General features: G+C 43.7%; 3 protein-coding genes and 2 long non-coding RNA genes across 5 annotated transcripts; 2 read left to right on the forward strand and 3 right to left on the reverse strand.

Annotated features, from left to right (window-relative positions):
- The first annotated feature begins 13,556 nt into the window (after positions 1–13,556).
- LOC115549799 (transcription factor Adf-1-like) lies at positions 13,557–14,615 on the forward strand. The gene is made up of 3 exons (XM_030365027.1): positions 13,557–13,704; positions 13,892–14,176; positions 14,608–14,615. Exons 1-3 carry the CDS (start codon positions 13,569–13,571, stop codon positions 14,613–14,615), a joined length of 429 nt encoding a protein of 142 aa, XP_030220887.1. The 5' UTR covers positions 13,557–13,568.
- Positions 14,616–15,239: 624 nt separating this feature from the next.
- LOC115548776 (protein ANTAGONIST OF LIKE HETEROCHROMATIN PROTEIN 1-like) lies at positions 15,240–16,346 on the reverse strand. Its single transcript, XM_030363616.1, has one exon. The coding sequence runs from the start codon at positions 16,317–16,319 to the stop codon at positions 15,411–15,413; it is 909 nt and encodes a 302-aa protein (XP_030219476.1). The 5' UTR covers positions 16,320–16,346; the 3' UTR covers positions 15,240–15,410.
- Positions 16,347–31,259: 14,913 nt separating this feature from the next.
- LOC115550474 (protein ANTAGONIST OF LIKE HETEROCHROMATIN PROTEIN 1-like) lies at positions 31,260–31,922 on the reverse strand. Its single transcript, XM_030365544.1, has one exon. The coding sequence runs from the start codon at positions 31,752–31,754 to the stop codon at positions 31,260–31,262; it is 495 nt and encodes a 164-aa protein (XP_030221404.1). The 5' UTR covers positions 31,755–31,922.
- Positions 31,923–46,859: 14,937 nt separating this feature from the next.
- LOC115548794 (uncharacterized) lies at positions 46,860–51,097 on the reverse strand. Its single transcript, XR_003977644.1, has 3 exons — positions 51,036–51,097; positions 49,980–50,052; positions 46,860–47,016 (listed from the first exon to the last, which is right to left on the reverse strand). It is a non-coding gene; the product is annotated as an uncharacterized LOC115548794 (long non-coding RNA).
- A 16,999-nt stretch (positions 51,098–68,096) lies between these two features.
- Positions 68,097–68,381, forward strand: LOC115548799 (uncharacterized). Its single transcript, XR_003977646.1, has 2 exons — positions 68,097–68,186; positions 68,310–68,381. It is a non-coding gene; the product is annotated as an uncharacterized LOC115548799 (long non-coding RNA).
- The last annotated feature ends 3,708 nt before the right edge of the window (positions 68,382–72,089 follow it).

The raw sequence follows: 72,089 nt of genomic DNA on the forward strand, positions 1-72,089 counted from the left end.
TTATAGCGGGTCTGGTCGGGCTACTGTCGGAACACGGGTCGGATGCGGTCTGAAGTATTGCAGGTACGGGTGGGTGCGGGGTTTGTAAAATAAGATCCGTGCAGGACTGACTTGCACTGGCGCACTAGCCGAAGGTCGGAAGGTTGTAACAAACATAGCAGGTTGTGAAATCTTTCTCCCTCGCACAGACGTTTACGCGCGCTCGATAATCTCTAGGACCCTCCCCCTCAACACATTAGCCACTTACCCTGCGTTCACACCAAAAGATGCAAAAAGTTGACGCGCGTCACGATCCCATTCAAAGTGAATGTACAGACGCTTTGCTGCCGCAGCATTTGCTGCCGAGAAAACCGGCAGCAAAATTTGATTTGCGGCGCGTCAAAATCTGATTTGCAGCGCGGCATGCCCGTGCCCGGCAGGGCGCGTTCACGTATTTTGTGGCGCGTCAAATGCTGCTCGAGTTGAAATATTTCAACTTTTCGGCAGCAAACGCGTGATGACAGCCAATCAGCGTTCAACAGCGTTGCCACTGAGGCGTTGCCACTGAGTGACATGCCGTAACAGCCAATCAGGGTTACTCCCTTGGAGTGACCTAGAGTTCACTACCTGATCCAGAACAAAGCGCTCAAATGGAGGAGAAGATTATAATTGCAGTCTCCGCACACCCGGCAATCTTTAACACAACCTTGGCTATTTACAAGGACCGGACGGTCAAGGCCAAGGCTTGGCTGAAGGTGAGCGAGGAGGTCGGGCTAACTGGTAAGTCTTTTTGAATTTACTTTACTTTAAAAGTTACTTTATTCCAGCTATCAATTGGACCAAGCTAGCAGTTAGCATTCAACAGCTCAGTTCGAATTACACACACAGCGCAGGCTTTTTTCTTGTCAAGAGGAGGAATGCCGACGAAGGTGGAAGGTCCTGAGGGACACGTACCTCAGGGTGAAACGCAGGGAGGAGGCAGGAAAGAGGAGTGGGTCAGCAGCCGGCCCGTTTGAAGAATTGGAAGTACTCTGCAATCCTGTCTTTCCTCGGCCCATTTGTTACTCCGAGGGAGACCAGTAGCAATATGGTGCTGGGGGTCGAGGTAGACAGGATTGCAGAGTACCAGTCGAGGACCACGGTTCAGAGGCAGCAGCAGGGACAGCGTGTGACCTAGGAGGTTGGTCGATAAGCGAAGACACACATGCACGCCCATACACAACATGATTTGTTCTATAGATTGATAACTACCTCTTGTCACCTCAAGATGATGAGGAGCCGGAGGCTGCTGCTGCCTCTGAACCCATTCCACCACCACCACCAACTGCTGCTGTCACCACTCCTCCTATTGCCCCAGGTATGTAATTTAACATGAGAGAAATTAAATTTATTTTATGCTACACTTCGTTTTATGTGGTCATAAGGGTCCCTATGCATGAATGGTATGTTATGAGTATGACTAGTTATGTACTCATAGCCTTTCATGTTGAATGTATTTTTGTCTGTTACCTGACCCAAAAATGTTGTTTCCATTTGAAACAGTGAGGACACAAAACAGAAAAAGGGAGACTGAGATCGAGACCTTACTGCTGGAGGTGCTGAGGAAGCAGAACGCACCTGTGCCTCCACCTGTCCTCTCAGAGGATGAGCACTTTTTAAAAGCAATACTTCCTTCCCTGCAACGATTGCCACCCAATGCAAAGGAACAAATTAAATTCCAAATGTATACATTATTGCACGAGGCAAACTGTGTGCATAATCCAGTAGAGTTTAATTTGATCAATCAATTTGGACCAGTCGATGACTAAGTTCTGGGTGACAATCGTTGCAGGGAATGATCCATGCCCATTTTGTTTTGTTTTTTTGTTCACACACACACACACACACACACACACACACCACTACACACACACACACACACACACGCACACGCACACACCAATAAAAAAAAAAAAAAACCAAAAATGTGTCTTCATATTCTTTATTGAATGGCCATTTATGTTGCTTGAGGAAATGTTGCAAATTATTTTTGTGCCACAGATTTTGGGGTCCAAGCAACTTGGTTAAGGTATTTTTGTCAGTTATGTTGTGCCCTGCTCGTTGAAGAGCACAACCAAGAACGGGAGGGTCCACGCAGCAACAGTTACAAATGAACGTTACATTTATTTAGTAACTCGAAAAAACCCACAAATCAGCATTCTGTAGTGTAGAGTTGTGTTTACAGTTAAACTATGAGTATGCTAAAGGGCTAGAATAACAACCCCAAACAAAACCCAGTTGGGGTGCCAGGCAGCACCAGCCTTCCAGGTGGGAGAGCGAGAGCGCCATGTTGGATTCCCCCCATCTTCTGCTTCTTCGGCTTCCTGCAGGTGAGTTCAATCCCTCATGAGGTGGCCAGCCAATCAGCTTCCCTGAAGAAGAACAGAGGCCAGCAGAAGGGAAGCAAAGACGGGCTCAGGACTGTCACAGTTACCTGATTACAAAATATAAACTAACTTTAACATTAACAAACTTAGTTAATAATGGCATATTACTGTTGTATGTTAATGAGACATTCCTTCATTAAGTCAGAAGATCACTGTCAATATAGTAATTTCAGGAAGTTTGCTCAATAGTAATGTGTGGGTGGCTCTTAAAGAGCCGTTTTGGGTGTGCTGTGCGCTACACGTCGTCTTGCCATGGGATGGTTCCCGTCAGCAGAGAAGTAGACTTGAAGGCCTCCTGAATCCTGATGGCTTCCCTCGCTGATTGTTGGCAGCAACTCTTCATAGACCTGGCAGTGGGTCCCACCTCACCAACTGGGATGCTCCCCCTCAATGCACTTGGGGGGTGGTCCTCCGCCATGAAGTTGTGGAGAACACAGGTAGCCTTCACACACTTCTCCGCAACTTCAACGTTGACCTCAAAGTCACGCCTGTAGACCCTCCACTGGGAAGAAAGGATCCCAAAGGCATTTCTCCACAACCATCCGAGCTCGGGACAGACGGTAATTGAAAATCCGGCTCTCTCTTGCCAGGTTGCGACCAGGGAATGGCCTCATGAGGTTTTTTCCAAAGTGGAAAAGGCCTCATCAGCCACAAAGACATGCGGCTGTGGTCCTCGGTGGTCAGCTCCTGGTAGTGGCAGGTCGGCAGGCAGTTGGAGGGTGCCAGACTGAAGAGCTGCACCAAAAGCAGAGTTGGCCAGAATCCCACCATCGCTGGTTCTTCCGTACCCCCCCGACATCAATCACCCGGAAACAATATTCCAACGTCTACAACCGCCAAGAGAACAAGAGAGAAAGGTTCCCTTGTAGTTGTAGAACTGGGATCCTGAGGTGAACAGGGGCTTTAATGACCACATGCTTCCCATCCATGCTCCACAGCAAAGAGGAAAATTCCACCACTCCTCAAACCTCCCTGCAATGGACCTCCACTCATCTGTGCTGGGCACAGCCATGAACTCCCAGATTGCAGTGGCAACATCAGGGACACATGCTGGAGACAGTGGAGATTCCCAACACGGAAACTATTTGCGATGGTCCTGTAGGAGTCCCCAGTGGGCTAGTATCTGCAGAATAAAAAAAAAAAGTGTTGTAGTGAAGATAGTATAGGTATCATCATTTACAATATTTTTTACCCCATTTATTTGTAATTTTTTTTTTTTACATAATGGATCTATTATTGTATTTGACTACATACTATACTATTCGTCGGCAGAGAATAATAATAATGGTGGTGTCTACCATGGAAACACCTGCTTGGTGAACCTGAGTAAAATGTTTATGTTTCATCCAATGTTTTATGATGTTTATGTTTCGATTTTTTGACACACAAATTATGAAACCACTCACCGGAGACAGATGGACAGGCGCTCCGAAGCTGAGATGGAGCGCCTCTAGTTGGTGTCCAACCGAGAGATCCTAGCACCGATCCTAGCTAGCAGGTCATCAAATTGGGCCGTAGTCAGCTCAAATAGCGCTGGAAGCGTCACCATCCAGACGGAGCTCCTGCAGAAGACGGTGAAATTCACCGAGCTCTGTACGGCTCCGGAATGGTCTCATGAAACCCATAAACGACGGGCATTCGACGTCTCTCCCTCTTCCACAACAGGTAAAGAAATGCAATGCTCGTAATGTCGCCATGGTTGTGAATTAATTCAGAAGCGCCGTGCCGCGAACTTCCCGCGCTGCAAATCTGCGGCGCAGCAAAAACTTCTGCTGCGGCGCACAATTTTTGCTGCGCTGCAAAACTTTTGCCCCGCCGCAAAACTTCGGCGTCAACGCGTTCGGGCAGCAAATGCATCTTTTGGTGTGAACGCAGGGTCAGGATTGCAAGTATCCAGGGTCAGGAGAGGGGGTAGGTGGGAAACCCACTGCTGCCACTTGGCCCTGGTTTGTCCCCATGGATAAGGTATTGGGACAGAGACATTCCACCAACCCCCCTGTCCTAATTGCCTCCATCCCCGAGTACACACCAGGGCCAAGTACAGCAAGTACAGCAGTGGTGGATCAGGAGGTGGAGGACAAGGATCAGGAGGAGGAAAGACAGCGTGGGCCAAGGTCCAGAAAGAGGGACGGAGAGGAAGACATGTTCCAGTTATTAAAAGAGGACATGAGGCTACAAAGGGAGGCATAGGAGAGAAGAGCCCAGGAGAGCAGGGAAAGAATGGATAGGTTTTTCTCAATTTTGGAGCGTTTGGTGGACAAATAACTTATGTTCTGTTATATTTAACACATTGTTTATTATTATTTACATATTTATTGAAACTAACTTATTTAACTAACTATTTGTTAAAACCCTAACTAACTTTTTTGTATTAACTAATGTATTCGTATATAACTTATAAAACATATAAACAACAATAAAACTATTTACAACAAAAAACATTCATGTGACTATTTACAACAATTATTATAAAACTACTATATATACAAAAACATAATGATCAATAATCATTTTTGTTGGTTTCTTTGTTCTTTTTTTCGCGCTGTCCGGTATAAATTCTGTTTACTAACAGGTCAGGTCACCTGTCAGGGTTGCTAGGTGACAGGAGCAGCGCGTGGTCACGCAAGGTTAAGGGCGGTAACGGTTTGTTATGTGAACCGGAAGTGCTCCGTAGGCTAGACCGTCCCATTTCTTCGGCCTTCGGAGTGTCCTTCGCGGTCTACGAAGGCTGCATCCTTCGAAGGATGCGTCCTAGGAATTGGGACACAGCCATAGTGTCAATAAACAGTTATTTATCTGTAGCAAATTACAGGGCATAGTACATTCAAACTAACCAAGAGCTGGCCGTAGGTGATAATGACCTGAAAGAGACAAACAGTATTTAACTTTCTTTGTCCTTTGTCCGTGAATGTTTTGTCTTACAGACGACGTGATAGACCAGGAAAGTTTCTCACTTTTAGACGAGGCGGCGATTCAGGCACTAATTCCCAGGATTGGGCACAGGCTCAAGTTCCTGAAGTGCTTCAGAGAATTTGTGAGTATTATTAGATAAAGAGCAGTCAGAACGACACCCAAATTTCAAAGTTACATATAGTCCTGCTGTATGGGCAGGCTATACAGGCAGGATGACACAGACTTTTTACATCAAAGTCACCACTGTCACAGTCCCCCATCACTCCTTCTTTGAATGTCTAGCTGTAAAACTCGCAGGCCCCAACCCACCATCGTTGTCACCATTTACAGACCTCATCACTACTTAGATCTGTATGTGCAATGTCCCCCACTGTTATCCTCCTTGGTGATTTCAACATCCACATTGACAACCCATCCTGTACTTTTGCTAATGACTTCACATCACTTCTGGACTATCTTGGCATCACACAACATGTCACCATCCCAACCATAACAAAGGTCACATTCTGATTTAATCTGCGGCACTGACATCACTCCACTAACCTTGATGTCATTGATTTCCCCCATATCCGACCACAAGCTGTACTTTTTGACATTCATACCCAACTACACAAAGCCAAGGAACAACGGACCATCTCCTTCAGAAACACAAACATATCAACACCACAGACCTCTCCACCCTGATCAGCTCCTACCCAACCCTCTCCCAGCCTCTCCCTGACTGACCTGGTGATCACTACAATAACTGCCCTCCTCTTCCCTCACCACCCTGGCCCCCTGAAAACCCGCTCAGTCTCATTCAACCACACTGCTCCCTGGTTCACTCCTCATCTGCGCCAGCTCAAGCCACTGGTCATCGACTTGGAGCGATCTCTACAATTAAGACTCAACCTAACTGTACACCGCCAAATGTATTACGGACCACCTCCATCCCTACAAGGAATGCCATCACAACTGCCCAAAACCTCATACTACTCCCCGTCATCAACACTGGTACAGGCAACAGCAGAAGAGTCCTCTTCTCACAGTCAGCCACTTACTTCAGCCTCCTAAAAACCCTCCCTCCAGACATTTCCACCACCCATGCACTGCGTTACCTGGACTTCTTCTTCAGCTCTAAAATCAACACCATTCACCAACAACTGGCCTCATCTCGCAACCCCTCTGAATGACCCCCCCTGGATGATCACCTCCTGGCCAACCTCCGTCATCAGCTCCCCTCCTGACTTTCACCCCAAGTAACAGAGCAGACCGTTTCAGAACTTCATCCGCACAAGCCAAATCCACCACCTGTCAGCTCGATCCTCTTCCCACCTTCCCTTTGTCAAAGCATGTCTACCGTCCATCTCCCCCATGATCACCAACATAATTAACTCCTCCCTCACTACTGGTACTGTACCCCCCACTCTCAAGCTGGCTGCAATCCACTCCCATCCTGAAAAAACCTGTGCTGACTCAAACTGTCCTTAACCATTACCGGCCCATCTCCAATCTCCCTTTCATCTCCAAAACACTTCAAAGGGTGGTTGCCGCACAACTACAAGTCCCACCTTGACACAAACAATCTCACGAACCGTTCCAATCTGGCTTCCCGTCAAAACCAAAGCATTGAAATAGCCCTTGTAAAAATCACCAACGACCTCCTCCGTGCAGCCGACTCTGGATTACTCACCATTCTCATCCTCCTCGATCTCAGCGCAGCATTCGACACCATCTCCCACCCTCTCTTCCTGGGACCGACTGACTGGCATTGGATCACTGGTGCTGCACTCTCCTGGTTTACATCCTACCTCACCGGCCGTCAACAATTTGTTCAACTAAGCAACCACAAGTCGGGTGTTCAGGTGTCTCACTGGGTGTCCCCCAGGGGTCAGTCTTGGGTCCACTCCTGTTCACCACTACCTCCTCCCGCTGGGCACACTCCTCCGTCACCATGGGGTCCATTTTCACTGCTACGTGACGACACACAGGTCTACATCTCCACCAAACCCACCGCTGCCATCCCCCCACCTCCCTCATCAGTGCCTGGAAGACATCCGGAGCTGGTTGAGCAGGAACTTCCTGAAACTCAATGGAAACAAGACCGAGGCAATGCTCATCGGCTCCAAATCCACCCCACCAAATCACAAACACCCCAGCTCCACTCATAATCATCATGGATTCCAGTAACCCTTCTCCTCCAAAGTCAAGAGCCTCGGCGTCATCCTGACAACGCCCTCTCATTCGCAACCCCATATTCACAACATCACCCGGACTGCATTCTTCCACCTCCGCAACATCGCCAGACTCCGCCCATCACTGACCCAATCCAGCACTGAAATCCTAGTTCAGTCATTTGTCACATCACGCATTGACAACTGCAACGCCCTCCTCACCGGACTCCCCTCCAAGCTCATCAACAGACTGCAGATCATTCAGAACTCAGCCGCGCGGATCATCCCCCGCACCAAATCATCTGACCACATCACCCCTGTCCTCATCCAACTTCACTGGCTCCCAGTACACCACCGCATCCAATACAAAACCCTACTCCTCACCTACAAAGCTCTCCACAACCTAGCCCCCAGTTACCTCTGCGACCTCCTCCAAGAATACACTCCCTCCCGCTCCCTCCGCTCAACCTCTGCTGGACTACTATGTATCCCCACATCACGACTCATTACAATGGGTGCCCGGTCATTCAGCTGTTCAGCACCCAGGCTCTGGAACCCTCCCCCCCCACACATAAAACTGTCAGACACCATTACAACCTTTCAAGTCACAACTCAAAACTCACCTGTTCAAACTCGCACACAACGTCTAACTGATCACTGCCTTGATTGTTTGTTTGTTTTGTCTTGTTTTTGTTTTATTTTTTTCCACAATGTCTTGTTTTTAAACGATTTATGATGACTTTATGCTCTGTAAGGTGACCTTGGGTGCCTTGAAAGGCGCTCTAAATGAAATGTATCATCATTATTATTACTTGCTTCAAATGCAAACGTCGTATTGCTGGACATACAAAACAGATATTTGTTCATTTACGTGCCGTTCATCACATCAATAGCTCTGCGACGTACTTTCAATGTTGTGAGCAGGGTTGTGGGAGAACCTTTTCATTCATTAGGTCTTTTAGAAGACATTTGATTAAACATGAGGGTGAGCATGATTTAATGAGGTCCTGAAGATGATCAAATGCTAGGCATTACCTGCAAGCTGAAGATGGGCCAACACTGGAGGCATCAGGTGGGGCGGGGTCATGTGAGGAGGGACCAGGTGGGCGGGTCATGTGAGGGGGGACAGGTGGGGCGGGGTCATGTGAGGAGGGGTCAGGTGAAAAGGGGTACAAGGATGATCTTGCTGAAGAAGGGAATAAGTGGGAGGTAGCGCTGTTCCTGGGCAAATCTCAGATCAAGGTCAAACATAACATTCTCTCTTTTGAATTTCGTCGTCTCTAGAACTACAGACCTGATTGCGACATTGTGGAGCACCTCCAAAGTAAGACCATGGCTTGTTACTGATTACATTAGGGCACGCACACAGTCCAGAGGTAGGACAATCTCAAACAAGAATTCTTGTCTTGCTCTACTCCCTTCAAAGGCCTTGAAACCGAGGAATAAGCAGATGGAGTATTTTCCAACTGCGGCAGTTTTATCAGCCTTGGAGCAAAAGTTGCCTGTTCTTCTTATGTACAGCAGAGGGACACTGATCTGGGTGCGTCAGACAGGTTGCTGTGACAGACATATCAGCGCATTCCCTTGACACCACTTTGAATATGATACTTACTTTGCCAGGAGTGCTCAAGGCCATTGTGTCATGGCAGCAGAGGAAAGGATGAGGCTCTACAGGATTTCTTGATGGCGAGTTCTGTAAAGACACCCACTGTTCCTGAAAGAGATATCAATTCCACTTATTCTTCACAATGATGACTGTGACAGTGTTAACCCTCTTGGGTCCAAGACTGGGACACATAAATTGGGTATTTCACCATCAAAAGTTTGCCACCACAGTGGCTATCTAGCCTGAAAGTGTACAGTGTACAAGTCAGATGATGGCCATCCTCAAGCCAATTGTTCAAGAACTAAAGACTTTGGAGTACCACGGAGTCCTGATTTTCAGGGTGTTGTTAAATTCACGATTAGACAGGTGGTAAGGGGTAATTAGGACATAAATAGCATTCTCGGCTCATCGAGAGCTTCTCTGGCCACCAAATGTTGCCGCAGGTGCCAAATAGAAAAGAGTGTCTTAAAAACACTGACATCAGAAAATCTCGTACTGATGCGCAACAAAGCCAGCCACAAGAAAGATCTGGAAATACTGAACCCTTCACTAACGGGTCAAAAAAGGACAGCTATTTAAATCAGCTGTCATTCTACCATGTGACTGACAATGTAGCTCCAGATATAATGCATCTTGGAGGGCATAGGGCCATATGAAGTGAAGTTGGTTTTGAACTCCCTTATTGAAAAGAAGCATGTGACATCAGACCAAATAAACTACAGAATCACATGTTTTGACTATGGGTTTGCAGATCGGCGTAACAAGCCATCTGTAATCAGTAAAAATGACATGCGCAACATTGATGGGGCTATGCTTCAAGTCTGCTGCCCAGACATGGTGCTTACTGAGGTTGTTGCCCCTCATGGTCGGTGACTTGGTCCCTGATGATTGTGAGGAGTGGCAGCTCCTGCTGCTATCCTGTATGGAACTCATATTTTCCCCCTCGCTAACACCAGTAACAACATATCTGGGTAAGATTATTGAGGAGCATCACACCATGCTTCTTGAACTATTCCCCAACATCAGGCTGCGACCAAAGCACCACTTTGTTACATTACACAACTGCCATACAAAAACTGGGCCCTTTGGTACAGCACTGGGCAATGCGGTTTGAAGCTAAACATGGCTTTTTTAAAAGAATAAGTCATGTAACATGCACTTTCAGGAACATCTGCAGAACGGTGGCCTTCAGACATCAGATGCTGCAGTGGTACAACGTCCTGTCTGGTACTACTCTGAAAGCCAATTTTGAGGTAGGGCCAGGACAAACCACATTCTTGGCATACATTGAAAGCATCAGAAAAGTCCAGTGTACCCTAGGCCTCCCCCTTTTTACTGAAGTTTTTGTCCCGGCTTGGGTAATTTGCAATGGGTGTGAATACAGACCTGGCATGACCGTTTTCATGTCTTGTGATACAGAGGGTGAGCCCCAGTTTGCTCTGATCCAAAGCATTCTGGTCCTGCAATCAGATGCAAAGGCATTAGTAAAGGTCATCGTTGAACAGTGGAATACCGTTGGCTTTGAAAGACATTTGTTTGCATGCAATGCACTCAGATTGTGTGGCAGCTATATGTTGAAGAGCTGCATGACTACCATCTAGGGATGGGCACGAGTAGTAAATTCCAAACTCGAGTGATCGAAGGAATTCCTCGAGGATCAATCGAGTACTCGTTTAATCAAAACTATTTTTAGAATGCAACGCATCTGCAGCAGGAATAGGCCTGATGATGAACGGCAATATTACCAACCAAACATGTAATGCTTATTCTCCATCAAAACAGTCAGAGTATTCATTATTTATTTTTGCAAACGTTCAAACACATTTTCCTTACAAAAATAAATATGCGTCTCACAATTTAAATCACGTCGAACCAAGGCCTGTAACAAAAACGAAACAAGTAGCCTAACCATTGCAAATAATTTAAAGCTGCAAATAAAACGGCAGCAAATGGACTATGGAAATACTCAGCGTTGTGATCTTCTCTACACGGCTGGGATTAAAGCTGCGTCTTGCGGCGGTGAAAATAGCAGACACACTAGGTTGCTGCGGGTCTGCTTTTCCGTTGTGTTTCAGGAGCATATGTTGCCGCATAGTACTTTCTGGTAGCTCGATTTCGCTTGGCATATTTTACATTTCACCTTACGATCTCCTATTTCTTTAAAGTTGCCTATTTCAATTCTTCGCTGCGCTTTGCTTTAACCGCCATCTCTTAACTTTTTGAATTCTGGCGTGCCTGCACACGGCACGGAACGCGCCACACAGAAATGGATACATTTCATTTGCTTTGTGCCCACGGCATGCGTTAGTGGCGCCGACAGAAAATTGATACATTTGCTTCAGAAAACTTAGTTTGTGTATGTATATGCAAACTCGAGTTTGCCTGTCCACCAACCGAGTAATTTGTAACAAGGAGTACTCGAGTAATCGATTCCTCACGCCCATCCCTACTACCATCCACTACATGCAGCAAGGTCATACAGAAAAGATGATCCGTGCCTCTACGTGTCGTTAACATACAGGCTATTTTAGGAAGTAGACTTCCTATTTTTCCAATCATGCAACAGTATTCTTGAAATAAGTTCTTCCAATCAAATCTTTTTCTTTGCATAAAAGCCCATTTGTCCGAAAAAATAATTTACTTCAGTATTTATCTGTAAGTATTAATGCATTTTCAACCCATTTCCAAGTCTATACAAAATTAATGTAAATGGATACATTTCATTTGCTTTGTGCCCACGGCATGCGTTAGTGGCGCCGACAGAAAATTGATACGTTTGTGTATGTATATGCAAACTCGAGTTTGCCTGTCCACCAACCGAGTTAATTTGTAACAAGGAGTACTCGAGTAATCGATTCCTCACGCCCATCCCTACTACCATCCACTACATGCAGCAAGGTCATACAGAAAAGATGATCCGTGCCTCTACGTGTCGTTAAGATACAGGCTATTTTAGGAAGTAGACTTCCTATTTTTCCAATCATGCAACAGTATTCTTGAAATAAGTTCTTCCAATCAAATCTTTTTCTTTGCATAAAAGCCCATTTGTCAGAAAAAAATTTTTACTTCAGTATTTATCTGTAAGTATTAATGCATTTTCAACCCATTTCCAAGTCTATACAAAATTAATGTTATCACTTCATATGTCTAACATGACTGGAAATGCCACACCAACTTCCCTCACCCCATTATGCCCTGATAACACACCGGATCCTGCACAAATCCTTTTCCTCCCACAGATATTCCGATGTTTGTTTGTTCCTATTCCTCAGTAAGACCGATGCAATTGTTAAAATCTTGTGTTATTTTACCATAGAGAAATCACTGGTGGTTTAAGCTTAAAACAGGAGGGGACTTAAGGTGCGGCCACACCAGACGCGTATCTCGCGTACTTCGCGTATGAAATCGCCATTTTTTCCATAGGGAACCATTGGTTTACGCGCGTATTACGCGTATTAAGCAACATTTTACGCGCGTATAGCGCGTATGTGGCGCGTATATTTACGCGCAATACGCGCGTATATCGCGTACATTTCAAGAGTTCAAAAAATTTAACTTTTTACGCGAAGTACGCGAGATACGCGTCTGACGAGACACGCATTGCCCAATCAGCGTTGAGCTTGACCCGACGTCACTGGCAGAGAGTAGTGAGCTTGGACAGAAGCATACGGCCGACATCTTTCTTTATTCTGTGTGGAAATAGTAACATATGCCGCTTTTCCACCGCACATGTAGCTCGACTCGACACGACACGACTCGACACGACTCGACACGGTAGCAGCGCGGGTCCTTTTCCACCGCAAATAGTACCTCCGGGACGTGGGCGGGGTCGGCTGCGCGAAAGGGCCGTGACGTATTTTTGTACGCGACGCAAACAACACCTACGTAACCCACACATGGACAGAACCCACATAACAACAATGGAGAACATCGATGCGATGGTATTCGTGTTCGTATTATTAGCTGGCATGTTGAATAAGTGGAATATGTTGGCTGCGGCGCTGCTATGGCTGTTACCAGCATGGTGGCCATGTCGCTCTCGTGACTTCGTCACACTCTCTGGCCAATCAGTGGCCGGCCGTCTGCCGACGTCACCTTTTAGCATCGGCTCAGCCGCTTGGAACCTAGAGCGAGGCGGTACTAGAAAAAGCAGCCACTTCAGGTACCAGATACCATGTTTTCGCGGTGGAAACGCAAAAAAGGCGAGCTGAGTCGAGTCGAGTCGAGTCGTGTCGAGCTGGTACCATGCAGTGGAAAAGCGGCAATAGTTACGCCATTAAATGCTTTTATGGAAACATTTCTAGCGAGAAATGTGCATTTTACTTTCATAATGTTCACTCGGTGAATGTGAAGGATGTTTGGTTTGATAGTTATGACGAAGAGGGAACGCTCCGTTCACTTGCATGGACAGTCTCTGGTTACTAAGCAACCTCAACGTCTTGGCGGACTATTTCTCCGCTGATCAACACTACAGACACTACACGAACAGAAATGGAGGTCGATCAAAATATCATCGTCGCCGTGTGCGGCCGTCCTGTCCTGTACGACACCACGATGGTGTCGTACAGGGACAGGAACAAAACAGAGAGGGCGTGGGTCGACGTGGCAGAGGATATTGGCGTTCCTGGTAAGATCAGTGAATAATGTGTGTGTGTATTTTGCTTGGCTTCAGCTATCAGTTGTGTTCTACTATGAAAAAAGTTAGCGCCGGTTAGCGATAGCACCAGTTAGCAGTAATATTAAGTGATACTACTACAACAGACTGTCCCGCTTGTCAGGTTACACAACTTAATATGTATATATGTTCTTGTCAGTGGACGTATGTCGCAGGAGGTGGAAGTCACTCAGGGACAGGTACATGAGATACAAAAAGAATGAAAAGGAGGGAAAAAAGAGCGGGTCAGCGGCAGGGAGAGTGGACACGTGGAGATTTGCTAGGGTCCTGTCCTTCCTCGACCCCTTTGTCACCCCGAGGGAGACCAGCAGCAATTTACCTCTGGGGGCAGAGGAGGTTGAGGGGGACGGGGCTCCAGAGACTCCACTGACGGGGGCAGGAGAAGATGAGGAGCTTGAGCAGGCAGCAGCATCGCACAATACAGGTTTGTTGACAAGTGAAGACACGTACAGCTTCTGTATTATGGCAACAGGAACGATTTACAGTGCGGCACGATTCTGTCTATCTTTAATGTGCAATATAGATATATATCATCCAAGGAAAAAAAAACAAGTCTTCTTTCTCAATAACATAGACCAGCCCAGCAGTGAGTCTGATATAGAGGACGCTGATGCTGCTCCTGCTCCTGCTCCGGGCGGTATGTACAGGACAAAGATGTATAGCATTAATTTCAGGGGTTCAACTATGTTTATGGCTAACCGTTTAAGCTTTAACTGATAAGAAGACGGTTTATGGATTACTACTAGTGCCGTCAAGCAATTTAAAAAATTGATCAAATTAATTACAGGCTCTGTGATTAATTCATCTAAATTAATCGCATACCTTTACGACACTTTTATGCCCGTTTATAAACAGCTGTATAGCCTACCGTTCGTTTCTCTCCCTTCTCTCTCTCGTAACTTCTTGATACTCCCCTGATTAATGAATCGAAATGAACGCGTTAATTTGACAGCCCTAATTACTACTATAAGTTAAAGTTACAACACTTCAAACCAAACACGCATGCATGTTCAACAGGCTTTTCACTTGTGAAGTATTGCACTAACTTACAAATGATGGTGTTTTACATTCCATACAGTGACGAAGAGGAAGAGAGCAGCCAGGGTACCGGAGGGGAATACTGTCCAGACAGCCATCCTCCAGGCCCTGCAGAGGCATAATTCTGTGCCTACCCCTACCCCCCTTTCTGGGAATGAGCACTTTGCCATGGGCCTAGTTCCTTCCCTGGATAGATTGCCACCTGAAGTACTGGAGTACGTTAAATTCCAAATCCGTAAAGTGATATTTGACCATTCTAATTTCACCGTTCAATTGGAACCTATTTAAGCTTATTAGCTAGTGGTGGTGACAATCTCTCCAGGGAAAGAACTAGGCTGATGTCACTGTTAACTGTTCATTTGTTATTGTTCTGTTCTGTTTATATCATATGTTATTTTATTATTTTTATTTTTATAATTATTTTTTAAATAAAATATTTCTCACAACTCTTCTCTCAATATATGATTTTAAGTTCTAGCATGCATGGACACAAATATACATTTTTAATAACACTACTTAATTGAACAATTTTAAAAACAATTTAATAATAATGAAGGAATCCCTTTTGTTTTGTGTGGGTGGCTCTTAAAAGAGCCGTTTTGGGGTTGTTGTGCACTGCACTATACGATGGTGTCATGACACGAGACGGTCCCTTCTGCAGAGAAGTAGGAGGTGAAGGTCTCGCGGATCCGGATGGCCTCTCTCCCGGCGTTGTTGGCAGCCACTCTCCCCAGCCCTGGCAGAGGCAACACCACACCAACAGGGAGGCAATCTCTCACTGCTGCTGTTGGTGCTGTTCTGCGGAGGAGGTTGTGGAGCACACAGGTGGCCTTGACGCATCTCTCCGCCAGCTCAGGACGGACCTCGATGACCCTCCGGTAGATCCGCCACTGGGAGGAGAGGATGCCGAAGGCGTTCTCAACCACCAACCGAGCCCGGGACAGTCGGTAGTTGAACACGCGCCGCTCTCGGGGGAGGATGCGTCCGGGGAATGGCCTCATGAGGTTGGTCCGTAGCGGAAAGGCCTCGTCCGCTACAAACACATGAGGCAGGGGTCCTCTCTGCGCAGCCGCTGACAGTACTCTGTCAGCAGGGAGCTTGAGATCGCCAGCTCGGAGGGCCTGACCAAACACCGAGTTGGCCAGAATTCCTCCATCACTGGTTCTCCCATAGCCCCCCACATCGATGATGCGGAAGCACTTGTCTGCGTCGACAACTGCCAAGAGAACAATGGAAAATGTTCCCTTGTAGTTGAAGAACTGCGAACCGGAGTTCGCAGGGGCCTTCAGAACAACATGCTTCCCATCGATGGCACCGCAACAGAGAGGGAAGTTCCACTGCTCCTCGAACTGCTGCGCAATCACCCTCCAGTCCTCGGTAGTGGGCACAGCCATGAACTCCTCCACCAGGCAGTCCCATATAGCCGTCACCCCATCGGACACGATGGAAGCCACGGTGGAGGACCCGACCCGGAAGCTGGTGGCTATCGTCCGGAACGAATCGCCAGTAGCCAGCAATCTGCAACACATGAATAATTTATTTTAGCCTCATTGAGAATTTTTGTTGTATACCAAATATGTAGGCCAATTATCTCACCGATATCACTGCACAGGTATATGTCTTGACTAGTGTTTCCAGTGGATTTGCATCAGCTTATTTTACTTTCAAAAACATGACAAGGAGGTCAAGAATGAATATTTTGGAGCCATGATGCATTTATTTATTTTGTTTGTATAAAACTCTGGTCACATGCATGTATATGAAGATTTGCGTTTAGGTTGAAACCATAGATAATAAATAAAAACACTGTTGAAACACTGGGTGGAGCATTGACAGGAAATGCATAGCAGGTAGGTGCAAGAGGGGAAACAGATGTGCAAAGCAAACTGCTTTATCACCATGTTGTCAGCACGCTTTCGTTTGACTTGTGTTGAATTTAACCCAATGAATATTGACTGATGTCACAATGGCCTGTGCTCCCCCGTGCTTAGTTGAGCATAGTGCACGATGCTTGAATAAATGGGTATGCACTATCAGAACACGCGCCCGAACAATTTCTCCCCGTTATGTATATAGTTTTTGACTACAGAATCTGCTGATTGTTATAGAGTAATTAGGCTATGAAACCGCAACTTACCGGAGACAGACAGACAGGCGCTCCGCAGCTGATATGGAGCGCCTGTAGTTGGTGTCCTGACGGGAGATCCTGGCACCAACCCGGGCTAGCAGGTCATCGAACTGGGCCCGACTCAGTCGAAAGTACCGCTGAAACCGGCCGTCATCCAGGCGGAGTTCTTGGAGAAAGTGGTGAAACTCACCCAGCTGTAGCCGTCTCCGGAGGATGTCGTGCACCCAAACACGACGGCGTTTGCGTTTGCAACGCTCCTCGGACTCCCACAGCAAATAAAGCGCAGCGATGGTGCCGATATCAGCCATGTTTCAGAACAAAGAAAATAGCGGGGGGGGGGGAGTTTTTGGCGGGCTCATCTAGGCGAGTGACGTAGGCGCGTATAGCGCGTATTGCGCGTATGCGACCATTTTTGACACAAAATGGTCAAGCAACATTTTACGCGCGTATCTCGCGTAAAAAGTACGCGAGATACGCGTCTGGTGTGGCCGCACCTTTAAGAGTCTATTGTGGGCAATCAACAACTGTTACATCTTCATCTGGAAGTATTTTTTTTTTTATAGCAAAATCCAGTCAGGACCATTTCAATAGCTCAACACAAAATAAAATACGAGTGGTTTCCACAAATTCTCAGGAATGCTAACAGAGCTGACATCTGACTACCGTAGCAATGGATAAAAAAAAAAGTGCTTTACAAGTACAAAGAAGACTTGTTCCAAAGGGTGCGAAGAGTTTTGCCTGTGCAGTTTCCACTTCCTGCAGAACTTGAATTCAGGGAAACAAATTGTTGTTCTAGTTGTGTTGAGCTACTGAAATGATCCTGATTTGGTAAATTCTATCAAAAAACTCAAAGTGTGTGGATTTTTCTTGAAAACCAACATTTACAGAGGGGTGCCAATACTTTCTGACCCATTATTAATGGATAGCTTATTAAATCACCATATCCACACATTTTCTAAAAGGCTACGCCCTATAAATATGACTAAACATGTATGTCACACCTATCCTTCATGTCATATTTCAATGATTTACTTTCACGGCATTGAAATAAAAAAAATAATTCTGCATTCTCTATATTATCCAGGATATACGCCAAGTGTTGTTGGAGACGATTGAGGGCAGGACAATGCTTGGGGCCCTTGACAGCGGCAGCATTATCTCACTGTGTGAATGGCTTGGAGGTTAATACAAACTAAAGAGAGAGAGAGGGAGGTTCCTGACCCCTGCTAAGGATAAAACTGGAATGAGGGATGGGGATAATTGCAAGTTAGTTGTGTGTAATTCTGTTTCATACTGGCTCCAATCATTGTATTAACAATCTAAATAATTACTTTCACAGGCATCAGCAAAGACCATGTGTCCCGGGTGGCTCAATATTATGCCGAGACTGCTGAGGCTCGCCCAGAGAGAAGAGGTGGTGCACGGCACAGTGAGGAGCACAGCAGGAGAAGGCAACTCATTGTTGAGCACATGCAGTCTTTTACCTGCAGGGCCAGCCATTATGGGCGGAGAGGAGCACCAGGCCACAAGTATCTCCCCAGTGACCAGAATGTGCACAAGATGCATAAGCTCTTTGAGGCTCAGAACCATGCTCAGACCAGCTACTCCCTCTATTACTCAGTGTTCTCCAAGGATTTCAATATTGGCTTCGGTCACCCAGCTACAGATGCATGCTCTGATTGTGCCAAGCTTAAGATCAGGATGACAGATCCAAACCTAACCGAGACAGAGAAGAGGATGGAATCTGCATCATTCATCTTGCATCGTCGCAGAGCTCGTGTGGTTTATGACCCGTTAGGTTGCTGAAGATCATGTGACCCTCTGTTTCGATATAATGCAAAACATGGTCCTTCCAAAAACCTCAATAGGACAGGCCTATTACTCACGGCAGATGTATCTGTATCTGTTTGGTGTGGTTGTGCACCATGGAGAGAATAGTCACCAGGCAAAAGATGATGTCCATCTCTACGGGTGGCAGGAAAATGAGGGTAGCAAGGACAGTAATATGATTGCATCCGCGCTGAGTGACTTCCTCAAGGTTCGACTTCGGCACAAAGTCAGCAGGTCAAGGGGACTTTGGCTGTTCAGTGACTCATGTCACGGGCAAAACAAAAACATGAACATGGTGTCCACGCTCATGGAACTTCGCCAGTCTTTTCCCAACCTTGGCATAGAGTACACTTTTCCAGTAAGGGGTCACAGCTATCTCCCAGCAAACCGAGTCTTTGGCAGAATTGAGCAGAAGATCAGGAATATTGACACAATTCTGCTACCACAGGAATACCATGCCATCCTGCAGCAATTCGGCAATGTTCACGTTTATGGCACAGACTGGAAGGCGTTTGATTACAGGTCAACCGCAAAAGTGTGTTTTAAGTCACAGAGGAGCTTTAAAATCAGCGAAGCATGCATGCTTGATTTGAGTACAAACAAGGTTGGTTTAAAGATAGCTTACAATGGGGAGCATAATTTCCATAGCGTATTAAAGCAGGGCAAGCGATGGGCTGACCTGAAACCTGCGTTACTTCCAAAGCAGACCTCTGTGAAAGGCGCAAAGAAGTGCGATGTGCTGGCACTATTAGGAGCAATAGGTGTGTCTGATGTGGTGAGGGCTTTTTATGACGATGCACTGCATCAGGTGACTAACAATGCTGGCCAGAGTGATGAAGATGCAGAGTGATTCATGCTTAAGTGATGAATCTCTCTGTCTCTCACTCTCTGTGTCCTCACAGACTCAAAGCACATCTCTCACACACATTATGTGATTTGTTTTATGTATAGCGGACGATGGTCCTACTTTTTACGGGTTCACGACTTAACTTAATGTCAATGTATTATTGATTGACTTGTTTTAAATTTTACGGGTTTTCATGCATATGTATAGGCCTGTCACGATAACAAATTTTTCTGGCTGATTAATTGCCCCAGGAATTATTGCGATAAGCGATAATATTGCCGTTTTTCAACTAATATAATGATAAAGTGCACCCTTACGAAGATCAATAAACCTTTATTTTTAAAGACCACTGGAACTGGACGTCTGGAAGACATTTAAAATATCCAGAATAAATTAACAAAACCACCAAAAACAATCTATTATTAACAAAAAATGCTCTTGAATAAAAACCAAACACCACCAAAAACAATAAATAAAATTGAAACACTAAATAAAAAGGATGTAAACACGATTGCGCCAGGACTCTGCCTCCCACACAGACAATGCAACAAGTTAGTAGCCGCGTTTACATGGCACATCTGATCCGCATAGATTTCTATGCGGCATAGATCTGTTCCTAAAATGTGTTCCAAATGTAGGCTACTGTATACATGGCAGTAACAAAAGTGTCCGTTCTGTCTCTCGCGCACACTAGACACATCTCTGGACCGGCGGTTACATAATGGATGTCTTATCACTATCGGGGATTTTAAATTTGATTTTAATGAAAGCACAGCAGGAGAGAGCTTTTCTCTGCCTGCTCCTTCAATTAAGAAGGAGGAGGACAGCGCAGCAACGTCAATTTCTCGTCAGATCTTTATATTTACCTTAAGCTCCGCCGCAAACAAGAGGAATTTGGATGCGAGTCTGCAGCCAAGACTGGTGGGAGAGAGTGGTCTTACGGGAATTTAGTGACCAGGAATCCTCGAAGGTCCATTTGCGAACTACTGCAGCTGCCATCTCTCTAAGTTAAGAAGTATTTTAACGTTCAGCCTGCAAAAGTACTACTAGTAGCCTACTAATTTACAGTTACCTCGGACGCGCGCGGACACTACGATACGCGAATACGTCATTAATAAACACCCATGTCCCGTCGCTTAGCAACCGGACACGCTTACCGGACTGCTTTTACGGAGTGATAACAAAGACGTGAATCAGGCAATAAATCCACTTTCCTTGACAGCAAGTTCGGTGTGCTTAAAAGTACCGACGGAGCTCAGTGGACCAATTGCGAACTACTGCGGCTGCTCTAAGTTAAACCCCAATCTATTCGGAATAAGTGTATACATGGCGATTAAAACGGACTACACCACCTCTTCTATTCGGCATAGAATCTATGCCGAACAGATAATTGTATTCCGAATGAGGCGTATACATGATCATTTTCTGTTCCGCATAGAAATCTATGCGGAACAGATGTGTCCATGTAAACGCGGCTACTGACACTTGACGAGGGGGTTTACTCGTTGAGCCCTGTAATTATGAGCCGGAGCCCGATTTCAACCCGACATTTGTTACTTAGGCCTACCCTGCTAAATATATATAATATATATAAATATATATAATGCATAGAACGCCGGTCACTATCGGGAAAATAAGCCCCGACAGGACGAACAGGCGACCGACGCGCAGCAGAGGTGTCTTGCTTCACCCTGAAGGGGCTTATTTTAGATAATGACCGGCGACGTTCTATACTACATCATCCCGCTTATTACAAGGCTACTTGCCAAGACGAAAAAATAACTTCACATGTTGTGTCTTTTTACAATTTATTCGTTAGCAGCATTCGTAGTGTTGATCAGCAGAGAAATAGTCCTTCAAAGAGGTTGACGTTGCTTAGCAAACGAAGACGCTGGGGTTGACAAGTTACCGGACTATCTATGCAAGTGAACGGAGCGTTCCACGGCATTGAGAAGACCCGTGTAATAAAGGCCTATAATATTTCTGTTTATGGCATAGATTTCTTCTCAGATTAGGCCAATAAAGCAATGATTTAAAAAAAGAGTGCGAATGGAAATTATTGCGGCCGGCAAAAAATTATCGCTCATTTTAATTTATCGCGCAATTAATTGATTTATTGCCTATCGCGACAGGCCTACATATGTATTGGATAAATTGGTCCCACTTGTTACAGGTTTGATACTTTTGGGTTAAACCATTTGGTTTGGGTTAAACCATTTGGTTTGGTTATCCTAACTCAACGCTTGGTCTGCCCTATATTAAACCAGCAGTTGGGTTAAGATTGTGTCGCGTTTTTGAAGAAAGTAGTCCAATCCTTGGTCGCTTTTAATTATCTTTATTTGTTTGGTAACTAACTAAGTATTTCGGTTGGTAACTATGAGGCAAAAGGGAGGTAATTGCATCTAACACGCGTGTTTGCGATATATATCGAAGAGCTACTTCGAGCCCCAGGCTTAGGCCCGGGTCTCTCTGCGGGTCTGCCTATGATTCTCTGAACTCCAATCTCACTGCCGCGCTAGTTATAGTCAAGTGGGCGTGGCCTATCTGAAGTAGGCGTGGCCGGTGTGACGTATTGGCTCCGCTTTCCTCACCTATCTCAAGGTGCTGCCATCTGTGGCTGGAGTACTTATGTGTTCGATCCTGCTTCCTAGTGGCTATGTGAGGGTAATGCAGCTTGTGTGTTCGATCCTGCTTCCTAGTGGCTATGTTGGGGCTTCTTATGTGCTTAAAATACGTAACAATTGGGTTGTTTTTAACCCAGCATTTCTTTGAGTGTAAAGGTGGGAACACACCAAACGCGTTACCCGCGTATAAAATCGGCAATATTTCCATAGGGAACCATTGGTTTACGCGCGTATGAGCTGCGTAGATGCGTTACATGCGCTAAAGCAACATTTTAGCCGCGTATGAGCTGCGTGAGCTTGGCCCGACGTCACTGGCAGAGAGACGGAGAATAATGTGTATGTGTATTTTGCTTGGCTTCTGTTGGGCAAAATAACCTGCTGAGTACATCACATGTACATTATAAGTATAGCTAACTCCTACCCTAGCTTAATGAGCACATCACATGGCAGTCAACTTACAATATAGTCAACTTTTAACACATAACACATACATGAGAATATAGTCAGGTCAAGGCCGGAGCCGAAGGCCCCATTTCCCAGGCTGGCAGCATCTTCAAGAACGGGAGAGCCGCACACAGGAGACACTTTGAAGCTCTCCCCCGTTATCTGCCCATACCAAGGGCCTGAGAGACACGAGGAGCTCTCCCCCGTTAGGAGGCATACACAGCAGGGCCTGGGAGCCAAGGTCAAGTAAAACACACAGAACCACACACATCTCAAATGCACACACCTCATCAGGAGGAAGATACAGTATAAGACTGTATCACACAGAGACTCTTCACCTTCTTCTGAAGCAGACCTTCCACGGAGGCGAAGCTCCGGACGAACCATCAGCGCTGATTAGGGACTTAGAAATATTCGATTTCTCACGCTTATGACTCTGTATAACCGTTGCCACTTTACTTAATAAATCCAAGGTCCTCGTGCCGACAGACTTTATTACCTCTCCGTCTCATTTCATCTGGTCCAGTAACTAGACAGACCGTTTTTCCCTTCACTTCAGCTATCGGTTGTGTTCTACTATGAAAAAAGTTAGCGCCGGTTAGCGGTAGCACCAGTTAGCAGTAATATTAAGTGATACTACTACAACACTGTCCCGCTTGTCAGGTTACACAACTTAATATGTATATATGTTCTTGTCAGCGGACGTATGTCGCAGGAAGTGGAAGTCGCTCAGGGACTGGTACATGAGAGAGAAAAAGAGGGAAAAAAGAGCGGGTCAGCGGCAGGGACAGTGAAGAGATGGAAATTTGCAGGGGTCCTGTCCTTCCTCGACCCCTTTGTCACCCCGAGGGAGACCAGCAGCAACTTACCTCGGGGGGCAGAGGAGGTAGAGGAGGACTTCACTGTCAGGGGCAGGAGAAGATGAGGAGCTTGAGGCAGCAGCAGGGCCATCGCACAATACAGGTTTGTTGACAAGTGAAGACACGTACAGCTTCTGTATTATGGCCACAGGAACGGTTTACAGTGCGGCACGATTCTGTCTATCTTTAATGTGCTGTAATATAGATCATGCATATATCATCCAAGCAAAAAAAAACAAGTCTTCTTTCTCAATAACATAGACCAGCCCAGCAGTGAGTCAGAACAAGAGGACGCTGATGCTGCTCCTGCCCCTTCCTGTGTACCTGTCCCTGAGGCTGGCCCTGCCCCAAGACCACAGAGCGGTATGTACAGGACAAAGATGTATAGCATTAATTTCAGGGGTTCAACTATGTTTAATGCTAACCGTTTAAGCTTTAACTGATAAGAAGACGGTTTATGGATTACTACTAGGGCCGTCAAGCAATTTAAAAAATTGATCAAATTAATTACAGGCTCTGTGATTAATTCATCTAAATTAATCGCATACCTATACGACACTTTTATGCCTGTTTATAAACAGCTGTATAGCCTACCGTTTGTTTCTCTCCCTTCTCTCTCTCTCGTAACTTCTTGATGCTCCCCTGATTAATTAATCAAAATTAACGCATTAATTTGACAGCCCTAATTACTACTATAAGTTAAAGTTACAACACTTCAAACCAAACACACATGCATGTTCAACAGGCTTTTCACTTGTGAAGTATTGCACTAACTTACAAATTATGGTGTTTTACATTCCATACAGGGACGAAGAGGAAGAGAGCCAGGGTAGGCAAGGCAAGGCAACTTTATTTATATAGCACTTTTCATACACAAGGCAGACTCAAAGTGCTTCACATATAAACATTGTCATACAATAAAATAAAATAATAGATAAGTAAAAGAAAACATATGCAAAGAAATGAGTAAAATAGAAAGTGAGAAAATTAAATTGAAAGTTAAAAAGGCTTTTTAGTAAGTAAAATTGAAAGTGCAATTTTTAAGATCAGATCAACAGTCTCTCTGGAACTCAAGTCGGGACTACAACCCGACCTAAAGGAACTTGGTCCTTTCTCTGGAACTCCAATCCAGATTCTAGGACTCTAACCCAGACAGAACTTGGAAACGTCTCCCACGGAGCTCGGTCTCAGAATTCCACCCACACACAAACTCAGGACTCTAACCCTTATACAAATACAAACTCAGGACTCTAACCCTTATACAAACAAACTCAGGACTCTAACCCTTACACAAATACAAACTCAGGACTCTCACCCTTATACAAATACAAATTCAGGACTCTAACCCTTATACAAACAAACTCAGGACTCTAACCCTTATACAAACTCAGGACTCTAACCCTTATACACCTCTTCTCAAAAGAGTTAAACACAATTCTTCGTATATTCAGTGATTATTGGTCTCAAACCCTTATCCTTTCTCTCTGGAATCAGATCATGTATTTTTCTGGTAAAAATAGAAAATAAAGGGAAAGTTAAAAAGGAAAGTGCAATGTATTTAAGAAAGTGAGAAAATTAAATTGAAAGTTATTTAAGATCAGATCAACAGACTCTCTGGAACCCAAGTCGGGACCACAACCCGACCTTAAGGACAATCTATTACAATATTCTAGGACTCTAGCCCAGAACCAAAGGCAAACAACAAACAACCTCAGCAAATGTCATGTATTTTTCTGGTAAAAATAGAAAATAAAGGGAAAGTTAAAAAGGCATTTTAGTAAAATAAAGGTAAAGTATTTAAGATTTAGCAGAAAGCTAAAGCAAACATAAAAGTCTTCAATCTTGTTTTGAAGGTGCTCAGAGTTGGGGCAAGTCTTAAATCCTCAGGGAGTTTATTCCAGCTATTTGTTGCATAGTAACTAAATCCTGCTTTCCCATGTTTCGTGTTTACTCTGGGGATAATTAACAGATTGGTCTCAGAAGATCTTAGTGTTCTAGAAGGCTTATGTAGTGGAAGCATATCAGTTAAATATTTTGGGCCTAAACCATGTAGGGATTTATAGGTTAGCAACATGATTTTGAAATCAATTCTCTGACCTACAGGAAGCCAATGTAACGATTTAAGAATTGGTGTAATATGTTCAAATTGTTTGGTCTTTGTTAAAACTCTAGCAGCAGCATTCTGAACAAGCTGAAGCTTCCTTAGAGTTTGTTTTGGGAGACCTGTAAGGAGACCATTGCAGTAATCAAGCTTACTAGTGATAAAGGCATGTACAAGTTTTTGTAAGTCTTCGGTGGACATGAGCCCTCTAAGTCTTGCTACATTTTTAAGGTGATAATATGCAGATTTTGTAACTGATTTGATGTGACTTTCGAAATGTAAATCAGAATCCATGATAACCCCTAGGTTTCTGGCTTTGATTGAGGTTTTCAGGGACAGAGAGTGAAGGTGTTGGGTTACTTTAAGCCTTTCCGTTTTAGCACCAAATACAATTATCTCTGTTTTATCCTCATTTAGCTGAAGGAAATTTCAGCACATCCAGTCTTTCACTTGCTCAATGCACTGGCACAGCAGATCTATGGGCCGATAGTCATTTGGTGATAGAGATACATAGATTTGCGTGTCATCAGCATAGCAATGATGGTCAATATTGTTATTATGCATGATTTGCCCTAGTGGGAGCATGTAGATGTTGAATAAAGAGGGTCCTAAGATCGAACCTTGTGGGACTCCACACATCACGTTGGTTGATTCTGATACAAAGTCGCCGATGGAAACAAAGTAGTTCCTATTTTGTAGGTAGGATCTGAACCAATTTAAGACTGTGCCTGAAAGCCCCACCCAGTTTTCTAACCTGTCCAAAAGTATTGTATGGTCTACAGTGTCGAATGCAGCACTGAGGTCTAGAAGCATTAGTATTGAGGTTTTGCCAGAGTCTGTGTTAAGACGGATGTCGTTTACAACTTTAATGAGGGCGGTCTCAGTGCTGTGCAGGGGTCGAAATCCTGATTGGAAGGTGTCATAACAACCAGTTGATGCCAGGAAGTGATTTAAGTTGCTGGAGGACAACTTTCTCAATGATTTTACTTATGAAGGGCAGATTTGATATTGGTCTGTAGTTGTTAATAATAGAGGTATCTAGGCTCCGCTTTTTTAAAAGGGGTTTAATAACTGCAGTTTTCAGGGCTTTTGGGAAGTTGCCTGACTGGAGAGAGTTGTTAACTATCTGCAATATGTCTATTGCTAGGCAGTCAAAAACATTCTTAAAGAGGTTGGTAGGTAAAGAATCAAGGCAACAGGTGGATGGCTTTAGTTGTGTAACAGTTTCCACAAGAGTTTTAGAGTCAATAACATTAAAGCATGCCATCCCTGCCATGTTACTTTTGCCTGAACAGGGTGGTAGTCCAACATTTTTGTTTGAAGTGGAGATATTGATGGCGCGTCTGATGCCTTCAATTTTATCAGTATAAAAAGCTGCAAACTCATTGCATTTCTGCGTGGAATGGAGATCAGGTGGAATTTGTGTTGGGGGGTTGGTCAGTCTGTCAACAGTTGCAAATAGGGTTTTTTGCATTATTATTATTGGATTTAATGATATTGGAGAAAAATGTTTCTCTAGCACTTTTTAAGTCTGAATTGTAGGCACGGAGGCTCTCTTTGTAGATATCATGGTGAATATGAAGTTTTGTTTTACGCCAGATGCGTTCAACCTTCCTGCATTCTTTTTTCTGTGCTGTTACAGAAGCAGCTTTTCTCCAGGGTGCCTTTTGCTTTCCAGAAATCGTTTTAACCTTGTAAGGTGCAATGACATCCATGACTTTCAAAATGTTCAAATTAAAGTTTTCTACAAGATTATCAGCAGAACATGGGTTGAGAGGTGGTAGTAAGGAGATGGCCTTTCTAAAAAGTACATACGATTCTTCATTGATATACCGTTTTTTGACAGTATTTGATTTTGTCTGTATGTTGGGAATAAAAGATATATTAAAGAAAACAAAAAAGTGGTCAGACAAGGAAGGATCAGTCACAGAGAGATCAGAAACATTGAGGCCCTTTGTGATAACCAGGTCTAGAGTGTGGCCCTTACAATGAGTAGTCTCTTTCACATGTTGGGACAGTTCAAATGTGTCCAAAATGGTAAAAAGTTTTTTTGCACACTTGTCATTCAAATCATCAGTATGAAAATTGAAGTCACCAGTTATAACTAGACAGTCAAAGTCTGTGGAGATGCTAGACAATAATTTTGTGAATTCGTCGAAAAAATTTGCAGAGTATGTGGGTGGCCTGTAAATAATTAATAGGAGAACTCTGGGGGAGCATTTCAATACAGCACAAAGGTATTCGAATGATGGAAAATCACCAAATAACATCTGTTTCCCCTGAAAATCATTTTTAAATATAACAGCGACCCCTCCACCTCTTTTTCCAGATCTACATGCATCAAAAAAGTTATAGTTGGGAGGAGCTGTCTCTATCAGAACGGTTGCACTGTTATTTTGTTCCAGCCATGTTTCAGTTAAAAACATAAAATCCAGTTTAGAGGTGGTAATAAATCATTAACTAAAAATGATTTGTTATTAAGAGACCTAACATTAAGTAGACCCATCCTGATGGTGTTGTTGATAGGCTTTAAGGTTGTTTTTGGTTTGGAGGAAATATGTATGAGATTTGTGAGGTTAGCAGTGTGTCTAAGTTTCCCTTTGTTTACTCTCTTAGTGGTTACAGCAGGAATGCAAAAGTTGCCATGTTTTGACATAGGCAACCTTGGGTTCAGCAGATTATGCGAAACGTCCTTTATACTTTGTCTACGGCTGAACCCTTTTTTGTCTCAGTAATACTCAGGACTACTATCAGTACAGGGGGCGGGGGGCTGGGGCGCCATCCTCTTGGGTGTTATCAGCCTGTGGCCATGACGTGGCGATGCTATCATTGACACAGATGCAAGTTTGATGCCTACATATTCCTGTTTCTTAAATTCAGCCGGAAAATCGCAAAGGGAGGAGACAGTGGAGCTGGAGTTGTTGTGGCTATGGGAGAGATGAGGAGGGGGGTGGCCGTTCCTGGCCAAGCCAGCATCGGCGATGGGGGAGGGCACGGTGTCCATGGTGTCGGGCAGGCTATTGTCTCTCTTCAAGGTCTTTGGTCTGTAATGCAGAGGAGGGGGGTGGCCGTTCCTCGTCAAGCCAGCATCAGCGATGGGGGAGGGCACAGTGTTGATGGCGTCGGGCGGGCTGTTGTCTCTCTTCAAGGTCTGTGGGCTGTCTGCTATCTGTGTGTTAGATAGTGGCAGAGTAGATGTGTGGGGGAGGCTGTAGTCTCGCTTCTTCTCAACCTGTGCTCTGATTGTGGCCTGTGCGTCAGACCATGGCAAGATTGTGGCCTGTGCGTAAAGCGAGAAGAGAAGATTGTCCCTCAACAGTTTTGAGCCTAACCTGTTTGGGTGTAGGCCATCTGCTCTGAAAAGATATTTGCGCCCCCAGAATAAGTTGAAATTGTCAATAAAGCCCCTTCCTCTTTCATTGCAGACTCTGGAAAGCCATGTATTCAGTGCAAGTAGACGACTGAATCTGTTTATTCCCCTGTCAACTGCTGGTATGGGTCCACTGATGAATGAGTTGATGTGTATTTTGTCCAGTGTATCCAATAGATCAGTGTAATCCCTCTTCAGAAGTTCTGACTGTTCTCTTTGAATATCATTAAATCCTGCATGCACAATAATCTGTGAGATGTTGGGGTTTTCCAATATGATTTTGGCTAGTTTATGGTTGATATCACTAACCATTCCATATGGGAAGTTGCATGTTTTGATCTTCTTACCGGTTATATCCTTGATGGTTGAGTCTCCTATAATCAGAGTGTCTGGTTCATCTGCTTCCTCTGAGATGGGCCCTTGTTGGACGGTGGCAGACACATGCGCAGCCCGCCTCCATGGCGACTGGTTGTTCCATCTCTGTCCGTACCGTCTGTCCGGACACATTTCAGGGGTCAGGGGTGCACAGGTGGCCGAGGCATGCGCAGCTCGCCTCCATGGCGACTGGTTCATGTTCCGTCTCTGTCCGCACTGTCCGTCCGGACGCATCTCGGGGCTCAGGGGTGCATGGGGGGCAGGCTCGTTCGTGGACTCTTGAAGTGGCAGGAACCGGTTCTTCAGTGGCAGGGTTAATTTCAGTGACGGGCTAATCCCGCTGATAACTTTAGCTTTGGGTAGTTTAGCATTTGGCGTTGAGTGATCTTGTTGATTCACTTTGGTATGTTGTTTTGGCTTGGCGCCGACTCTGTGCCAGTGAAACGCAGCTGGAACTGTCTCTCTCTTGTCCAGCTTCGGGAAGGATACAGTGTAGCTTTGATCATCTTGCTGTATCTGAGTGAGCTCAGCAAACTCACCCATCGGCACTGTATCCTGTAGGGGTCCTTTGCATTTTTCTAATGCTGCTAGTCTCGTTTCCATTAAAGCCACCGTCTGTCGCAGTTTGAGATATCCGAGTACAGAGGCATGTTGGCGATAGGAAAGTCCAAGGCTTTTTCTGCGGTCTGATCCGGGAGTAAAAAGTGCCAAAATGTATTGTTGAATCGAGCGATGGAGGACGACGAAAACAAACTATATACTGTTAGGTATTATGATCATGAAATAAAATAAGATAAAGTAGATCTGAACGATGAATTAAGTAGTTTTTTCCAATGCCTAGCGGAGCTGCGGGAAACCAGACCTCTCTCTGCTGCTGCTGCTGCTGCTACAATCACCAGAGGGTACCAGAGGGGAACACAAATATGCAGGGAGCCATCCTCCAGGCCCTGCAGAGGCAAAATGCTGTGCCTACCCCTACCCCGCTCTCTGGGAATGAGCACTTTGTCATGGGCCTAGTTCCTTCCCTGGAGAGATTGCCACCTGAAGTACTGGAGTACGTTAAATTCCAAATTCGTAAGGTCATATTTGACACTTCTAATTTTACCCTTAATTTGGAACCTGTTTAAGCTTATTAGCTAGTGGTGGTGACAATCTCTCCAGGAAAAGAACTAGGCTGATGTCACTGTTCTACTGTTAACTGTTAATTTGTTATTGTTCTGTTATGTTTATATTATATTGTTCTTATGTTATTTTTATTATTTATATTTTTATAATTATTTTTGAAATAAAATATTTCTCACAACTCTTCTCTCAATATATGATTTTAAGATCTAGCATGCATGGACACAAATATACATTTTTAATAACACTACTTAATTGAACAATTTTAATAACAATTTAATAATAATGAAGGAATCACTTTTGTTTTGTGTGGGTGGCTCTTAAAAGAGACGTTTTGGGGTTGTTGTGCACAGCACTATACGATGGTGTCATGACACGAGAGGGTCCCTTCTGCAGAGAAGTAGGAGGTGAAGGTCTCGCGGATCCGGATGGCCTCTCTCCCGGCGTTGTTGGGAGCCACTCTCCCCAGCCCTGGCAAAGGCAACACCAAACCAACAGGGAGGCAATCTCTCACTGCTGCTGTTGGTGCTGTTCTGTGGAGGAGGTTGTGGAGCACACAGGTGGCCTTGACGCATCTCTCCGCCAGCTCAGGACGGACCTCGATGACCCTCCAGTAGATCCGCCACTGGGAGGAGAGGATGCCGAAGGCGTTCTCAACCACCAACCGAGCCCGGGACAGTCGGTAGTTAAAGACGCGCCGCTCTCGGGGGAGGATGCGTCCGGGGAATGGCCTCATGAGGTCGGTCCGTAGCGGAAAGGCCTCGTCCGCTACAAACACATGAGGCAGAGGTCCTCTCTGCGCAGCCGCTGACGGTACTCGTCAGCAGGGAGCTTGAGATCGCCAGCTCGGAGGGCCTGACCAAACACCGAGTTGGCCAGAATTCCTCGATCACTGGTTCTCCCATAGCCCCCCACATCGATGATGCGGAAGCACTTGTCTGCGTCGACAACTGCCAAGAGAACAATGGAAAATGTTCCCTTGTAGTTGAAGAACTGCGAACCGGAGTTCGCAGGGGCCTTCAGAACAACATGCTTCCCATCGATGGCAACGCAACAGAGAGGGAAGTTCCACTGCTCCTCGAACTGCTGCGCAATCACCCTCCAGTCCTCGGTAGTGGGCACAGCCATGAACTCCTCCACCAGGCAGTCCCATATAGCCGTCACCCCATCGGACACGATGGAAGCCACGGTGGAGGCCCCGACCCGGAAGCTGGTGGCTATCGTCCGGAACGAATCGCCAGTAGCCAGGAATCTGCAACACATGAATAATTTATTTTAGCCTTATTGAGAATTTTAGTTGTATACCAAATATGTAGGCCAATTATCTTACTGATATCACTGCACAGGTATATGTCTTGACTAGTGTTTACAGTGGATTTGCATCAGCTTATTTTACTTTCAAAAGCATGACAAGGAGGTCAAGAATGAATATGTTGGAGCCATGATGCATTTATTGATTTTGTTTATATAAAACTCAGGTGACATGCATGTATATGAAGATTTGCGTTTAGGGTGAAACCATAGATAATATATAACAACACTGTAGAAACACTGGGTGGAGCATTAACAGGAAATGCATAGCAGGTAGGTGCAAGAGGGGAAACAGATGTGCAAAGCAAACTGCTTTATCACCATGTTGTCAGCACGCTTTCGTTTGACTTGTGTTGAATTTAACCCAATGAATATTGACTGTGATGTCACAATGGCCTATGCTCCCCCGTGCTTAGTTGAGCATAGTGCACGATGCTTGAATAAATGGGTCACTACTCAAATATAAACAGTGCATTGGAAATAGATGTATGCACTATCAGAACACGCACCCGAACAATTTCTCCCCGTTATGTATATAGTTTTTGACTACAGAATGTGCTGATTGTTATAGAGTAATTAGGCTATGAAACCGCAACTTACCGGAGACAGACAGACAGGCGCTCCGCAGCTGATATGGAGCGCCTGCAGTTGGTGTCCTGACGGGAGATCCTGGCACCAACCCGGGCTAGCAGGTCATCGAACTGGGCCCGACTCAGTTGAAAGTACCGCTGAAACCGGCCGTCATCCAGGCGGAGTTCTTGGAGCAAGTGGTGAAACTCACCCAGCTGTGGCCGTCTCCGGAGGATGTCGTGCACCCAAACACGACAGCGTTTGCGTTTGCGACGCTCCTCGGACTCCCACAGCAAATAAAGCGCAGCGATGGTGGCGATGTCAGCCATGTTTCAGCAAAAGAAAAATAGCGGGGGAAAAAATGTTTTGGGCGGGCTCATCTAGGCGCGTAGGAGCGTAGGCGTGTAGCTGCGTAGGACCATTTTTGACACAAAATGGTCAAGCAACATTTTAGCTGCGTTACGTACGTAAATCTTACGCGTTTTGTGTGTTCGTACCTTAAGGGCCAACCTCCTACAAATGGGTCTGCCAGACCTGAAGGTTCTGCAGGATTTCCCTACCCGGTGGAACTCAACCTTTAGGTAGTGGTAGAAGTTCTCGGAAAAGCAACGAGGCCCTGGACCACCATGAACAATGGACATGGCCACCATTCTTCCAACATGGAAGTACTCATCACCGTCTGCAGCTAATGATGGCAATGTTGCAGGGTTAGTTCAGATTGATTCATAATACTGTCAAAATGTGGCAAAAACCAAATAACCTTTGCTGTCAAATGACAGGTATTTTCAATTCAATTCAATTCAAAGTGTTTATTGTCATATGCATGAATGAGACGTTCTCAGTTGTGCAATGAAATTCTTCCTTTGTTTCCACAGACTGAATGCCAAGATTTTTTTTACAAGATAGATAGAACAAATAATACATTTAAGTTAAAATAAATAAATAAATAAATAATATTAATTAATAATGATAAATAATGGAAATGTAAAAAGTATTATTTGTTTAAGAACGTTGATATAGACTAACTAATGAACAAGAACAATATTATCTTTCCCACAGGATGTTGTCACACGATGGGGCACTAAGCAGAAGATGGTAGAGAGGGTGCTCGAGGAACTCCCAGCCATAAGAAGTGTCCTGGTTCAAGACAGAAAATATAGCCACCTCAATCCAACCTGGCAGGATGTTTCTGTGTTGGAGTCCATCAACGCAGCAATGAAACCACTAGCTGACTTCACAGACGTCCTCTCAGGGGAAAAATACGTCACAGTGTCCTCAGTTAAACCTGTGCTGGAACTGATTAAAGACGACCTTCTCTCTCCAGGCCCCGATGACACTGCACTGACAGCCAGCATTAAAGAAAGGATGTCCAGGGTCCTTACTGAAAAGTACAAATCACCTGCAATCCAAGTCCTTCTGAGAAAGGCCACCATCTTGGATCCAAGGTATCGTGGCAGCATGGAGGAGGCAGAGGCATTGGATGATGTCAAACAACTACTTGTCCAAGAGATACTGGACATACAAGGGCCAGAAGAAATTGGAGAAGGTGCCAGTAGTGAGAGCTGCAGCCAAGCTGCTGGAGGAAACATGGGTGAACCTACTGCTACCGTACCCACCAAGAAGAAGAAGCTGAGTGACCTTCTTCAAAACAGAAAAGCTCATCTCACAAGTCAGACCCAGGCTTCATTACCGAAAAGAGTGCAGGCTTACACAGAGCTGACCAAATTCCTCCAAGAAGATGCACTTGATGCAGCTTGTGATCCCTTAATGTGGTGGCATGACAATCAAAGAAAATGTCCTTTGATGGCCAAGTTGGCCCAAAAATACATGTGCATTCGTGCAACAAGCACCAGCTCAGAGAGAATGTTTAGCACAGCTGGCAACATTGCTACTCCTGAGAGATCCTGCCTTAAGCCACACAAAGTCAACATGTTGGTATTTCTTGCTCGGAATCTGCAAGACTAAAGTAGCTACAGATTTGCCTATGACCTGTTGAGGCATCTGCTTTCTGTAATGTTTTTTGTTGTTGCACAAAGGTCCTAACTGACAGTTTTGCCTGTATGTCTGAGCCTAATATTTATTATTTTTTTAAGTGCAATCTTGTTTACATCCTTTTTATTTAGTGTTGCAATTTAATTTATTGTTTTTGGTTGTGTTTGGTTTTTATTCAAGAGCAATTTTTGTTAAAATAGATTTTATTTATTGTTTTTGGTTGTTTTGTTAATTTATTCTGGATATTTTAAATGTTTTCCAGACTTCCAGTTCCAGTGTTCTCTAAAAATAAATGTTTATTGTTCTTCGAAAGGGTGTACGTGCATTATTATGCCATTATGTTCTTGGAGAATGCGTTTGACGCTGACGCCAGGTGCTAACAGCCGAAAAAATAAAATAATATATATATATATATATTAGTTGAAAAACTGCAATATTATCGCTTATCGCAATAATTTCTGGGGCAATTAATCGCCCAGCAAAATTTGTTATCGTGACAGGCCTACGTCTCGTATATAAGTGGCTGCGCTGGAATATTTTACTCACACATGATAAATGTAAACAAACAAACAAAACCAATTTGGCTAGCCTTCTGGTGTGTGTTTCTCGACAACATCGTTGCTAACTAAGTTAGCAACTTACTTGCAATACAATTTCCCATTGGAAACCTAGTAAGTTGCTAACTGGTTAGCAACGATGCTATCGCGAAATGGGGTATTGATCGACAAGCAGTTTTAGATGTCGTGGGTTGATGGGCAAAGACAAATCACAGTATGACTTTTTCGAAATTAAGACTACTGGGGTTTATGGATGGCGTATGAGGTTTAACACAGGTCCTGTCACCAAAAAATGGTTAAATACAGCTCAGTTTTAGTTTCACCAATTCTGGTAGGCCACCCTCTCTCGAACAAGCCTTGGCTGTTATCATACCCATAGTGCTAGCCCCACACGTTTCTGTTTTGTGTGTGTGTGTGTGTGTGTGTGTGAGTGTGAGAGAGTGAGTTGATGCAGCTGTCTCTTGTGAAGAACAGATAGTGATGTGTTTTCTCTCTCTCTTTATAGGTGACCAACAACAGTCTGTAGGCATACACTGTAAGGTAATTTAGGAATTTAATTTAATAGGCAACACTCATGGCACAATGTCCAGTTACTGGAGCAAACGTAGAAGAATAGCTAGAGGGGTGGAAATGGATTTACAGAGCCTCGCTTCCTCTTCAGCAAAGTGTGGGGGGGAAGGGGTATATGAAGTGACTGAGGGTAGTGGGGACTATGTCCTACCAGGACAAAGCAGGACAACAGTGTGTGAGCTGGCCCTTTCAGGACAGAGTAGCACTACAGTGTGTGAGCAGGCCCATGACAATGATGATGATAGTGATGGTGGAGTGAGTGATGACGATGATAATGATGATCATCATCATGACAGCGACGACACACAAAGGCAGTTACCACAGTGGGCAGTTAGGAGAAGGATCAGCTATGCTGCGTTAGGGGATCTACTATCCATTCTGTCTGGCAAATTTCATGGGTTGCCAAAAGACCCAAGAACATTACTGAAAACAAAAAACCACTCATGATGTTAAAAGTGTTTCAGGTGGTACTTACTCTCATTTCGGTTTTAATGACGCCATTTCGTCTCATCTTTCCAAAAACAACAATCCTTTGCCTTTAACAATACAAGTGAACATTGATGGCCTGCCCCTCTACAAAAGTTCAAATGCCCAGTTCTGGCCAATTTTAGGACTAATTGAGTGTTTCAAAAATCAGGTACAAACAAATAAGGATCCTTTTGTTATAGGAATTTACTTTGGAAATCACAAACCGACAACCCTTGACTTTCTGACAGACTTTGTTAGTGACGTACGTCTTCTGGAGAGAGATGGTTTCTGTTACCAGGGTGCCTCTGTTTCAGTCGCCCTGTCTGCAGTAGTTTGTGATGCACCTGCACGCGCGTTTGTCAGAAGTTCAAAGGGTCACACAGGATTTTTGCTGTCACAAATGCCATCTAAAGGGAGTAACCTATCAGGGTAGGATGACATTTCCACAATTTGATGCACCTGCTCGACTAGACAGTGATAATTTGGAGGAATTAAATGATGATCAGCGTTTCACTGGATTTAGTCCATTCAGCCTTCTGTCCGTAGGAATGGTCACACAGTTTCCCCATGACTACATGCATGTGGTTTGCTTAGGGGTAGTGCGGAAACTGTTGTACTTCTGGATGAAAAAAACATTACACACTCGCATAGGTACACCTGCTGTAAAAGAGGTGTCAACTGAACTCTTGCGCTATCGTTCCCATCTTCCAAGCGAGTTCAACCGTAAGCCCCGACCTCTGTCCGAATTTGAGAGATGGAAAGCTACTGAGTTTCGCTCATTCCTACTATATACTGGGCCAGCATGCTTAAAGGGTAGAGTGCCGACACCAATTTATGACAACTTTATGTTGCTGTCTGTGGCCATGACCATCTTACTTAGTGTCACCTTAGTGGGAGATAAGGCAGACTATGCCCACACCCTACTCTTGGCATTTGTAAAGCACTGCAGCGAAGTCTATGGTAGGGAGTACGTTGGGTACAACATGCATGCATTAGTTCACCTTAGTGCACAAACAGAGAAGTATGGAGTGTTAGACAACGTATCATGCTTCCCATTTGAGAACTTCCTTGGGCAACTAAAACACATGATCAGAAAGCCAAACAAGCCCCTAGAACAGGTCATCCGCCGCTTGTCTGAGAGGAGCTTTAAGTCCAGCGAGTGTGTTACTAGTGTGACGTCCAGTCTATCCATCGAGCATTTCAGTGGCCCTGTACCACCTCACATTAGTGTAATCAAGCAGTTCAAAAAAATGACTGTTCAGGGGGCCGTCATCCAGGTTTCAGCCAGTGACCGTTGTGTGGAGCTAGCTGGGGGAAGGATAGTGGTAATTGACAACATCGTAGTTGACAACAAGGCAGACGTCCACATAGTGTTTAGGCCATTCACAAAGCTCTGCAACCTCTTCCACTGTCCCCTTGAATCCTCTGAAGTTGGCATCTATCATCATTCTGCCCTGACACCCCAACTGCACCACACTCTAGCTGCCCACATAAAGAGGAAATATGTCCTCCTTCCAGTTAAGGATGGTTTTGCTTGGCTACCAATGGTACACCAGTAGGACTGCTGTTTTTGTATGTTTGCGTAAGTGTCACAGTTTTTTTCAGTTTTAACAGCTGATATGTTGTATCTGCCCATATCCTAAATCTGATGAATGGATTGAATGTTTTAGAAATTATAGTAGATCATTTTGTATTCACAAGTGTCCCAACTGTGGAATTGCTGTAGCAATTGTTATTATATTATTATATAGGTATTGAGCATTAACATGTCACTATTTCTCCCTTCAACAGACATACAAGATACATCATACAAGAAAATATATTTTTATTTATTTTATTTTATTTTATTTATTTTTATTTATTAAGAAATGTATTTAGTTGCGTCCTTCCCCGAGGAGGGGTTCATTTTTACTGTTCCCAACACATGGATTGCTTCCAATAATAAATGCTACTGGCCACCTTTTTTCTGGCATTCCTGTGGAGGTTGGGGGCATTGAGCCGGAGTGGGCGGTGTTCAAAGCCTCCATTGCTGAAGCTGCGGCGGCTAGCTGTGGCCTCAGGGTCTTAGGCTCCTCAAGGGGCGGTAACCCTCGGACACCGTGGTGGACACCGGTGGTCAGGGAAGCCGTCCGATTGAAGAAGGAGGCCTTCCGGGATATGATATCCTGGAGGACTCCTGACTCGGTTGCAGGGTACCGACAGGCCCGAAGGGCTGCAGCTGCTGCCGTGTCGGAGGCTAAGCAGCGGGTGTGGGAGAAGTTCGGAGAGGCCATGGAGAAGGACTTTCGGTCGGCACCAAAGTGTTTCTGGAAGACTATCCGGCACCTCAGGAGGGGGAAACGGCGAACCATCCAAGCTGTGTACAGTAAGGATGGGACTCTGTTGACCTCAACTGAGGAGGTCGTCGGACGTTGGAAGGAACACTTTGAGGAACTCCTGAATCCGAATAACACGCCCTCTATGTTGGAGGCAGAGCTCGAGGTCGATGGTGTTTCGTCGTCAATTTCCCTGGTGGAGGTCACTGAGGTAGTTAAACATCTCCGCAGTGGCAAAGCCCCAGGGATTGATGAGATCCAGCCAGAAATGCTAAAGGCTCTGGGTGTTGAGGGGCTGTCATGGTTGACACGCCTATTCAACATCGCGTGGGAGTCGGGTACAGTGCCAAAGGAGTGGCAAACCGGGGTGGTGGTTCCCCTGTTCAAAAAGGGGGACCAGAGAGTGTGTGCCAATTACCGGGGTATCACACTTCTCAGCCTCCCTGGTAAAGTCTACTCCAAGGTGCTGGAAAGGAGGGTTTGGCCGATCGTCGAACCTCAGATTGAAGAGGAACAATGCGGTTTTCGCCCCGGACGTGGAACTACGGACCAGCTCTTCACTCTCGCAAGGATCCTGGAGGGGGCCTGGGAGTATGCCCATCCGGTCTACATGTGTTTTGTGGATCTGGAGAAGGCGTATGACCGGGTCCCCCGGGAGAAACTGTGGGAGGTGCTGCGGGAGTATGGGGTAAGGGGGTCTATCCTCAGGGCCATCCAATCCCTGTACTTCCAAAGCGAGAGCTGTGTTCGTGTCCTCGGCAGCCAGTCAGTTTCGTTCTCAGTGGGTGCTGGTCTCCGCCAGGGCTGCGCCTTGTCACCAATCCTGTTTGTGATATACATGGACAGGATATCGAGGCGTAGTCGTGGTGGGGAGGGGTTGCAGTTCGGTGGTCTGAGGATCTCGTCACTGCTTTTTGCAGATGATGTGGTCCTCATGGGATCATCGGCCTGTGACCTTCAGCACTCACTGGATCGGCTGGCGGCCGAGTGTGAAGCGGCTGGGATGAGGATCAGCACCGCTAAATCTGAGGCCATGACTCTTAGCAGGAAACCGATGGATTGCTTACTCCGGGTAGGAAATGAGTCCTTAGCCCAAGTGAAGGAGTTCAAGTACCTCAGGGTCTTGTTCGCGAGTGAGGGTACTATGGAGCGTGAGATTGGCCGGAGAATCGGAGCAGCGGGGGCGGTATTGCGTTCGCTTTACCGCACCGTTGTAACGAAAAGAGAGCTGAGCCGCAAGGCAAAGCTCTCGATCTACCGGTCGATCTTCGTTCCTATCCTCACCTATGGTCATGAGGGCTGGGGGATGACCGAAAGGACGAGATCGCGGGTACAAGCGGCCGAGATGAGTTTTCTCAGAAGGGTGGCTGGCGTCTCCCTTAGGGATAGGGTGAGAAGCTCAGCCATCTGTGAGGAACTCGGGTTAGAGCCGCTGCTCCTTTACTTAGAAAGGAGTCAGCTGAGGTGGTTTGGGCATCTGGTAAGGATGCCCACTGGGCGCCTTCCTTGGGAGGTGTTTCAGGCACGTCCAGTGGGGAGGAGGCCTCGGGGAAGACCCAGGACTAGGTGGAGAGATTATATCTCAACACTGGCCTGGGAACGCCTCGGGATCCCACCGTCAGAGTTGGTTAATGTGGCCCGGGAAAGGGAAGTCTGGGGCCCCCTGCTTGAGCTGCTCCCCCCGCGACCCGACCCCGGATAAGCGGACGAAAATGAGATGATGATGAGATGAGACTGGCCACCTTACACATCCCAAGAAAAAGTCAAGAAGGCTGCCTTAGCAAATGAATCCCCTGACCCCCAGACATGGACCTTGTATCCAGTGGTCATACTTAAAGTTAAAGGTAGGATTTGTGTATATTTACACATCATAATGTAGTGTTTTGCTTTGGGAGAAAATGTTTCAGGTTAACTATTGGAATATTGTTTGTTTGATTTTGTTGTTGTTTGATATAGAAACGTATGAAAAGGCCCACAATTTTCATATGAAGGCAAAAAAAGGAGAGTCATTGGATACCACCGATGATGATGTGAAAAGAAAAAGAAAGTAAGATCATCATATTTTTTCACAATGATGTGCAATATTATATTAAAAGGGAAGAAAATCTGGTACCACACGGATGTCTTTTTTAAATAATAATAATACTTCATATTCGGTTGGTTATTTATAGAAAGGCGGAGTATGTGTTAACATGTGTAACATTATGGCATTTATAACTAATCAACAATTCACCAATGATAATACCCTTAACTTTTTGTAATTTGTTTCATCTCAAGGCCAAATATGAAATTTTCCCTGCCCGACTACTCCAGTGAAGACGATGACAATCGGAATCTCCCCCCGCCTCCAAAAATCCCAAGAGCACCAGCAAAAAAAAAAGAAAATCCAAATTCAGGTTAGTGATCTCTCTGAAAAGAAATTCCATTTTCTTTGTATTTATGCTTTGTCATGGTCTCTATCTCCTCTCTCTATCATGGTCTCTTTGACTCAAATGTGCACACACATTTGCCACCATGCCCTCTGCATAGCATTGCTTTGTTCATTTTATAAGTTGCTTTAAAAGTGCCAGTTAAGTGTAACTTAACACGCTTTTACTTTTCCAATCTGTTCAACAGAGTTGACCACCGTTACTGCGCTGCCAGTAGCACCACCGCTCTTCCGCTCCAGCCATGCCGGTAAATACATAATACAATGCACAACAGTTGACAGTCCACACCCCTCTCCCTCTCCAAATGCCAGCTGCTTTGTTCATTGTGGAATGAGGTGTAGTTAAATGTGTTTGTGTTTTGGAAAGGTATTGCATTACCTTACTCTCCACCTTTTGCTTTGGTAGTATAAAACATCTTGTTGGTAGTAAAAAGGGAACAAATGTAGCACAAGCCATGCGGATAAATACATAATTTGCTTTATGAACTCTGGGACTTTGTCCATGCTGAAATCCGTGTCGCGTTGGAAACCATTTTTACCATTATCTTAATCTCTTTCAAACAGCATACAGTGAGCCTGGCAGAAGACATTGTGGAGGTACAATCAATTAAATCTTCACCTCTTTTTTACCTTTGGTTATCATTTGGTCATTTCACTCAACACGCCTTTACTTTTCCAATCTGTTCAACAGAATTGACAGGTCCGACCTTTATTTTGCCACCTCCACCACAGCACCCAGCAACATTTTTCAACTCCATCGATGCCGGTAAATACTCTTCAATTGCCAATTGCTTTGTTCATTGTTTTGGACAAAAGTGCCAGTTAAGTGTAATGTCATACCATTGCAGTAATCATTTCACTAAACATGCCTTTACTTTTCCAATCTGTTCAACAGAGTTGACCACCGTTACTGCTCTGCCAGTAGCACCACCGCTCTTCCGCTCCAGCCATGCCGGTAAATACATAATACAGTGCACAACAGTTGACAGTCCACACCCCTCTCCCTCTCCAAATGCCAGCTGCTTTGTTCATTGTGGAATGAGGTGTAGTTAAATGTGTTTGTGTTTTGGAAAAGTATTGCATTACCTTACTCTCCACCTTTTGCTTTGGTAGTATAAAACATCTTGATGGTAGTAAAAAGGGAAAAAATTTAGCACAAATTGTTGTATGAACCCTGCCATTGCAGTAATCATCTCACTAAGTATGCCTTTTCATTTCCAATCTGTTCAACAGAGTTAACAAGTCAGACCACCACTCCTCCGTCAACTTCGCCAACATCTCTGCCAGTACCACCCCAGCAAGGTAGAACTGCATTTTCATTAATCTGGCGCCAATATTAAGGGAGAAACAAGCCATGAAGGCCTCATTATGTGGGAAGGACATTCATCCCTGATTAAGTCAGGCAATTTCAGTCTCAACTTCTTTACATTACATACACTTTTTGTGCCATACCAATTCTAATATATATTTTTTTGTTCATAGATTATTACAGACTTGTTCTGCAGCACCTCCGCACAATTGAGGAGGAGCTGAAGGAGGTGAAGCAGCAGGTGGCGGTCAACACAGCCATGATACAGAGACTAGGTGGTGGTGGTGTGGCAGATCTCGGCCTTGTGGAAGACACCAACATGCCATTGAGCAATGCCGAGGACCTGGACGAGCTGGAGAGGCGGCTTATATCTGATGTGGACCTAAAAAAACAACTGGTATGTCTTTTTAAATGTTTTGCAATATGATTATTGTAGCTATACAATTCCTAGCCTGGCTCTCGTAATGAATGTGGCTCTGCCTTGCTTTAATGTTGACTACTCAATGATTCAAAAATGCCATTCAAATCATGGAATGAATGCCGGGAACTGAGACCATGTGTGCATCTGAAACACCTGTCGCGTTTCACATCTGTTTTCCCACTACATTTAAATGTTGACCACGTCATATTAAAAGCCAGGCTATCCACGTCCTTGTTGTGTTGTTAAACTTGAATCTCATTCCCAAGTGGAGCGTTGTGTGCTGAATACATGACATGTTGTCCATTTTTGTCACAATATAGCAAAACAGCTTAAGCCGAAAACAGCTAAAATGTTTGACTGGGAGTTATGCCACTGTAATTTTGGTCTTTGCATTTCAGGTGAACATACTTGCTATTTTGGGAGGGAAAACCACCAAAGACGCAGTGAAGAGGATGCTGGGCCGGGCTTTCAGGAGGTCCCTGACGCTCCAAATTAATTGGACTGGCGCAGCTGGAAAGATCGCTTTCAAGTCCCTAAACCTGAAGAGTGTGTTGCACAGTAAGTGATTTTGTGAAACTATTGTGAATGTGTTCAAGAATATAACCCCTGGCAAAAAAAAAAGCATTTTGTGAGGGCACGCATACACATTGATGAAGGCAGACATGGAAGTGCTGAACATTAAAATGAACTTTATTTAACTACTGCATCCTATTATACATCTAGGCTGTCTGCGTATCTTTGCGGTACAGAAGAGTGTTGAACGGGGAGTTTATGTAGCCCCCGCCTAAACGCATGGCATTATGGAGAAGTGAAGTTTATATACACTACATGGGTTCTACATTTTTTTTTTCTCCCAGCTGCGCGACACTAGCTGCGCACAACTCAACCTCTGATTGATGGAAACCGCTGTCGGTCAAAAAATTAGCTTACGTGGTTGGCTGCTGGTGTCTTGCCCCTCCTCACAACACCGTGATTATAAACACGTGAATCCATGTATATTCTTCCATACACAACATCTCACTTACTCTTTGTTTTACTACAGGAGCCGTTCGGAGAGTGGTAACCACAGCCACTGAAGAGGAGCTTCAAAAATAAGTCTCCCTGTATTTGAAGGGGGCGGCTGACAGGGAGGGAGGGAGAAAAGACAGGCAGAAAAGGGTGGTGAATGGGGATGGGGAGTGTTGAGCCCATGTTGGCCATATGCTTATGAAATAAACAAAATGTATTGAACCTAATAGCCTATGTGTGGTGAGTCTGTGTAATAGTTGCTGAGGATATATGTTTTTGTACTGGATTACTAAATTTTAGAACACATTATAAGGTTTCTCATCAGCAGGCTGTATTTACCTTGGTAAATTTTGGTAACTTTGGTAAGCCCAGTAAATAATTGTAATTTGTTTGATTGAGGGCAAATGGAAAGTGTTGTAATGTATTAGATGACTATTTTAGTACATCATTTGAATTATTATGGCCATAAATAAGACCATAAAGGCCATAAATAAGGCCAATTCCAAGCTGGTGGCCCACCATCGGTTCTCTTGTTGTTCGCCGGCGGCTCAAAAGCGGCCCTTTATCTGCAGCCGCTTTTGAGCCGCCGACGGACCACCAGAGAACCGATGAGCAAAACTCCAGCGGGCCACCGGTGGGTACCGCCGTTGGACCGCCAACTCTGCCGCTGGTGGGCCGCCAGTGGGCCGCTAACCTAATGCTATCTGGGCTATGATTTCTAGATGTCATGGCAACGTCCACTCGCGACACTGGACTTGCGAGGCATCGACGCGGACTTTCATTTCTTCTTTGCCACTGATTAGCTATTGATACCATAGATAGACTGTATAATATTACAATACCCTGTGAATTGTATAGGGATCGATGTGAGCTCATGAATATTCATGAGCAAAGGCAAACTGATTGGCTGTAGTCGTGTTCAGAGACACGGCAGCGAAACGGCAACTTTCAGAAATAGAAGAGGCATGTATCGTAAACGAAGTGCCGGTTTGGGGACGGTTCCGTGCCGTGCCGGTGCCGTATCCAGTGGAATAGCCTACGTTGACTTTAATGGTTTCTATTATTTTCGGCGAGCAATTCGCTGCCGTGCCGCTTCCGTGCCGATTCCAGTGGAAATTGGCCTTAAGGCAAAGCTCCGCGTTCCTGGACTGCAGTGGTGTTGCCCCAGATAGCAAGCACACGTTGGCCCAACTGCGGCATTGGTTGGCGACTGGTTGGAAAGGTTGGCGGTGGAATTCCAACATTGGGCCGCCCTCATGCCAACCTCGGCTTCCGCAGCAGAAAGCGTTGGCGTATGGTTGGAAAGCCGACGTAAAAAATCACGAGTTAGAAGATTAAAAAAAAAATCCCAGGCTGATCAATTCCTATACATTTTAACTCAGCGCTGTCGAATTAAACATTTCCCTTTACTATTTAGTCGGTCTGAATGTATTTTTTAATACCCGACTTCCAACGTCAAAACATTGTCGAGCCATCGTTGGCCCAACACCAAGCTTTGGCATCAAACCACCCTCGGGCCATCGTTGGCCCAACCTCAAGCAGCAGCAAGCGTTGGCGTTTGGTCAGAAAGCCGACGTAAAAAAATCACGAGTTAGAGGAATTTTTTTGTAAGTCACAGGCTCATCACTTTCTAAACATTTTAACTCAGCACTGAGGAATTGAACCTTTTTTTAATCCATGGACTTCCAACGTCAACCCACTGTTGGTCCATCGTTGGCCCAACACCAAGCTTTTGGCGTCAAACAACTGACCTCAAGCTTGGCATGAATTATAACCCTCACAGTATGGTAGGCCTACATGTTTTTCCTTTAGCCTACTTTGAACTCTTTATGCTGGCAAAACAGTTATGAACACCTTTAGGCACACACAGTGGTACACTTTCCAACAAGCTCTCAGGCTGCTTACATGTGTGATAGATGGATTGAGGTTGAATTTGACCTGGCTCAGTTGAATATAGAGCAGGCAATGCTCTATATTGTAACAGAAGCAATGATTGTAAACACAGCCTGAACCAATAGGTACAGCAGTTCCCAGAAAAAAAAGCACATTTGTGTGAAAGCCCATTGGGAAACTCCAACTCCCATTGTCATTGTGACACAGCACTCCACAGCACACAAGTGAACACTGCACACAACGAAATTGCATTTATGCCTCTGGGATACAAGTCTGACACCCTAACCGCTTACCCATGACTGCCCGTTTGAGCTGTACCATTGTAGTTTTTTTTTTACTTTTCAGAAATGTTATACATTTTCATCTGAAAAAGATTTTCCCCTTTCCCTTTCATTTAGGCAGACGTGCAAGTTCATGAACATGGAGCAATTGATCTTAAAATCTTAAATATGTAAAACCCAATAGGTACAGCATGCTGCCCCCCCCCCCAAAAAACAAACAAACAGCCATTTCAGCAATAGCATGCTGTATGTTGAGCACACATGATGCAAGACCCCCCCCCCCCCCCCCCCCCAACACCTTTGTTTTTAATGCCTTCTTTATGTAGGCCTATTGTATGCTACAGTAAAACAGAAACCACCATCACAACAGTGTAGCTGAAGTTTGAGGGCTCAAAGCAGTCAGGCTGTTCACTTACCTGCAAAACCAATCTAACGATTTTAATTTAACAAATTGATACAAAATTGATACATAATTGTCAAAAGAATTATAAACACCTTTGTTGGCCCTCTTCACAATGGGACCCTTTCCCCCCAAGCATTAATCTCAGGTGTTTTCGTATGGATTTAAATGGTGAGGTTAATGGCTTATATGGAGAGATTGCATTTGACCTGGTTGGGAACAGTGGAATAAAGAGCAAAGAACCCCATTGAAACACAACGATTGATCGACCCTGCTCACTGCAGGCTAAGATGTTTCATTAGCAAGAAAAAAAGGCAAAACACTGATGTATAAAATTGTACAACGTAAGTTTTAATTGTCATGTGTATGTCAGTGCAAACAACTGATGGAAATGAAATGCAATATATAAATACAATCTTACCATAGCAATTTGACTGAACAGACAAAATAAATAAATGAGAAACTATGTACAGAAAAGGAGTTTGGGTGTAAGGCAAGGTACCTCCGCAAGCCGGGTTACCGTTCTAGCCGCTAAAAAATAAATCAAATATAGCCTACAACCTCTTACGACAGACAGCAAAATAAAAAAAATGGCTGACAGTAAAATAATTGTATCAGAGCGGTCGCTGTGAAGGCACGTTAAAAGAGGAATCTTACCATTGCAATTTGACTGAACAGACAAAATAAATAAATGAGAAACTATGTACAGAAAAGGACTTTGGGTGTAAGGGAAGGTACCTCCGCAAGGGTGATTGCTTGAAGGATAACTTGTTTTACCGCTTAAAGGGATATGCCCCCAGGTCACTTTTCTCCCCTTAGGCTTTAAACACACACACACACACACACACACACACACACACACACACACACACACACACACACACACAGCTTACTATTAAGTGTGCTGCAACAAGCCTTCCTGTGCTCTTCACATGGACTGGACAGCATGGATTCCAACATCAGAGTTTGGATGGAGGATCAGGTAAGTCTGAGAGATGGGAACTGAAAAGTATTGGTAGATGGGGAGGTTAAGGGATTGGGGTAGTAGGGACAGATAAACCAGGGGGGGATAAACGACATATTAGGGAAATGAGTACAAGATAGCACTGGTGCTACCCTGATAACACTACTTTATTGCTTTGCTTACAATATTGCTTCATCAGTACAGGACCCCTGATGTAGCATGTTTTCTTTTTAGAGAAACGGGTCCAAACTGATATGATATGCAACAATAACAGCAATAAGCTCGCGACCATATAACATCAAAAAATAACCGTCAGCTGCCTGCCAACAAAGCTCGCGACCATATAACAACAAAAAATAACCGTCAGCTGCCTGCCAACAACCAAATTTGATGCCCACAACTTCACATCGTCCAGTAAACACGGCATTCAATACCAAAAAAAACAAACAAGTAAACCGGTACACTTAGCCAAGGTAAGGCAAACCCCAACCGTTTGACAAAGTACCGGCTAAATTGCTAGCGCTAGTCGTAATGTTGTACACAAATTCGCTAACAACTGTAGCTAGCCGCCAGCCAGCTAGCTAGCCGCCAGCCGGGTTACCGTCTAGCCGCTACAAAATAATTCAATTATAGCCTACCTCTTACGACAGCAAAATTACAAAAAATGGCAGAGAGTAAAATAATTTTATCAAAGAGGTCGCTGCGAAGGCATGTAAAAGAGGAACGGATGCTGCGTTGGCAGCGCTTCATGCTAGCGGGCCCACTCACTTTAACCTGGCCGCTGGCGCAGACACATTAGATACACCACCAAGTGTCCCAGCTTACACCGAAATAGACAACGACGACGCAATTGAAAGCGGAGGTGGGGATTGGGTAATGGCATCAGAGGAGAGCGCCTCCTCTGGCGAGGATGACTGGGAGTTCAATGATTTGTCGAGCTCTAGCAGTGGCTCAGATTCAGAGGAGGGGGGCAGTTTTCAAAGGGACTTAAGACATGAGCTCAAGGAATGGGCAATCACAACAAATACACCAATTTCCCACATTTCCAGCCTGCTCTCCGTGCTTCGCAAGCACTTCCCAGATTCCAAACTGCCAAAAGACGGCCGCACTCTCCTGTCAACCCCTACTTATGCGGAGATAGTACCAAAAGCTGGGGGGAACATGCACTATTTTGGTGTGGCAAAAGGGATCTTGGGCCGAATGCAAGAACAGGACTTAGCTAAAAACCAAACACTAAAACTACAAATAAATGTGGATGTCCTGCCCCTTTTTAAAAGCAGCAGCCAGCAATTTTGGCCAATTCTTGCACTAATTGAAGAGGACCCCATTAGATCCCCATTTCTAATTGGTTTATATTGTGGATACTCCAAGCCAACCGATGCAAGCGAGTACCTCTCCGACTTTGTGGCAGAGATGGGGAAGCTTGCATCTGATGGCTTGGAGTATCAGTCAAAAAAAATTAAAATCGAAATTTCCTGTTTTGTCTGTGATGCACCGGCAAGGGCATTTCTAAAAAACATAAAAGCACACAATTCCTATTACGGCTGCGAAAGGTGCATGCAAGAGGGCTCATGGGCGAACCAACGCCTAAATTACTCTGAAACAGATGCGGTTCTCAGAACCGATGACAGTTTTGCCACAAAAGTCAACCAGGAACATCACAAAGAGGGCGACAGTCCATTACAACACCTAGATGTAGGCTTGGTGACCCAATTTGTGTTGGACTTTATGCACCTGGTTGCCTAGGAGTGATGAGAAAGTTGATCTGGCTGTGGCAGAGAGGGCCCCTTCCAACCCGCATTGGGAGTTAATCCATCTGCATTATTTCGGAGAACTTAATCAAATTGGGCAAGAGGCTGCCAAAGGAGTTTGGACGCAAGGGAAGGTCCCTCCGTGAGGTTGATCGGTGGAAGGCCACTGAATTTAGGACTTTTTTACTATACACTGGCCCCATTGCATTAAAAAAAAACCTACCAAAACACATGTATCAACATTTTCTTTTACTCCACGTAGCAATTACAATTTTATGTTCCCCCCGTCTCCACCACCGTTATTGTGGCTATGCGGAAAATCTCCTGGTAGTGTTCGTTCAGAATTTTCACGCCATCTATGGGGACTTTCTGGTGTATAACGTCCACAGCTTGATCCACCTGGCAAGTGATGTTAGATAATATGGCCCACTACCCCAAATTTCAGCCTTTCCCTTCGAAAATGTCTTGTATAAATTAAAGAAACTAATTAGAAAGCCAAACCAGACATTACAACAAATTGTTAAACGATTAACGGAAAAATCAAGCGTCAACCCAGTCTGTCCATCTTCCCATAACCAAAGTTCACCCTCAACAACACAGTACGCCACTGATAGATTTACCCTGTCCACAAAGGATGGGAACAACACAGTTTTGTGTGGTGGTGCCACTTTTAAAATAGAGGCAATTAGCAGGACACTTGGTGGTACGTCTTTTGTGGCGAGGCAATATTTAGACCAACGTCCATTTTTCAACCACCCCGTTGATTCAACTGCACTGGGGACAGCTGTGGTTGGGAACCTGGCAGAAGAGACCACGTCAATTGCCGTTAAAGATATTGACTTTAAGATGGTCACGTTAGAAAACAAGAACAAACTTGTGGCATTTCCACTCAACCACAACTAAATTAATTTTAAAATGATTCATATTTCAATCAATTAAATCGGTTATCTAAATTCAATGTGTTCAACTTTTTCAAAACTTATTTTCTGTTTAGATGTATGCGGTAGTGCATTTTACCGAGTCAAACGAGGTGGAGGTTGTGCCTTGCTCGTGGCTAAGTTTGGATGGCAAGGTGTCTTTTTGGCCACCGTATAAAGACACCAAGCGGACGAAAGTTGCAGTCATCCAAAGCGCTAGGCCAGATGAGACCTGGGGAGAGTTTTTTGTGGAGGTGGTGAAAACCTTTGGTGAGACAGACAAAAGTAGGATGTACCACTTTTCTCCCCTTAGGCTTTAAAAGCTTTACTCACTTCATTGTTGTCTTCAACAGCCAATTATGATGCAGCGCGTATGAACCTGAAAAAAGCCCAAACCAGGAGCACCCTGACATCAGATGATGAAGGGGGTAAAAGAAGGAGAATGTAAGCACTGTGCAGTAATCTATACTATAAAAACCATGAGCTACACAAAACAATGCATGCTTATTGAGTGATTTCTTTTCTAATGCAGCCCTTCCTCAAAGCTGAAAGAAACTGTGCCTGCAGATGAGGGGGAGAAGCATACAAGGTCTGATTACAGATGGCCATGCATTATCACTCACATAAAGACATTTTGTGATTGGCAAGTTTGCAGTCTTACAAAACTGTTGTTGTTCATACTCTTGTACTGTTCCAATGTATAGGGCTAAGAAAAAAGAAAAAAAAGGAGTCCTCCACAAGCCCCTGCTTTCCCCACCTGCTTTTAGATCATCACAGCAGGACATACATAAAGGTATAACACATCATTCCAAATCTGAATTCTGCTATTCTACTCACTATCTTTTTTGAATGTCTCGAATCTGGGAAATTTGAATGTAATGAACTTCAATACACTGACTACTCTGATTATAAATATACATATTCTTGCCTACAGTTGCTGCCCACACATCAGCTGCTCTTGAACAGGCCTCTGCCCAGATCTCTGGCAACATTCAAAGTCAATTCGGTACACAAACATCTGGCATTACACAGCAATACTGAAAATCTGTTTAAACTTAAGTCTGTTAATTTTAGCAAAGGGTCTTGACATGACAGTCATGATGTTTTTCTGTCCTGTAGAACGGGATCATGCACTCCTGCGTGCTGTGGAGGAGTTGAAGGCCTTGGTGAGGCAGAACAACCTCCTCCTCCAGGCCCTTACTAGGCAAAAAACTACAGCAGCAGCAGCAGCAGACACTCTATCTGAGGAATTTAAGTTCCCAATGAACTGCGAGGAAGACCTTCAAAGGGTGGAGGATTTTCTGAGGGAGAAATCCCAGGAAAAGGCCCTGGTATAGTCATGACTTCTATAATACTGATATATTTCAGTTCTTTGCTACAATGCATTACCAAAGATCAAAGTGCATGAAAGTCCTTGTGCACAACCCTTCAGCTTTCCAGGTGCAGGTGTTAGGCAGGAAAACGTGATCAAATATGAAAAGTTCATTAAACACCGCGCACTGGATACTATTCTTTTTTCTCTTTATTTTTAGGAGCGAACAATGCGTTTCGCCCAATGCGTTTTCAGGTTCGAACCTGAAGACGCATTGGGCGAAACGCGTTGTTCGCTCCTAAAAATAAAGAGAAAAAAGAACAGTATCCAGTGTGCGGTGTTTAATGAACTTTTCGCATTACCAAAGATGTACATTTTGAACGGTATGCTGACTATAAGCCATAATAAGTTATTCTAAAACATTACTTTCCATTCTTACCTGCAGGCAGCACACCTTAGTGCGCTTGGGGGCTGCAATCCTGGTGACGAGGTTCGAAGAATCCTTCGCCACATCCTCACCAACCACTTCGCGCTGAAATTCAACTGGCTTGGCAGAGGAGGGAAGAAGCAGGCTTTTGCCTCCTACAAGGTGTGCAATGCAGTAAGAGGTATGTAAACAAATCACTCATTGAGCTGGATTCATTTCTTTTGAATAACCATGGAGTGTACTGCATGCATCTTGTCATTAAACACTTGTAATGCACTTTGTACCATTGTATTATTGGCCAGGACATGAAAAACGGATTACTAATCTCAAAGGATCTTTCCTCCTCAATAAATCAATGTTAAATAAACTAAATAAAAACACTTTCTCTGTTTAGGTGCATCGGCTAGCCAGAACATTTCGGCCAGCGACTGCGAGGCAGTTATTAAAAACTGGCTGAAGTGCAGCGGTGACCGGAGTGACGGAAGAAAGAGGAGAGAAAGCAGAGTCCATGAAGGTATGCATGAACAGCAAACCATCAAATACTTGAAATGAGACTTACATAGCTTTCTCTTGAAGCGTTTGAGGGGCAAGAGGGATGTGCTGAACCTTTTACAGTTTGATGGAGCTTTACCTAACATGGAATTTAAAAGTTATTCTTCAAGGTGTTTGATTTCCTGTTGAACCAGACCCTGAAATCCACCATCCTAGTGCACCTTTAAGTAATTTACTAGTAAATAAATCCAGATAGACTATTTACAACACCATGGAGAATCAAATTACTCTAACGGTGGACTTCATTCAGCGTGTGGTTCAATAGGCAATTGTAGTAGAGTATCATTTTGGAGTCAATGGTGGGTACATGTACTATATGACTTGTATTTCTTTAACATTTGCCCTCTAATATAGGCCCATATAGCCATATTCCTTGCATCTTATGGAAAGACAAGACATAAAGTCAATTCTAAACGTAATGACAAAAAAAATAAACTCCCCAAACGGCAAATTGGCACAATATCCTATCCACACGTTTTTTACATTTCCCACTTGCAATTGGTAACTTTAATCGTAGTTCTTAAAATCGGTAAGTAATGTTTGGATTTCACCATAAAATGTAGAAAGCACGTTTCCCGTTATCGCCAAAAGCATGGTTGCAAAATAGCATAACTAGGCTACTGTACGACGTCGGTCTCAGGGATGTTATTTTCCCCTCAAACTTGCCTTCTTTGCTCAACACTATTTCTTTAATTTTAGAACAATGATGATGAGCGAATTTGAACGAATTTAGTAAGGAAGTGGGAAAGTCTCCCACAAGTCTGCCAACTCTTGGCAAACAGCTAACTAGCACTAGAGATTAAAAAAGCTAGTTAGCACATCAATCAGTAGCCACGTGTTGAGAGAAAATGCTGCTAAAACTATCACAGGGCTTCATCATTGATATTGAACAGAATAATATTCAAGTCAATGGCATTAATACAAAAAGCTTGATTTAGAAAGCAAGAAAGCCAAACATTACCCATGTCACCAAATTGTACGCTTAACGATGATCTTCTACATTCCAGGTCCCCAGCAGTTCAGTCTTCCTCCTCCGAGTCCTTCACCGGTCATCCTGGATGATACAACTAGCAGCGACAGTGACGACGACTGCAGCAGCCTGGAGTGACTCGCCTTCCGCCTGCACACCGACTCGGATTTTAATTCATTTTTAATTAATTTATTCTTATTCTTATTCTTCTTCTTCTTCTTCTTCTTATTATTATTATTATTATTATTATCATCAGTATTTAATAAATGTTAACACTTTCCGGTTTAATTCCATGATGTTTGAATGGTTTTTGAACTCAAAACTCCTGTTGCTAGGTTTAATTAAAAGGAAATTCAAATTATTTGGTAAAGGCAAATTAATACAATTTGGCTACCTTAATTATAAGTTGGCAATTGGCTATAAGCCAACGGTGGCCATCGGGGGATAATGCACGTTGGTCAAACGGTGGCCCTACGGCCGAAATGACGCGGTTACGTCGCTATGCCAACGGTGTGCCAACGTTAGGCCAGCGGCCAAAATGTCGTAGGGCCAGCGTTGGCTCACACCGTCAGGCCAACGATATGCACCGTTGGCTCACAACGTTTTGCCAACGTATGCTTGCTATCTGGGGCTGTTCCTCTTACCACCAGTATTAATGTTATACAGTTGTAACTGTAGACTCTTTCACCAATACTCTATTTGCTGTTGAAGTTATTGCAGGAATAAACATTATGACTGCTATTATAATTATATAGGGTGAACATGGGTAAAGTGGGACAACTGGTAAAGTGGGACAGCTAAGCCTTTTTGTGAATATCTTTGCGTGGTTGTGCCTTGGGAGTGAGAACCCATTGGTTTAATACACTCTGGGATGTAGAGAGTGAAACATCATTGGCAGTGTGGGTGTGATGTCATGCATGGGGGCGTGGTCAGACTACATTCACAGGCAGAAGCGCGAAAAACAATGGTAAGACAAATGACATGGGGATTAGAGGTCAATTGTGTTAAGGCCAATATAATCTTAGATTTAAATGTTAGGCGTGTAAAGTTGTTTTCATATGTAATGTGACTACTTTAAGTGTCAAAAAGTTAAAAAATAATGAATTTATTTGATTAAATATTTTAGTTAGGGGCAAATATCCTGCTGTCCCACTTTACCAGTAGTGTACTTGGTAAAGTGGGACAAGCATTATTGTTAAAGTGGGACAGCAAATAAAGTACTATTATGCTCATTTAACTATTATTTAACTGAACTTTTGTCCAAATATTGTATAAATTAAACACTGTTAATGTCATTTTCATCTCAAAAGGCTATGCACTTTATTATCAACTTTATTAAATTGAATGCTAGTTAGCCACGTTAGCCCTCCACAATATCTTACCATCAGATGGAATAATAAAGAAAATGTGGGGTTGATGGTGTATTTCAGTGGTATATTAGTTTATTTCCTATAGTTAATGAACTGAACATGTATTTCAGGGACCAGAAAAGCAGAGAGTGAGAGGAAAGGGAAAGGGAGAAAAGCAGAAGAAGAGAGTCCTAAATAAGTGGTGTGAGGAGCGTATGAAGGGAGCGATAGAGGAATACAAGGAGAGAGAGGCAAATGGCTTCAAGCCGAAGTTACGTGTGATTGCCCGTGCATGGTGTGTTCCTAAGAGCACATTACAGCGTCGCATTAAAGATAAGGTTAAAGGACATGAACATGTCAGTGGCAGGAAGCGGATTTTGTCCACAGAGAGTGAGGAAGAGCTGCTAGGGCACATCAAACTTCTTGCTAGCCGCGGATTTCCTTTCAGAAGAAATGACATTCAGAGGCTGGTGTACAAGTTTGCTCAGGGCAATGGCATTGCAGGTTTTTCTGATGCCACACAGCAAGCCGGGCAGTACTGGATGGACAGTTTCCTGCGCCGGCATAGCAAGACCGTTGGGCTGAGAAAGCCAGAGGGTCTGTCGGCTAATAGGGCAGGTTGTGTGAACAGAGTGACTGTGGGGAAATGGTTTGAGATCTATGACAACCTTCTCACCTCCTTGAGCATCAAGGATCTTCCCAGCCACATCTGGAATCTTGATGAGACCGGCCTCCAAGACCACTTCCTCACTTCAAATGCTGTTGGAGAAAGAGGCCAGCCGTGTTTTCAAATAACATCCGGGGAAAGGGGGGAGACCACCACAGTCTTGGTCTCCTTCAATGCCGCAGGAGAGTATGGGCCAACGCTCGTCATCTTTAAGGCCAAAAGACTTAAACCTGAATGGCTTTTGAACAAGCCCCGAGACACCATTCTCAGGGTATCAGATTCTGGTTGGATCAACAGTGACTGGTGGATTGGGGGAAACAGTTTGTTTCTATGCTGGACAAAAATGACCCAAGGCCACATGTGCTGCTGTTGGATGGACACAGCAGTCATGTGTACAACCCGGACTTTCTCAAGCTGATGAAGGCCACAAATATACATGTCATGTGTTACCCTGCCCATGCAACCCACCACCTTCAGCCAGCTGACAAGTCACTCTTCAAATCCCTCAAAAGCCACTGGACCAATTAGGGATGGGACTTCATTGTCCAGACAGGTGGAGGAAAACTGACTAAGACGATGTTCTTCACTCTGTTTAGCAAGGCCTGGAAAAAGGCTGCATCTGTGAAAACAGCACAAGCTGGCTTCAGGGGCACAGGTATGTTTCCTGTTGACATAAAGTCCCTAGGAGAGTGGATCTTTGAACCCGCTGTGACCTCAGAAAGACCCCTGCAACCTGAACAACCTGAGCCTGAAACTGAGCCTGAACCTGAAATATCAGAGTGGATAGGTGGGGAAGTGGTGGTAGGAGAGGAGGCTACCCCAATAGGCCCAACATGTGACAAACCATTTATACCACCTGTGATAGAGGTGGCCTTACCCCTGGCTGGCTGTGAACAAGAAGATGAGGGTGTGACCTTTTCTAACCTGATTAAGATCCCAATGAGAAATAGATGGCCGACTAAGAAACGCGCAAAACCACCCTCATACGTCTTGACAAGCAATGCCCACTTTGAATACATCGAAAAGAAAAAACCAAAGAAAAGCAAGAGTGGGGGGAAGAAAGGAAAGACGGCCATTAAGAAAGCAAGAGTCCAGCCTGGCTCCAATAGCGAGGGGGATGATGTCTGCCGCTTATGCAAGCTCAGGTATGGAGCAGCAGAAGACCCAAAGAAAGAAGAGGAATGGATGAAATGTGACTTGTGTGATGGATGGTTTCATCAAACATGTGCTGAAATTGATGGGGTCTTTGATGACACAAGCTTTACTTGTAGAGGCTGTATGTTACGGGGGGAGCTGTGAGTTTAGTTTAGTTTAGTTTAATAGGATCCCCATTAGCTGGGGCACAGACAATTATAAAATGAATCTAATGAGTTCAATTTCAGTATTTTCAAAACTAATAAGTTGAAATGCATTACTGTTTGAGTGAATTTAACAAATTATTTGGGACAGAATCATTTTAACATGTAAATGCAATTTAATTTAATAAACAGTTCATGTAATGCAGTTCATGAGACCAAATAGATACATGCTTTCCCTGATGAAGGCTGGTGAGCCGACACGCATTGGTGTTTTTTAATGGTTTAGCCCTTAATAATAAATAAATCATTTTTTGCATCCTACTGAGTGCTTGGACCTGGAATTTTTTCCAAAACTGCTTTATGCTTTCCATGTAGTTTATTTTATTTTATGTGAGTGAATTTAGCAAATTATTTCGGACAAAATCATTTTAACATGTAAATGCAATTTAATGCAGTTCATGAGATCAAATAAATACAATGATGCAAATAAATAGCCTACATGTTTTCCATGCTTAACTCCATGTAAAATGAGTTGTGCCTCCAAAATAAATTGTCCCACTTTGACAATAGGTGTGTCCCACTTTACCAATGTACCCCCCGAAAATGTGGGGGATGGTCAGTTGACCTTTGCATGAGTTTAATTCTATCTGCAATAAGAGTGGTTAAATTAAAATTATTTGATTATGTAAAGGACAACCCCAGCTTTCTACAAATATACTATGTTGATATAAATGATATCTGGGTTTTTGTTAAATCAGTTGAGAAATTGGAATTTCAAAAATTGTCCCACTTTACCCATGTTCACCCTATCTGTTTCATCGTTGTAAATGGGGAAACATAAACCAGATTACCACCAGTTTTGATGTTTTACAGTTATTACTGTAACATTTTTTGACTTATCATTGCATCTATTGTTGTGATTATTGCTGTATGGATTTTTTTTGTTACATTATGGGTTTTATTATTATAATTTTTTAAGTTTTTTTCAATTGCTTGAACACCATAGACACATGCTTAGACCAAAGCAACACAACTTGAAGTTTTTGTTTCGATACCTTAAACACATGTAACCATTCCTTAAACAAAAGCGCCGCTTTGCACTTTAGTTGCAATTGTGCAACACACTTGCTCCTTTCTACAACACACTTGCTCCTGCACACTACACACTATTTCATACATAAGACACTTAATTCAAAAATGACGTCTCATTGTACCATTGGGAAAACACATCTATTCAAAATCCTAAACACATTGGTTAATTGAGAATACTTACTTACACACCTAAAAACACTCTATTCCAAAACTGAACACCACATCAGCCAGCTGCAAAAAGGCCTCAGTTAAGCCATTTTGAGAACTTTGCAAACATGGATGCAGCAAGAGCAAGAGGCAGAGGTAGAGGAGGAAGACAGAGACATAGAGGAGGACGTGGTGGAAGAGGCCGTGCACTGAACATTATTTCCGATGACATAAGAGCAACTTTGGTGGACCATGTCATAAACCATGGCCTGACTATGAGGGAAGCTGGGAAGAGAGTCCACCCTAATCTAAGCCGTTCCACAGTTTCATCCATAATAAGGACATTCCGACTGGAAAACAGGTATGTCTTCAACTCTCTACTTTCTACTCTACTCAGACTGTATCTAGAGTATTTGCAGTACTGTACCATAACACATGTACTGTATAGCAGGGTGGCTAATGCTCCTTTTTGAACGAAAGTGGTAGTTTTGTGATTACCTACATTGAGATGTTTCAGTACTTTCTATGGTGTATATACAGTAAAGTACAGTATATACAGTACTGTAAAAAAGAAGCAAACCAATACAGTAACATTTCGTGGATTCTTTTTTCTATAGAATGACTAGAAGACATTCTGGGGGCGGACGCCAACGCCTGTTAACCCAACAGCAGGAACTTGCCATTGTGGACCTGGTCCGAGCAAACAATGCAATCCGTCTCAACCAGCTAAAGCAACAAATACTTGCAGATAGAGAAGTATTCAATAACATAGAGCAAGTGAGCATTTCCACTATCAGACGCATCTTGGTAAAGCACCAAATTACCATGAAGCAATTTTACAGGTTCCCATTTGAGAGAAACAGTGTCAGGGTCAAAGGACTTCGACGTGAATATGTACAGGTAAGTATTACAGTCCTTTACATTTACAATACAGTATTGGTGTCATCAGTTACAGCTGAATATGTGCCATTGTATCAGTACCACATAGATGCATTCAGAGAGGTACCAGGTACCTGTTCGATGGGGTGGGGTTTCTGTATGTGTAGTACTTGAGTGTTTTGAGTAATGCCATCTAAAATATGTATTGCATGTTTTTTGTTTTGTTACAGCGCATCTTGGAGATGGATGGAGCTGCACAGCCTCATGAATTTATTTACATTGATGAGGCTGGATTCAACCTCAGCAAAACAAGACGACAGGGTCGTAACATAATTGGCCAAAGGTCAATTGTGCAAGTCCCGGGGCAGCGCGGGGGAAATATCCCATTGTGTGCTGCCATAAGCCTTCAAGGGCTACTGAACCATCAAACAAAACTAGGTCCCTTCAATACCGAACATATAATAACATTTCTGGATGCACTTCACAATGCAGCTGTACAGGACAGACCAGAGCAGCCCAGGTTTGTTGTTGTCTGGGATAATGTTAGTTTCCATCGGGCTGCTCTGGTCCGCAACTGGTTCACCAACCATCATCAATTTGAAGTCCTATACATACCCCCTTACACACCATTTCTAAACCCCATAGAATAATTCTTTTCGGCTTGGAGACGGTGCGTATACGACGCCAACCTCATGCTCGCATGCCTCTTCTGCAGGCAATGGAACAGGCCTGCGGAGACATCAACATAGGGTCAATCCATGAATGGATTCGGCACACAAGGTAATATTTTCCCCGATGCTTAGCGGAAGAAAATATTGCTTGTGATGTTGATGAGATCCTATGGCCAGACCCCATAAGACGGCAGGATCCATAAGCCCACCCATGCACAATTGCCATGTTTTTCTGTGTTCACAGTACAGTAGGGTTTATTTATTTTTGCTCAAACTGTATTTACTCAGGGTAAATGTCATATGCTGGTCTTAAATAAATAACTCGGAGGTCTTAAATTTGTCGGGGCAGGGCTATTTAATTTTTTATTTTTCTCGCGGGACTTTTAAGGAAGGAGATGTACGAGAGGCTACTTTCTTGCTAACTGCATATATAAACGGATGTCTGCGCACTTGCTAGCTAGTCTGCAACAATGGGTAAATGCAAGTTCAACGTCAGTTGGCTGGAATACGTCCGTTTCCGAGGTTGGCTAGCATCCGTTGCCAACCCAGAACAGGCCAGATGCATTCCGTGCAAAAGTACATTCAAGCTCGGCACCATGGGGATTAAGGCTGTCGTCAGCCATATGCAGAGCCAAAAACATAAAACCTCTGCCAGGAGCCACACACAGACCCCAGCCATTTCTACGTTTTGTATGGTGTCGCATTTGGTGCGACACCAACACTGAAAGCGGAGGTGTTGTGGATTCTAAACACAGTGGTCAAGCACCAGTCCTACAACTCGAATGAGGGGATAGGAGATCTCTTCGGTTTGATGTTCCCTGACTCTCAAATCGCGAGCACCTTTACTGCTGGAAAGGACAAAACGGCGTATATAACTCGCTTCGGACTAGCGCCTTTCATCCGAAACGAGCTAATCTGCAGCGTCAACAAGGCTGATTTTGTTTTGATGTTTGATGAGACGTTGAACCACGCCACTAAAAGCAAGCAACTTGACGTGCACGTCCGATATTGGGTCGGAGATCAAGTGCATTCCCGGTACTTGGGCTCGCAATTCATGGGGCCCCACATATATGGGGGTAAAAGGGATGATGATACATAATATTTTTTAGACAATATCAGAATAGCAGAATCTTTTCACTTACGAATTAACACGGTCGGCTATTTTTGCCATCACGCCACCCTAGCCAAATTATGGGCCACCTTGTTCCCCTTGGCTGTGATTTGAACTTTGAATTCCTCGTAGGAGTTCATAATACATTGCTCGCCTTGGATGAAATACACCGCTCTTGCACGATTTATTTTGCATAAGGGTGAGTCAAATGACGCGAGAAACGCCCCTTTTATGTGAACGCGCATTGAACCTAAAGCGGAAAACCTGGTTCAACTAATTGAATCTAAAGTGAGCGTTGTGGTACCATTTAACTGTGAGGTTAAATGGTACCACAGGTTTTCCCAAGAAAGCCTGGGTATGTTCAACGAGGTTCGTGGTATACCCCCCAGGTCTTACTGAAGGCATTTATTTAATGGTGAAAATATTATTAATCAGTGGCGTAGATATCGACGGTGCAACCGGTGCAGCTGCCCGGGGGCCAAGATGCTGTCACACCCCCCCCCCCCCCCCTCTCAACAACTCACAACTTGGGTGCACCATAAATACGTGACACACCCAAATTTAAAATTTAGGCGCACCAGTGCACCCAATGAAAAAGTTGGAGTATCACTTTATGTTCAATAAACAGACAGAAAGTAAACTTGAATGGGTCTCATTGAGTGACACACATGCTATGCTTGGGTTGTAATACAGCGGGATCCCCCCCCGTTTAAGGTCTTAAATTTCATTCAAGGTGGTATTAAAAAGGTCTTAAAAAGTCTTAAATTTGACTTGCTGAAACCTGCAGATACCCTGTTACTGCACTGTAATGTACAGTACTGCAATGTACATTATATAGTATTTCTTTTGGTTGTGGTGAAAACGTGTCCTCTGTGGAACTGAATAAAAACAGTGAACATGAAAGACTGCAGTGTTTTATATAAAGTAGACAGTGTGTTGCTGCTGATCTGAAAGTGTATTCATATGATGCAAGTGTGTTTCATTTTGACTGAGTGCAATTTTTACAAAGAATTGTTAGGTTTCGATAGCCGAGTTTCAATTTGACATAGATGTGAATGGTTTATTTCCCAGTGTTGTGTCTTATTTGCTTGTGTGTTGAGTTTTGACAAAATGAGCCAAATTTTGCAAAACGTGTTCAAGCAATTGAAAAAAACTGTAATTACATTATGGTTCGTTGTTGCACCTGGATTCTTACCAGGCTCAGAGCCTAAAAGTGTTAATGCACCAGTGAGGAGAATTGACTACCCTGGTAAAGTCATGTGTAAGGCAAAGCTCTGCAGTGTTGTTGCTGTTCCTCTTACCACCACTATTAATGTTATACAGTTGTAACTGTAGACTTTTTCACCAATACTCTATTTGCTGTTGAAGTTATTGCAGGAATAAACATTATGACTGCTAATATAATTGTATATCTCTTTCATCATTTTAAATGGGGAAAGTGGGTAATGTTAAGAATCAAGAAATTTAAAGTCTGAAGTAAAAGAGAATTGCCATTTTAATTTGATACATTTATTTTTAAACTGTTTTATAGTTTGATTAAATTATGTATATAAAATGTAATTTAATTATTACAATAATGAAAACATAATTGACAAATTACACATATAACGGATCATGTTAAAGTTAACTGATCAAATAGTGTCTCAATATAATGGAGTGAATTGAGTTGGATTAAAGTGATCGGAGAGTTTTAATTTAAGTTATTTAAATAACTTCGTATCAACACAAAGTAATTGTGTTGATTAAACATTAGTAGTTTTTGTTGATTTAACATAATTCTGAAACTTTAGGCCTAAGCAAATTTTTTATGTTCAACTGATGTCCACTATTGAATTGAGTAAATCCAATGTATCATTTTTTTCAGTGTACAGCTGGCGTGCCTTTTGAAGACGCATATCTTTGGGTAGTCCGCCCCATCAAGGAGAAACCATCTTACGGTTAGTAGTTTCACTTAGTTTCTCAATATCTTTTGTGAATCTATTTTTTTTATGCAAGTCAACCATGTTACTAAATGTGTTACATGTTACAATGGCTGCTGCAGGCACTCTGTTAGGGGCCGTGTCCACCAAAAGCGTTTTTTTTAAAAGGCGGAGCGCTCCGTGAACTGCTTTCAACGCGTTTGTGCGTGCCGCTCAAAAAAGGCGCACGGAGTGTTTTTCGTTTACGTCATTAATACGCGTCATCGCTTGTATCCATAGATATGCAGCTTCTATCTGTTGGCTCCATCATCTGGCATCTGATACCTGAAAGTCCTCTCTGGTTGCTCCTACAATTTTATTAGAAAATGAATGCAAGATTAATAGCGCTTCTTGCCGTGGCAGCGGAGGTTGCGGACGATCCCCCTGCGCCTGTCGTGGTTAGCCAGAGGAGAGTGTGTCACAGCATTAATCATGGCAGGAGACAGTACGGGGAATACCACCAGCTGTGTCAAGAGCTCCGCCTGGACGAGGATCGCTTTAAGGTTTATTTCCGACTCAACCGGCAACAATTTGAAGGAGTGTTGACATTTATTGGGCCGACCATCGCCAAGATGAATACAAATTATAGGGAGAGCATCAGTCCCGCCCAACGGCTTTGCATTTGTCTGAGGTGAGTAGCATAAACTGAAATGTGTCTTTGTAAATAAACACAACAGTTGGTATTTAACGTTAGGTCTATATAGACATAAACAGGAGTTGAGTCAACTAAAATAGCGAGTTTGTCTGAGGTGAGTAGCATAAACTGAAATGTGTCTTTGTAAATAAACACAACAGTTTGTATTTAACGTTAGGTCTATTGTTTAGACATAAACAGGAGTTGAGTCAACTAAATAGCGAGTTGAATAGCAAATGGGACAATGCGATATCTAAGTGTGTATTTGTAACAAGAGCAAGAAACAGTGAACGTGTCCTATTGCTTACAGACAATCTTATATTGTTCCTCAAAGTCACAGAGTGATTGGATAAAACTATAATTTTGACCTGTGCAGGTGAGCTCACTCATCTGGTCTTGTACCAATACGCCACCCAGTGTTCAAAAATAATTACTACAACCCATTCTTATTGTATAGACTGTAAACACAGACACTTTATTTTGGCAACATTATGACATATGCAGATCCATACACACACAATGCTTTATTGTCATTGTGCACATGTCTTTTGTCATATGGATAATTTAAACGGTTTGCCTTCTTATTAATTAAATGTAGGCTATTTTCATATTTAATTAATAAGAAGGCAAACCTTTATTAGCAACTGTGCAGTTATTTTTTGTTTTCTAATTAACTGAAGATAATGTAGGCTATCTTTTTTTATGTTGCAGGTACCTGTCAACTGGAGACTCATACAGGTCCATAGCCTTCAGCTAAAGGGTGGGGTTCTGCACTGTGGCGAGGATCGTGAAGAGTGTGTGTGAGGCCATATGGCAGTGTATGGTCTCCACATACATGCCTGTGCCAGGGGCAGAGGACTGGAGGAAGATAGCGGAGGACTACGAGAAGCTGGCGGACTTCCCCAACTGCCTCGGTGCCATAGACGGCAAACATGTGGTAATCCAGGCTCCACCGTCTACTGGCAGCCAGTACTTTAATTATAAGGGGGCCTTCTCCATCGTCCTTCTGGCGGTGGTGGATGCCCGCTATAGATTTAGGGTCGTGGATGTGGGGGCCTACGGCAGGAGCAGTGATGGAGGCACGCTCTCGTCTTCGGCACTGCTCTGAGGCTGGGGAACCTGGACCTTCCACCTGATCGACCCCTACCTGGAGCAGACCATCTGGGACCCCAGCAGCATGTATTCATTGGGGATGAAGCTTTTCCTCTGCGGAGGAACCTCCTGCGGCCCTACCCTGGCCAAAACCTGTTGAGTGCGCCTGTGGCATCCTCGCCAACCAGTGGAGGCTCTACAGGAGGGTTCTCGGCGTGTCGCCAGAAGTTGCAGAGAGCGCCGTGAAAGCCACCTGTATCCTCGACTACTACATGCGTTGGGATGGTGAGGGAGAGGATGGCCCCCGCACTCCAACTGTGCCATCACAGGGTGCAGTGCACACTGTAAAACCTGACAAGTTAGTTCAACTTAAACTGTTTGAGGAAACCGATTGCCTTGAACTATTTAAGTTTACTAACTCAAATAAATTAAGTACCAGCAATTATTTTATGTAAGTAAAGATAACTCTTATATCTAGAGTTATTGTGACGTGTATTATGAGTTGGCATTACTAATTCCATTTACTGAAGTGAAATGTAAAGAATTAGCTTTTTGCACTTAAATGCAGCAATTCATTCAACGTGTATAACATGTGTTCATTAAATGTATGTGAATTAAGTAATTAACTAATAACTAACTTAAATGTCTCTTGTATTGCTATTTTTTTTTACTTAAGTATAATCAACTTTGTCTTCCAACTGAAATAACTTATGACATTCTAGTTGTGATAACTTAAAATTACATTTTGTCTACTCAATTCATTTGAGGAAACCGATTGCCTTAAACCAAACAAGTTAAATGAACACAATGAATTGACCAATCTCTGATCCAACTTAAATTATTTATTAAGCTGAATGCTGAACATTCATAACGTTTCCATGTTCATTTCAAGTAGTCATTTACACAGCTTTACTAATTATTATTATTATTAATTTTTTTAAACATGCCATTTCTTTATGGCAATATAGCACAAGAAACACACTAAACTAAACACATAGTCCCTTGAAAGGAAGAATGTTAGGCAAAACAGCTTTATACTCAAGCCCGTCCCGTCCATCGAAACATGATGTTAACACGGCTCAACAACAGTACAGCCAGCGGGACTCGAGCAGACGATAAAACATCCTGAACACTAGGCAAGGCAAGGCAAGGCAACTTTATTTATATAGCACTTTTCATACACGAGGCAGACTCAAAGTGCTTCACATATAAACATTGTCATACAATAAAATAAAATAATAGATAAGTAAAAGAAAACATATGCAAAGAAATGAGTAAAGTTAAAAAGGCATTTTAGTAAAATAAAGGCAAAGTATTTAAGATTTAGCTGAAAGCTAAAGCAAACATAAAATAGAAAAAGGCATTTTAGTATTAAAATAGAAAATAAAGGCAAAGTTAAAAAAGCTTTTTAGAAAGTGCAATGTATTTAAGATTCAGCAGAAAGCTATAGCAAACATAAAAGTCTTCAGTCTTGTTTTAAAGGTGCTCAGAGTTGGGGCAAGTCTTAAATCCTCTGGGAGTTTATTCCAGCTATTTGTTGCATAGTAACTAAATCCTGCTTTCCCATGTTATGTCTTTACTCTGGGGATAATTAACAGGTTGGTCTCAGAGGATCTTAGTGGTCTAGAAGGCTGATCTAGTGGAAGCATATCAGTTAAATATTTTGGGCCTAAACCATGTAGGGATTTATAGGTTGGCAACATGATTTTAAAGTCAATTCTCTGACCTACAGGAAGCCAATGTAACGATTTCAGAATTGGTGTAATATGATCAAATTTTTTGGTCTTTGTTAGAACTCTAGCAGCAGCATTCTGAACAAGCTGAAGCTTCCTCAGAGTTTGTTTTGGGAGACCTGTAAGGAGACCATTGCAGTAATCAAGCTTACTAGTGATAAAGGCATGTACAAGTTTTTGTAAGTCTTCGGTGGACATGAGCCCTCTAAGTCTTGCTACATTTTTAAGGTGATAATATGCCGATTTTGTAACTTATTGGATGTGACTGTCGAAATGTAAATCTGAATCCATGATAACCCCTAGGTTTCTGGCTTTGATTGAGGTTTTCAGGGACAGAGAGTGAAGGTGTTCGGTTACTTTAAGCCTTTCCGTTTTAGAACCAAATACAATTATCTGTTTTGTCCTCATTTAGTTGAAGGAAATTTCGGCACATCCATTCTTTCACTTGCTCAATGCACTGGCACAGCAGATCTATGGGCCGATAGTCATTTGGTGATAGCGATACATAGATTTGCGTGTCATCAGCATAGCAATGATGGTCAATATTGTTATTTTGCATGATTTGCTCTAGTGGGAGCATGTAGATGTGGAATAAAGAGGGTCCTAAGATCGAACCTTGTGGGACTCCACATGTCACGTTGGTTGATTCTGATACAAAGTCGCCAATGGAAACAAAGTAGTTCCTATTTTGTAGGTAGGACCTGAACCAATTAAAGACGGTGCCTGAAAGCCCCACCCAGTTTTCTACCCTGTCCAGAAGTAATGTATGGTCTACAGTGTCGAATGCAGCACTGAGGTCAAGTAGCATTGAGATTTTGCCAGAGTCTGTGTTAAGACGGATGTCGTTTAAAACTTTAATAAGGGCGGTCTCTGTGCTGTGCAGGGGTCGAAATCCTGATTGGAAGGTGTCATAGCAACCAGTTGATGCCAGGAAGTGATTAAGTTGCTGGAGGACAACTTTCTCAATGATTTTACTTATGAAGGGTAGATTTGATATTGGTCTGTAGTTGTTAATAACAGAGGCATCTAGGCTCCGCTTTTTTAAAAGGGGTTTAATAACTGCAGTTTTCAAAGCTTTTGGGAAATTGCCTGACTGGAGAGAGTTGTTAACTATCTGCAATATGTCTGCTACTAGGCAGTCGAAAACATTCTTAAAGAGGTTGGTAGGTATAGTATCAAGGCAACAGGTGGATGTCTTTAGTTGTGTCAGTTTCCACAAGATTTTGAGAGTCTATGGCTGGGTTGCACCAACATGGATTAAATTAATCCTGGTTTAGGGTTAATCTAGGGTTAGTAAATCTAGGTTTAAACTGGTTTATAATTAATCAGAGATGCGTTGCACATCTTAGTTTTAACTCTGGATTAGTTAACCTAGTTTAAACAAGGATTAAAATAGGATTAGTTTGTGTTCAGTCTGCCATGATGGATCCCGGCTAAATGTGAACAAATTGCACAATATAATCCACAATTTTATATCTTTTTTCTATCCTACATCGTGAAAAAAAACAACGGTTCACGAGAGAGGGCTCGTGAATATATTCACGAGCTCACTTTTTGAATAAAGTTAACCGTTAATTTACCTTAACTGTTACAGTTGACACTGACAGTGAACACAAGTAGCTACATTTATTAAGAGATGGCACGTCAACGAAAGATGTTGCTGTCGGAATTGATGGAGGACTTTGGTATTATAATTGAGGATAAAAAGACTGACAGCGTTACGCTGGAAAAAAAGGAGGAGACCTGGGTCATGTTAGCGGAGCGCTTCAATGGCTCAACTGGCATTAAGGCTGCGTCTCATTTCTACCCCTTACCCCTCCCCCTTGGTAAGGGTGTCCCAATTCTCATTTGGGTTAAGGGGTAGGGCGAAGACAAAAGGCTACGTAGCCCTTTAAACAAAGCTATCCAAGGACCACACTTTAAAGGGAGGGCTTCGAGGAAAATCCGGCCGAAAATGCATTTTTACTAGTTGTTATCATTCGGACTCATGCTGTAAAGTTGACTGTATATTCGGCTCGAAGTCATTCACGGACAATGCGATCTCTGAGCTCGATATAAAACATGACATAACGGTAAATAACCGTTGAACTATACATACAAGATTTTGGCGCTCTCTAGTGGCCAACCGAAATCGCCAAATAAACAAACAGCAGCGATGGCTCAAGCGAAGGACACGCACAAATGTAAGTATTTTCAGCACTTTAATTACGGCAGACTGGTGTAATAATACTATTTTCGTGCGGTTTTTAATTGTGAAGTTAGTTTTTAATCACTAGTCAAGATGGTTTGATTCACTAGTCAAGTTTGTTTTGAATCACTAGAAGCCGATGCTAATGTGTTCCGCTATCGCTATTTGTTGAGAGATATCCGATTCCGATAACCCTTGACATGACATGTTAAGGTTTCAAGTAAAATTTGTGTGCAGTGGATTTGCTTACTACTACTATTACTTGGTTGATTATACCGGCGCACTGCTTTGATATCGGTAAAGCTGCCACCTAGGCTACGTCACTCGCCTGTCAAACAGAAGATTTCCTTTCCACTTTTACCTCAGGGACACCACAGGAGACCAGACGGCTCATTCATTTCAGGGCGACCAGGGACAATGAGTTCCTAAAATCGAAAATGATCGCCAGAAAACAGTGGGAGTGAGTCTTACGTTGTTCAATCTTTTCATTCTTGCGTCTGTTTTCTACTTTGGTATTTCTGTGTTGAGCTCAATAGCCCACTGAATGTCTGTGTCGTTATACTGTACGTTGGCTGTGATGTAGGCTTTTTCTGGAAGAAATGGGGGTGGAGGGGAAAGTGACCAGGCAACAGGCTTCTAAGAAGTGGGAGAACCTCAAAAAGAAGTACAAGGTATGTGTCTAGTTTGAAATAAACAATTACCATTTGCCTAATGAATGTATCAACCAAACGAGACCATTGTTTTTGTTGTAATTGAGTATTTGCTGTGTGTGTGTGTGTGTGTGTGTGTGTGTGTGTGTGTGTGTGTGTGTTTGTTTTTTCAGGATTTGAGGACTCCCAAAACTCGGGTCGGGGACTGAAAGTGGGGAGGTGACTGTGGCGACGTGGCAGTATTATGACTTGATGCACGAGGTTCTTGGTGCCCGGCCAGCAATTGACCCACCAGTCCTTGTGTCATCTATTCAAGACCCCATGGTTATCCTCATGGTGATGTGGTTTCATGAATTTCACTAACTGCTATTCAAACATGTTTCATGAGATATTAGCTGAACATTTCTAAAGAAAATTACTTCTAACAACTGACTTGCATTGTTTCTTTAGGAGATGGTGGAGCCCTACACCCAAGGTTGACCTCCACCTTGTCTTCATCATCCCGAAGGCCCGCTCTATCACAGAACGTGCCTTGGATTGGCGGTAATTAAAGCGCTGCTGCACCCGCCCAATCACCGGCTCTTTATAGGGAGTCAACAGACATACGGGCGTCTGGAGGCAGGGGTACCCACCATCACCTAAAAGCATGTAACCCGGCGGTGGATACCTGGCAGTCAAATAAAAATAACAGTTTTTCATTACCCTTGTCCTTTATGTTTCTTGGACGGAATGTAACTGATAATTTCGTTGCTCTGTAACATGTGCAATGACAACAAATAAAATCCTATCCTATGGCAATGTTTTGATATGTTGAGGGGAGTGTCTTATGTCTGCATTTATTTGAAAGAGCATATGCACAGAAAAGCAGACGGACGGAGTTACAATGGAGATCCTGCAAGTTTTTAAAGCCATTTTACCCCGTTTTACCCCTCTGTATTGAGGGGCAAGGGGAAGGGGTAAGGGGGAGGGGTAAGGGGAAGGGGTAAGGGCTAGAAATGGGATTGGGCCTAAGGAGGTGAGGGACAAGTCACAACTGAAAGCCTGCTGGAAGAACTTAAAGGCAAAGGCAAAAAAGGATGCGGCAGAAGAGAGGAGGGGGATGTTTAAAACTGGCGGAGGACCACCACCAATGATTACGGACCCTCTATCGAAAAAAATCATTAATATGATCCCGCAGCAGATTTCCCCCCTTCCTAACCCATACGACGATGACGGCGCATTAGAGAGGAATACAGCGACAGAAATTGAAAGTAAGTACCGTTAACTAGTAACCATAGCTCGTTAACTACATTTTATAACCGTTTTTATAATATTATTAATAACGTAACTTAGCAGGTTACAATAATGTGTCACCCCCTCTGTCCAAAGCCATTAATCGCAGCAATGAAAGCCTAACGTAAAAAATAAAAAACGTTAAAATAGTAACGTTTGTCTTTAGCTGTGGGTATCCTTCTATTAATTTGTTTCATGTCTTCTGTGTTTTTGTTCGTTTAGCTGAGACTTTCATTGTGCTCGACCTGATTGAGCCACTGGAGCCGGATGATGGAAACCTGAGAGAAGAAGCAGCATCATCAGTGAATGCCCCTGCTGAAAAGTGCTCTAAGCTTGGCTGTCACCGGGAACTTCTGAGATTGGAGACAGAAAGATGCATGCTTGACATCGAAAATGCCCATATAAAAAAAGAAGTCCTTTTGCTTCAGAAAGAGGTCCTATCGCTTCAGAAGCAAAAGCTACTCGACATATGCGAGCCGCAACTATAATTTGTAATTAATGAAGTAGCCTAGTAATTAAGTAGTGAATGAATTCTGAAACTGTGATATCATTAACGTATTTATTTTTGAATAAGCAATTGCCTTCCCCCCTGTATTGTGTTATATTTGTATGATAAAATGTTTCTTTCAATTCAATTGCCATTCTCCTTGTCTTGATTTTCTGGTGAGTTCTTCTGGAGGAGAAAGTAAGAAGCATATAAATTAGTAAGTATGGGTTAAGGTAATCTAATGTAGAAGTGCCCTTAGTATCCATCAACACATACAATTATGTCAATACTGACCTGAATTATGCTGCAAAGTGATTTTCAATCAGTGTTCTCCTGACAGCATTGCCATTTGGGTTTGCAGCATTCTGCACTTGAGCATCTTCCAGGTCGTTCTGAAGTGGGTCCTCATCCACCTCTGGTAGCTCGTCTCCTACTCTCTTCCCAAAGTTATACAGCACAGCTACTGCAATGATGACGGCCAGGGTAGTGTCCACTTTTGTGCGGAGTCCCTCTTTTATACATGGAAATCTCCGCTTCCACACACCAAATACTCTCTCTATTATTCCTCTGGTTTGAATGTGGGAGTAATTGTAATTTTTCTCTGCCTGGGTCTGAGGGTTCAAAAGAGGTGTCATCAGGTAGGGGCGACATGCATAGCCATTGTCACCCACTAGGTGTCCATGGATGTCCCCTTCTTCCAGCAGTGCACAAAGTTGACTGTTGTCGAAGATACGGCTGTCATGTGTGGATCCTGGCCATCTCGCAACAACGTTTGTGATCCTGGCCTGGTCATCGCACACAACCTGGACATTAATCGAGCAGTAGCCCTTTCGATTGCGAAACAGTTCCCCATTCTCACCACCTGGATTGGTAATGGGAACGTGGGTGCAGTCAATAGCCCCAATTACTCCCGGAAAACCTGCTCTCCGATAGAATCCAGCTGTTGTCTCTCTCCTCGGTTCAAAACGTATATACTGACCCTTCAATCTGGCAATTGCCTTCGACACTCTTCTGACAATCCTGCAGACTGTGGATTTATGAACTCCAAAAAGATCCCCGTCAACCAACTGAAAACAGCCGGTAGCGTAAAATCGCAATGCTATTAAAAGCTGGTGGCACAGCAAAGTTCCTCTCACTTTGATGCTTGATAGCTGGTCCAACCTTCCCATTGAGGCATATGACAGATTCTTTGGTGAATCTATATCGCTGTGAAAACTCGCTATTTTCATAAAATTCCATTGGGTTTAATCTATCTCTAATTTTCCTGCGAGGAATTCTTTCCTCTAACGCCATCCAGCGAAGATATGCAGCCATGTTCTCAAGAAAACAGCGATAAACCTAACATAAACCTCCTCCAGAGGTGGTTTAAATATAACTGTTAAACCAGGATTAAACTAGGTTTGAAATTGCTGGTGCAACGGATTGAAATTTAATCTCAGTTTAAATTGAGTTTAAACTGAGATTACCAAAGGGTTAAATATAACCAGGATTAATATTAAACTATGTTTAAACCAGGTTAGAGTTTGGTGCAACACGGTTAACAGTTAAACCTTGAATTAATCCAGTTTAAGAGTTAATCCATGTTGGTGCAACCCAGCCTATAACATTAAAGCATGCCATCCTTGCCACGTTATTTTTGCCTGAACAGGGTGGTAGTCCAACATTTTAGTTTGAAGTGGAGATATTGATGGCGCGTCTGATACCTTCAATTTTATCAGTATAAAAAGCTGCAAACTCATTGCATTTCTGCGTGGAATGGAGATCAGGTGGAATTTGTGTTGGGGGGTTGGTCAGTCTGTCAACAGTTGCAAAAAGGGTTTTTGCATTATTAGAGTTGGTTTTAATGATATTGGAGAAAAATGTTTCTCTAGCATTTTTTAAGTCTAAATTGTAGGCACGGATGCTCTCTTTATAGATATCATGGTGAATATGAAGTTTTGTTTTACGCCAGATG

The sequence above is a fragment of the Gadus morhua genome, chromosome 1 (assembly GCF_902167405.1).
Source record: "Gadus morhua chromosome 1, gadMor3.0, whole genome shotgun sequence".
NCBI lineage: Eukaryota > Metazoa > Chordata > Actinopteri > Gadiformes > Gadidae > Gadus > Gadus morhua.

What these genes read in the sequence shown, in the direction of transcription:
- LOC115549799 (XM_030365027.1), top strand. Translation starts at nt 13,569, where the DNA reads ATGGAGGTCGATCAAAATATCATCGTCGCCGTGTGCGGCCGTCCTGTC. An exon ending in AGAGGATATTGGCGTTCCTG is followed by an intron (nt 13,705 to 13,891) that starts GTAAGATCAGTG and finishes TGTTCTTGTCAG; the next exon opens with TGGACGTATGTCGCAGGAGG.
- LOC115548776 (XM_030363616.1), bottom strand. Translation starts at nt 16,319, where the DNA reads ATGTGTTGCAGATTGCTGGCTACTGGCGATTCGTTCCGGACGATAGCC.
- LOC115550474 (XM_030365544.1), bottom strand. Translation starts at nt 31,754, where the DNA reads ATGTGTTGCAGATTCCTGGCTACTGGCGATTCGTTCCGGACGATAGCC.